The 62,278-nt window shown below is 53.1% G+C and overlaps 2 protein-coding genes across 4 annotated transcripts; both read left to right on the forward strand.

The window, feature by feature from the left end:
* The first annotated feature begins 6,609 nt into the window (after window positions 1–6,609).
* Window positions 6,610–14,884, forward strand: SSTR3 (somatostatin receptor 3). 2 transcript variants are annotated; one of them, XM_003264717.4, is made up of 2 exons: window positions 6,610–7,271; window positions 11,265–14,884. In XM_003264717.4, exon 2 carries the CDS (start codon window positions 11,301–11,303, stop codon window positions 12,555–12,557), a length of 1,257 nt encoding a protein of 418 aa, XP_003264765.1. In that variant the 5' UTR covers window positions 6,610–7,271; window positions 11,265–11,300; the 3' UTR covers window positions 12,558–14,884. The 2 variants fall into 2 exon arrangements, with proteins under 2 accessions (XP_003264765.1, XP_003264766.1); XM_003264718.4 differs by lacking the exon at window positions 6,610–7,271 and adding an exon at window positions 8,401–8,547.
* A 15,934-nt stretch (window positions 14,885–30,818) lies between these two features.
* C1QTNF6 (C1q and TNF related 6) lies at window positions 30,819–38,942 on the forward strand. 2 transcript variants are annotated; one of them, XM_012507840.2, is made up of 4 exons: window positions 30,861–30,939; window positions 33,647–33,884; window positions 36,357–36,940; window positions 38,228–38,942. In XM_012507840.2, exons 1-3 carry the CDS (start codon window positions 30,889–30,891, stop codon window positions 36,902–36,904), a joined length of 837 nt encoding a protein of 278 aa, XP_012363294.1. In that variant the 5' UTR covers window positions 30,861–30,888; the 3' UTR covers window positions 36,905–36,940; window positions 38,228–38,942. The 2 variants fall into 2 exon arrangements, with proteins under 2 accessions (XP_003264764.1, XP_012363294.1); XM_003264716.3 differs by having other exon boundaries at window positions 30,819–30,939; window positions 36,357–38,939.
* The last annotated feature ends 23,336 nt before the right edge of the window (window positions 38,943–62,278 follow it).

Below are 62,278 nucleotides of genomic sequence, written 5' to 3' on the forward strand. Positions count from 1 at the left end.
AGCCAAAAAACTTAACATGCCTTGGACGAGCCTGCTGGTTCCCAGAGTAAAGGAGAAACACAGAATAGAGCTGTCTGCTTGACCTACAGACCTGCAACTTCACACAGATCTGCCCAGTCGAGCCCAGTCTAGATCAACTCATCCCAGCTGACCTGAACATGTGTGAAGAGAAGAAATACTTATTGTTGTGTGCCATAGAGATTTTTGTGGTTGTTTGTTACGTAGCACTATCTGACTGATACAAGGAGATTAAGTGAAAGTCTGAATACTGAACATGGTGACCCCAGCCCCCTTCCCTGGCCCATTTCAGGGGTGCCAGCACCCAGCCATATGCTCACCCCAGGAAAGAAATAGGAGGATCTGGTCACCCCAAAGAAAAGTCTTACAGATGCTGACTTCGGGGTGTCCTTGACAAAAGATCCAGCTGCCCCACAGTGATGCCCACCATTGTACAAGTACTTCTCTTGAGCTCCGGTCAGATTTTAATGCCTCATTCTTCTTCTTCTTATTTTTTTTGAGACAGAGTTTTGCTCTTGTTGCCCAGACTGGAGTGCAATGGCGCAATCTCTGCTCACCGCAACCTCCACCTCCTGGGTTCAAGCGATTCTCCTGCCTCAGCCTCCCGAGTAGCTGGGATTACAGGCATGCGCCACCATGCCAGGCTAATTTTGTATTTTTAGTAGAGACAGGGTTTCTCCATGTTGGTCAGGCTGGTCTCGAACTCCCGACCTCAGGTGATCTGCCTGCCTTAGCCTCCCAAAGTGCTGGGATTATAGGCATGAGCCACTGTGCCCAGGCTTAATGCCTCATTCTGAAACAGGAGTGGCTAACACAGGATGACTGGTTGAAGAAGGCTCTAATGATAGCACTGCCCCAAATGATAAATGAAAGAGACCCAATCAAAAAGTAGAAGAAAAGGAATATCAGAAAACAATAAAGATGATGCAGTGAGCAGAAGAAAACTTTGACAAAACCATCATTGCCATCCTTGAAGAGATAAGGAAATGTATATCCACAAATAAGTATAGAAGGCCACAGCAAAGGAGCAGGCAGAAATCAGGAGAGAGGAGGCCAGGCGCGGTGGCTCATTCCTGTAATCCCAGCATTTTGGGAGGCCAAGGTGGATGGATTGCTTGAGGCCGGGAGTTCGAGACTAGCCTGACCAACACGGTGAAACCCTGTCTTTACTAAAATTACAAAAATTAGCTGGGTGTGGTGGCATGTGCCTGTAATCCCAGCTACTCAGGAGGCTGAGTCAGGAGAATCACTTGAACCCAGGAGGCGGAGGTTGCAATGAGCTGAGATTGTGCCACTGCACTCCAGCCTGGGACAGAGTGAGAGAGTGAGACTCTGTCTGTCTCAAAAAACACAAACAAACAAACAAAAATAAAATAAAAGACAGGAGAGAGCTCTTGGAAATGAAAAATATGTTGATTTAAAAAAAGACGGACTGGAAGATAAAAACAGATTTTTTAAACCTCCCAGGAAGTAGAACAAAATTATAAAGATGAGCAACAAGAAAAATAAAGATTTCATCCAGGAGACCCAATATTCAAATAATAGGAGTTACAGAAGGAAATAATAGGAGTTACAGAAGGAAATAATAGAAAAATGTGTCTCAGAACTGAAGAATACAAATCTTCAGATTAAAAGGCTACTTGGTGCCCCAGATGACAAATGAAAAAAGAATCAAATCTTGTTATAAAATTTTCAGAAATTTAAGGATAAAGCAAAGATCCTAGAAGATTCCAGAATAATAATAAAAAAATTAGCTTAAGTTACACAGTGGATTGGGATTAAGAATTGTGCTGGAACCTAGAGACACTGACAGACGCCTTCCATCAGCTGAGTCAGAGTCATTCTCAATCTCAAATTCTATACCTAGCCTACCTATCAACAAGTGTGAGAGGGGAGTTCACTATTTTGAAACATGCACACTCTCTCCGAAAGTTACTGGGAGCTATGCTCCATCAAAATGAGAGAGGAAGCCAGGCGCGGTGGCTCATGCCTGTAATCCCAGCACTTTGGGAGGCCGAGGCAGGTGGATCACTTGAGCCCAGGAGTTCAAGACCAGCCTTGGCAACATGGCAAAACCCCATCTCTATGGAAAATACAAAAACTATCTGGGTGTGGTGGCATGCACCTGTAGTCCCAGCCACTCAGGAGGCTGAGGTGAGAAGATCGCTTGGGCTTGGGAGGCAGGGGTGGCAGTGAGCCGAGACTGCACCACTGCACTCCAGCTTGGGTGACAGAGCAAGACCCTGTCTCAAAAACAAAACAAAACAAATGAAACCCCAAGTCCCCCACAAAACGAGAGAATAAAACATCAAAAAGGAAGACATGGAATCTAAGAAACTGGATTAATACAGGAAAAAGCTGAAGGGAATCCCCAAACAACAATGGAGAGAGAATCTTGGGATGTCAGCTGCGCACAGGCCCAAGGGGCAGCTGGCCCAGATAAGATGAGCTTGGCAGTCTCCACGATGAAATCGTCCCTGAGGCTGGACTCTGGAAATTCCGCCGTGTGGTTTTTACGAAGCTGTAGGAACGTGTGGAAATGCTTAGTCCAAGAAATCGAAGATATTTTTAAAAACCAAAAAACGAAGCAAGTGAAAAAAACGAAGCAATGATGAACTCCTGGCCGAGCAGGAAATAATATTTACATTGCATTAATCATGGGAACACTGGATATGCATTTAACAGAAACTCACACTGAGAAGAGGGGGAGAAGGGGTGAGAGTGTGTAGGAAATGTAAACTTCTCCTCTACTATAAGAGGAGTCAGTAGATAATGGGTAAAATCGAGGGATTAAGACATAAAAAAATCAATATGATATTTAGCGAGAAAGAGTTTAACTGAGGGAGCAATTGCTGAGTGGGTGGGATTACCTGTGGGACGGGAGGGGCGGGAGGGATGCGGGAGGACTGCTGTTTTTTGCTGTTATAAACCTTTTCAGCACTACAGTAGTCCACTTAGTGCAGTTTCAGTTACCTGTGGTCAACCACAGTCCAAAAATATTAATAGATTTTGAAAGAAAAAGACAGAGACTGAGAGATCACCATCACATAACTTCTGTTACAGTCTATTGTTATAATTGTTCTATTGTATATTGTATTATTAATTGTTGCTGTTCGTCTCTTAACTGTGCCTAATTTATAAATTAAACATTATCTTTCTCCACCATCGCAGTGTGTGGTTGACTCCGTTTCTCGCCACAGCTTCTCACAAGACTTTCAGGATCAAGTGATTCCTGCACAAGAAACAAAAGCAAAACGGTCCCATTCCCCAGTGGATTTGTATGAAAACTGATAATAACATCAGGTACAGCTCCAAAAGGAGATATTGGAAAGAACCAAGCTGGGTCTATAAGGAATTGAGCATGAGATGCTACACATATTTATGTTGTATCAAGGTTGTGAGCATATTACCATAGCAAGCTGAAAATGTCACCACTATCTGGACAGCTGGACATGTTTGATTGGGAAGGTACTTTTTCTCTTTGTTTATATGCTCTGCGCTAGTAGGCTGGGTTCAGTAATACATAGGTGAGACCTTTTATTTTTAAAAAAATTATCAGCCCGTAATCCCAGCTACTCGGGAGGCTGAGGCAGGAGAATAACTTGAACCCGGGAGGTGGAGGTTGCAGTGAGCCAAGATCGCGCCACTGCATTCCAGCCTGGGCGACAGTGCGAGATTCCATCTCAAAAAAAAGAAAAAAATTATCAGGCTGGGCGAGGTGGCTCATGCCTATAATCCCAGTACTTTGAGAAGCTGAGGTGGGAGGATCGCTTGAGGCCTGGAGTTTGAGGCTAGCTTGGCCAACATAGGGAGACCCTGTTTCTATTAAAAAAAACTACCATAGGTATGTAAAACATCATACAGGAAAAAATAATAGCATATATATACAGGTTCTCTACAATCCACGGTTTCAGGCATCCACTCGGGGTATTGGGATGTATTCCCTGAGGCATAAGGGGCATAAAGGGGGGACTATTCTACTAGTTTCTAAATTTACTTGCAAACAGTACTTTGATAAAATAAAAGCAAATTAAAAAATCATTGCATTACAGATAAGGAATCCTGAAGGAGGGAGTGTTGGAGAAGAGGAGGGCTCCGGAGAAGGCTGCCAGAGCAGCAGATGCCTAACTGGGCTGAAGGTGAAGAGGGGGACCTGGAGTGGCCTGCTAGGGACTCGCGGCACCGGTGAGGTTCAGATGGAGGCCCTGGTGCTTTAGAACGAGAAGAGCGCCGAGTGGCGGGAGCGCAGGCTGAGGCTCGTTACGTGGGGTCCCTAGGCCGTGGTCGGGACTGCGGATTTTATTTGACAAGGAACAGGTGGCCATAGGAGGGTCTCAAGGAGGCAGCTGGGATGACTTATGTTTATAATGGACTCACTCTCTCTGCTGAGTAGGGGGCGAGGGTGGAAGCAGGTGCAAGGTGATGATGGGATGGAGGAGGAAAAACCCTTCTTTACTGTCTTAGGGTCTCTGGCTGGGCTGAAGAATTAAACTGACATAAGGCAGATCAGCAGGAGAAAAACATACAGATTTCATTTACATGTACAAGGGAGCCCTCCCACCCCCCGCCCAGATGACCAAGACCCAAAGCAGTGACTAGGCATAAAGGCTTTCGTACCAGGTTGAACAAAGAATGGCAATTGTGTAACTAGGAAGATAAGGAATAAAAGATCTGTTCGTACAGATCTCTTTTGGCCTTGACTCCCCTTATCTGGTAATGTCTTTCCTCCTCCTGGCATAGGGAAGGCGTCTTTCACAGGGCATTTTAGCTCCTGCTTTCAGGAAGAAAAGGGGAGGTCAGAGCCCCCTTTCTGCATCTGCTGTTTCTGAAGTGCCTTTAGTGCAAAGAAATCAATATGCCAGAGTGGTGTATTCTGGGGTGGCGTGTCCTGAACCCCTTCAGTGGCCTGGCTCAGAAGGGAGCCTGTGGATGGAGAGCAGTGGACGGGTTCCAGGCTGGAGCAGTAAGGCTCGGTGCTGGGGAGGTGTGTGGCGGGGGGCACACTGATGAGCATTCACTCCTTTAACCTTCGCAAGAACCCCCGGGCCAGGCAGTCAGGTGTGTACAATCTACTGAAGGAGAAAACCGAAGTTCAAGTTCAGTGCACGGCAGGGATAGAGCTGGGGCTCAAACTCCCCTGTCCAGTCTTCAGCCCCTGTACCCCAACCTGCAGGAATAAGTGAACGAATACATGAGGCTGGGTGCACCCAGGGCACGGAGGGGTGAGGGAAATCAGCAGAGGAGGAGGCCCATGCAGGTGGCAGGACTCGAGGGTGCAGTGCCAGGTGGGCTGCAGCGGGAGAGCTTTATTCTGAGGGCAGTGAGAAGCCGTGGGTAGGGGAGGGCGGTCAGTGCCATGGAAAACCCACCCTTGACCCTGAGGACACACTCCCAGGAGCCCACCCACACCTCATGAACTTGTATGGACAAGGACAATGGGAGGCTGAGACCTGGAGCCTTGCCCCGGGCACACGACAAATGGAGGGGCAGCGTTAAGAGACCAGGCTGGCTCCGGGTGGAAGCGGGTGTGTCCTACTGTGTGCTGCCTCACGCACGGTGGCACCTCTGGACGAATTCAACTTCCAGTTCTCTGCAGCCCCAGGTACCTAGTGACAAAGGAGGTCCAGCCCTGGTCCCAGGGAATGGCCCAGTTTGGAAAGCAGCCTAGGTACAGCCTGGCACATAGTAGGTGCTCAGCCAAGACGCGTGTCCTTCTCCCTTCCGTCTCTGACTGTTCCTTTCCTTATCACTCCTGTGCTGAGGCAGGAATCAGCACAGGCAGGGGCACGGCATCCCAAGACAGCTGGGCCTGTGCTCAGGACCATAGGCCAGAGTCTCTTAGACCAAAGATCAGTAAATATGGCCCACAGGGCAAATCCCACCCACTGCCTGTTTTTTTGTACAGCCTACGAGCTGAGAATGGTTTTTACGGATGACCATTTGCAATCGGTTTGATGAAACACTAACTCTAACTCCAATTAAGCAAAATGTGATGCCTCTAAAAAGAACTCTATTCTTCTCATTAGTGGACCCGCATTACAAAACACTGGACTCAATTATTATTATTCTATTTTGAGTTTTGTCAGTTACAAAATAGTGAAAATCTGTTTTCTCACTGCACAATGATTTTGCCCTCAAAGCCTAAAATATTGGTTCTCTATTCTGTCCTTCCACTCCTCACCCTGCCCGGGGCTCTCCAGGTTTAACCAATCCCAGGACTAATGACCCCCACCCGGCCTCCCCGGTGGCCCGTGCTGTGGCCGGTGTGCCCGACTGCAGGGCTGGACTGTGGACTCCCAGGCTGGCCAGCCCCACACCCAGCCTTGCCTTGGGACACAGCTGTTGCCCCGGGGGACCTGTGCCGCAGTGGCCTCCAGAGCTGCTCTGGCTACTGGCTGGCAGCCTCAGCTCCCCTGAGCACTGAGCACATTCTTTTCTCCAACTCCCTGCGGGAGCCAAGGCCAGCGGGCGTGGGTGGCTGAAATCTCCCCGGTAACAGGGTCTGCCCCTCTCCTGCTCGCTCTCCGGGCCTCCTCCCTTAACCTGCACCCCGCCCCCCACCCCCCACACCTGCTCTCTGTCCCTCAGCCCCTCCCTGCTTGCTCCCTCCACGGGCTCCATGTCACCATCTGTGGCACAGTCCCTCTCTGTCACTCTCCCTGCCACCCCCTCGTTCTCCTTCCTCCCTCCTGCCTCTCTCTGCATCTCTCCCTCTCACCCGTGTCTCCTCTCCTCTCTTTCCTCCTCGTCTTCTCCCTGTCACGCATCTCTCATCACTCCCCCTCATTCTGCCTTTCCTCCTACTCACGGTCTCCTCTCCCTCTCTCTCTCTCTCTCTCCCCCTCCCTTTTTCTCTCTCTCTCTCTTTCTCCACCTCCTCCCGACCCCCTTTCCCCTCTATTTCTATTGGCTTCTGCGTCCCTTGCTCCCCTCTTCTCTTCTTCACCCTGGGAAGCTTCTCCCCCCAATCCTTGCCCCTGCCCCCCCCCAGGATGTGTCCTGGAGATGGGGGGTGACGTACCAGGCGCTGGTTGGGAAGTCAGGGCCGGAGACCAGATGGGAGAGGCTCTGTGGACAGCTGTGGCCGAGGGCCTGGGAGGGGACCTGAGCCCGCAAGCAGTCTAGAAGTGGGTGCCGTGTGGGGACCCCAGTTAGGAGTGCCCTGGGGGCACCTGGGGACTGGGCAGGGAGAGGGGACAGCAGAATGATAACCAGCCTGGCAGCAAGGAGGGAAGCCCTCACCCCATGGGCAGGTAAGGAGGCTGGGGCCCGGATGATGTCCCGAAGGGTGGGGTCCCGGTAGCCCATGCTCTACCCAGGATGAACTTGGGAGGCTGGGGCTGGGGAGGCAGAGGGTGGGGAGTCCCAGGGAGGCAGGAGGGAGGCCTTCCTGTGACCTCCTGGTGGGCTGCAGGGGCAGGGGCATTAGTCTCAGAATCTCGTGCCACGATTCTAGGATCTCGGAATCATAGAGTCGCAGGCTGTCAGGGCTGGAGGGAGCCAGATGCATCGTGTCGTTGGTTTCCCCAGCTCACGTGGCAGCTCTCCTGAGCTCCCCCTCCATAGCCGGCACTGTGCTTGGCACGCCTCCGTTTAATCTTTGCAAACAACCCTGGGAGGTGGGTCCGCTTGTCTTCCATGTGACGAAACTGAGGTGCAGGGGGGAGAAGTGACTTGCCCGAGGTCACACAGCAATTTGGCATCATCGCTGTGCAGCAGAGCCCAAGCCCCCAGTGCTGGGCCTGTGGGGTGTGCTCCTGGGATCAGGCCCCAGGCCTGGGGTGCCAGTGAGTCAGTTGGCACTGGCAAGCATAAGCCAGGTGTCTTTGGGGGGAAGGCCCAAGCGTGTAGAGGACAAGCAGAGAGCCAGGGGCCATCACCCTGCACTATTCAGGACTGTCACGGCCTTTGATTCTTCTCAGCCTGAGGCCTTCAGAGGAGCCAGTGTGGCCAGGAGGTACTGATGGTTTAGAAGCAGATAGAACTGGGTTCGAATTCTGGCTTCTCACTCTCCAGCTGGGTGACCCTGTGAAGCTTACTTAACCTCTCTGAGCCTCAACTTCTTCCTCTCTAAAAACTCTCCCTCTTGGGCTTCTCAAGGATCTCGTGATGTGAGTCCGAGGCTTCCATCCAGGGACAATGTCCCACCTTGGAGCTCTCCTTGCTGAACTGCTTGGCTGTTCACATTTGCAGCTGTTCTGGGTGATGTCCTAGGTTCTGGGGCTAAGTAATAAATCATTCAGGGCCCCTGCATTCAAGAGCCAGTGTTCTCGCGGGTGGGAGATGGGCAAACGGATTGGGGTGCCTGGCCTCCCTGAACTATTAGGGCTGTGGGGCTCATGGCAGCCACTCACCCTCTCTGTGCTGTCTCCTCCTGAACAGTCCTCCAAGGAGTCCGCCCCCAGCTTTCAGGCAAGCTTGTGCCAAAGATAAACCAGACAGGGAGGAAAAGTCCCTCCTTCTCAAGGATGAACTAGATCATGCACAGGATTCCAGCTCTTTGAAGAAAAGACGGCACCTCAATTGCAGGTCTGGCTTACGTGCGTGGAAAGCTGTAATTTCTCTGCTTCTGCTCCCTGGGCCCCTCAAACTTTGACAGGGAAGACCGGCCAAGATAAAGGTGGAGACAGAGTTTTCCAGGAGGGGGCCAGGGGTTCTGGGAGGGGCGACTGCATGCCCTGGTACAAAGGAGGGTCTGGCTAGGCACACCGTGTTCCTGCCAGGACCATGTGTGTGTCAGCGCATGCGCTCGTGGGTGCACAGACGTGTGCTGGGCAGGCGTGGGGGTGGGGCAACCTCAGAGCTTACCCCCAGTGGGCTACCCCAGGGGCATCTGTCCCTGAAGCCTGGAAATTAGGTCTGCCCAGCTCCTTGCTTCTCTCGGGAGCCTGGTGCTCCCCTCCCTCATCTAGCCCTGGCTTGTGATTGGCTGACCAGCAGGGATGCTATAAAGAGGATCTGCGCACAGCACAGGGCGGCAAGGTGGATGGTGACGCGGGTCCCCTACCAAGGAGGCAGGACTCTAAGGTTCCAGGTTCCACAATTCCAGGTCTGAGAAGCACTCATTCTAGCATTCTGAAATTCTAACATTCTCTGATTCAAGGATACTGAGTCTAAAATCTCATGGCTGTAAGATTCGCTGACTGTTCTAAGAATTCAAAATTCTATTTTTAGATCTCTAAGGGTCCATTAGGCTTTGAGTCCATGATCCTCATAGCTCAAAGCCCTGGGGGCAACTGGGAAAGAGGGATGCCAGTTGGGCACTCAGGTGGGTGCCTTCCCAGGCCTGGCTTCAGTTTGCCAGCCTGTGGAACGGGCGTAGAGGTGGTCACTACAGATCTTTCCAGATTTGCCCCTTCCTAGCTGTGACCAGAACATGTGACCTCACGTTTGCTCCCTATCTGTGCAGTGGGGATGACAGTAGTGCCTCCCTCATAGGACATCAGAGGATACTGCAGTTCACCAGCTTAGCCTGGCACCTGGCACAGTCAGGGCTCAGTGATGAGCAGCTGGCAGCACTGTTAGGATCCTCTAGCCCACTGTCCAGGTGCCCCTCCCTTAGTGCTGCTGTCCCAGGCTCAGGAGACCTGATGAGGGGTTGGGGAGAAGGATGGGTTGAGGAGAGGTTGGGGGATGACCCAGGCTCAGAATTATTCTCTTTTCCCAGCCCCAGGAACAGGGAGGAGATGCTCTGAGCCCAGCCAGCTCGGGATGCTTTTGGAGAAGCCACGGCCTAGGGGTTCCTTGCTACCCTTGGCTTCACCCAGCCTGGCACTCTGAGCCCACTGCAGCCCCAGGTCCTTGGGGCAGGGGTAGCCAGGCATGCTCAGAGGCGTTTCTTTGGATTTGGGGTGCCTTCCCTTCCCAGGAGCTTTGCACATCAACAGTCACATCCATATAGGGCAGTGCGGACCACAGCTCCCATTGGAGGGAGGAAGTGCAGGCCCATGTCGGGGATATTAGAAGAAGGGCTTCTCCTCTGAGAGATTTCTCCTCCCTTCAGGGTTTCCTGCAGGGAGAATCCGAGGACAGCCAGGAGCCAGGGGATTGGGGGATCATTAGGAAGAGGGGGTGCAGTGGGTGGTCCGGGCCCCAGAAGGGGCTCCTGCTTCCAGCCTGGCTCTGCCTGGGCCTCCTCCTGAGCGTGGCTTTCTGCAATGGGGCCTGACATTCCCCTTGGCATTGGACTTGGTCCGCTGCAGGCTTCTCTGGTTCATTCGATGCCTGACACTGAGGCAGAGCTGGTGCCTGTGTGAAAGTGATGGGGCAGAAGGCAGTGGGGAGGGTCCAAAGCTGGCTGGAGACTCCACACGGGAGGGGATCAGAGGCTCATGGGGGAGCCCGGAGGAGCCCCAGCTTCTTCCGAGCGGGCATGGGATGAGAAAGGCACTAAGAAAGCACGTGGAGTGGGGCGGGGGGGCGCTCTTGCTTGTGCTGCAAATCCCTTCTGAAAATGCCCCTTCTCCGGGCAGCTGGCCCCTCCAGCCAGGGGGAGGGGCTACTCTTGGATAGCATCTAAGTGAATTGTAAAGTTCTCCAACCCCAGCCGGCCTCTGGGGAGAAGGGGCCTCAGCCACCTGCCCCCCAGGTTCACAGCCAACCTTCCTGGGCAGGGCCTTTGAGAGGGGCACAGTGGGATGGCCCAGGCTGAGGGGGCACCTAAGGACTCTGACTCCCAGGGGAGGGGATATCCCGAGCCTGTAGTTCTTAACTCCATTTGGAACGTGAAGAATCTGATAACAGATCTGACATTAACCTTCACCTGGAGTTCAGGGTGTTCATGGATCCTCTGAAGTTCATCTAGGGAGCGGGTTTCCAGGTGAAGGTCCTGTGATACGAAGCAGTGTTTTTCAGATGTGAGGGTGAGACCTGTTGGTGGCAATGCAACCCGCTTCACAGGGCCCTGCCAGCTGGGGCCTCACATGTAGAAAGGAAGGGCAGGTATTGGTTGGTGGAACAGTATGACTTCATGCCACACACCACACCCTCACTCCATGATGGAGAATGATCCCCTCACCTCCCTGAGCCTCAGTTTCCTCATCTGAGAAAAGGGGATAACACGACTCAGCCTTGCGGGGCTGTGCAGGGTGAATGAGATGGTGCGTGCTAAGCACCTCCCATCTTCTGAAATCTCTCAGACGACGGGAGGATGGGCGTGCAGCAGGTCCCCAGGTTCAGCATGATGGGAGGGGCAGCACAGAGAAAACCATTCTCTGCTGTGACCCAGCTGTTTTTCCTTCCCCCAGGCAAATAGCTGACTGCTGACCACCCTCCCCTCAGCCATGGACATGCTTCATCCGTCATCGGTGTTCACGACCTCAGAACCTGAGAATGCCTCCTCGGCCTGGCCCCCAGATGCCACCCTGGGCAACGTGTCGGCGGGCCCAAGCCCCGCAGGGCTGGCCGTCAGTGGCATTCTGATCCCCCTGGTCTACCTGGTGGTGTGTGTGGTGGGCCTGCTGGGTAACTCGCTGGTCATCTATGTGGTCCTGCGGCACACGGCCAGCCCTTCCGTCACCAACGTCTACATCCTCAACCTGGCGCTGGCCGACGAGCTCTTCATGCTGGGACTGCCCTTCCTGGCCGCCCAGAACGCCCTGTCCTACTGGCCCTTCGGCTCCCTCATGTGCCGCCTGGTCATGGCGGTGGATGGCATCAACCAGTTCACCAGCATCTTCTGCCTGACCGTCATGAGCGTGGACCGCTACCTGGCCGTGGTACATCCCACCCGCTCGGCCCGCTGGCGCACAGCTCCGGTGGCCCGCACGGTCAGCGCGGCCGTGTGGGTGGCCTCAGCCGTGGTGGTGCTGCCCGTGGTGGTCTTCTCGGGAGTGCCCCGCGGCATGAGCACCTGCCACATGCAGTGGCCCGAGCCGGCGGCGGCCTGGCGAGCCGGCTTCATCATCTACACGGCCGCACTGGGCTTCTTCGGGCCGCTGCTCATCATCTGCCTCTGCTACCTGCTCATCGTGGTGAAGGTGCGCTCAGCCGGGCGCCGGGTGTGGGCGCCCTCGTGCCAGCGGCGGCGGCGCTCCGAACGCAGGGTCACGCGCATGGTGGTGGCCGTGGTGGCGCTCTTCGTGCTCTGCTGGATGCCTTTCTACGTGCTCAACATCGTCAACGTGGTGTGCCCACTGCCCGAGGAGCCTGCCTTCTTCGGGCTCTACTTCCTGGTGGTGGCGCTGCCCTATGCCAACAGCTGTGCCAACCCCATCCTTTATGGCTTCCTCTCCTACCGCTTCAAGCAGGGCTTCCGCAGGGTCCTGCTGCGGCCCTCCCGCCGCGTGCGCAGCCAGGAGCCCACTGCGGGGCCCCCGGAGAAGACTGAGGAGGAGGATGAGGAGGAGGAGGATGGGGAGGAGAGCAGGGAGGGGGGCAAGGGGAAGGAGATGAACGGCCGGGTCAGCCAGATCACGCAGCCCGGCACCAGCGGGCAGGAGCGGCCGCCCAGCAGAGTGGCCAGCAAGGAGCAGCAGCTCCTACCTCAAGAGGCCTCCACTGGGGAGAAGTCCAGCGCAATGCGCATCAGCTACCTGTAGGGGCCTGGGGAAAGCCAGGGTGGCCCGAGGAACAGGCAGAAGCCATGGGTGTGCCTAGGGCCTACTTCCCAAGGTGCCACAGGCCCATGATGGGATGTTGAGGGGCCTGGGCTTTGATGCTATTGCTGCCAGGACTTGCTGTGTGACCGTGGGTAGGTTGCTTCCACTCTCTGGGCCTTGTTTTCTCCTCTGTGACTCAGGGATAGGAGTCATCAGCCTGGATGAGCTATGGCAGATGAGAGGTTTGGAGGGCACTGTTGCTGGGCTGACCTGGCTGAGTGGGCAAAAGGTGGGTGCAGACTGGCCTCCCCCCAGGGATGGAGTGTCTTGGGGCATCAACCAGAATCTTGGCCCTCAGAGGGATAAACCAAGGCCAGGATTTCTTGGGCTCAGAGTCAGGGACACAGGAGCTGCTGGGGGCTGGGCTGGAAACCTAAACAGAAGAAAGCCTAACCTGGTGGGAGGAGTGAGGCAGAAATGATCAGGCCCCACATCAGCTGCCTCCCCTCGACTGTGAGGCCTTGGACCAGCTCTGCTCCTCTCGAGGCCTCAGGCTTTACCCGGGGAAAACCCAACAACCTCCACGCCCTTTTGGCCCAGGCGGTCAGCGCTGGAGGTCCTGTGCTCCTGGACGGGAAGAGCAGGTGAATTTCCTAGGAAGTGAATGAAGTCCAGCTTCAGGGTCTCTCACTGCCTGGGCTCTTGCAAGGCCCTGCATCTACTTTTGTATTTGTCATTTGGTATTCGTTTTCTTAAAGAAGGACCTCAAACTGCATAAGCTTAGGCCACCCAAAGCCTGGCTCTGCCCCTGCTGAGGTCAGCCACCCAATCCCCAAGGAAGCTCACATTGGGTCTTATGGCTGGAGTAGGGGCTCCCGGGGGTTCCCAGGTCTTTTGAAGGCTTCCAGGCGCCTCCTTGCAGGAGGGGCCATCCCTGTTCCTCTCCTTGTGACCCATATTCTCCCTTCCTGGAGACCGAGGCAGGGACCCAGCCCATGAGGACTGGCATGGAAAGGCAGAGCGTCTGAAGAACGCTGTGAGGAGAAGGAAGAGGAAGGGAGAAGAGGAAGAGGAAGAAGAAGGAAGAGGAAGACAAGGGGGAAAGGGGAGGATGAGGAGGGGGAAGGAGAAGCACAGATCTGTTTCTTGGAGCCGTCTTTGGCCCCCCTGGGCTGAGCTCAGTGGTAGCATCTGTGAACCTGAGTTGCCAACAACAGCCCCACCCAACCAGTACTGAGGGAAGGACATGATCAGGGTGGAACAGCCAGGGTGCAACGGCAAATGCACAGAGTACAGACAGGCACAGGGCCTGTGTCCCTGAGGGGCCTGAGAGTGCTGCCAAGAAGGGCTCAGGCCTTAATAAAGCCCTAGGGTGGAGCTGGCTACCAGGGATATTGGGAGGACTGGGGAGCTACTGGTGGGTGGGAAGCAGGCCTCCCCATGCCCTATCATCCTGGTGACTACAGGTCGGGAGGCCCAGGGAAGACAAGAAGAGGCTGAAGTGGGACTATCGAGGGGGACCATGGGGAGCAGCCACCATCCAAGGCTGGGCCTAGACTCCCTCCCAGAGATAGTCCCTCAGAGCTGTGGTGAGGCTGGCCCTGGGAGGGTGAGACCCCCAGTGAAATCCCTCCGTTTCCCCACCCCCTGCAGAGGGCAGGGGTCGTCAGGGAAAGCACAGGAACCAGACTTTTGGAGACTTGGATCTTCAGCACACCTCAGGGTCCTGGGCTGGCGTTGGCCTTCCGGGCCTCAATTTCCCCATCAACAAATGGAGGTGAATCCCAGCTTGGCTGCCTCCTGGGATCTAACGAGAAAATGAGTCATGTGAGGTAACTTCCAGGCTCACTGCAATGGGTAGGGTGGGGTGTATCAGATTATAAAGTGGGGGTGCCCTCCTCACCCTCAGGCTTGGCCTATACCCCCCCTCTCCTTCATCAAGTGGCCTCTCTGTGTTTGTCTTTTGGGGTGAGGACACTGTAGGCCATGAGAAATGGGCAGTTGGGGGGTCAGAGGCCAAGGGTCAGGGAGGCAGGGCTTGGGGAGAGTGTGGGACCGTCAGAGGAGAAGGAAGTTTACAAAACCACATTTTGTGTGGAGATGGAGGCTGGAGGCCCAGGGACTTGGTCTGGGGTTTTTTGAGGAAGATCTGAGGGTCCAAGGGAGGAGGGATGCCCTGGCCTTCTGGCCTTCTCTGGCTGATTCTGCTTTCTTGCTGCCTAGGACAGGAGAGTAATGTCCTAGAAGGGTCCCTGGGAGGCCAGTTAAGAAACCCTTTGCTGCTTCTGTCTCTAGCTCTTGTCAATAAAGACGGTGATACCTGATAACAGCTGTGGCCTGGGCCAATTTCTCCACCAGACACTGTGTCCAGATGGGTGTGAATGTGCAGGCGTGTGGGCTCCGTGCACCCTGGCCTCTTTGGGTGTGACCTCCCAGAGTCCAGGTCCTTCAGAGAACATGGAAGATACCCTTGATGGGGCTGAGCCCACATCCTTATAGATCTTGATCCAAAAGCAGTAGATGTCCTTTCTCCCTATTATCTAAATAGCAGATTTCAGGGAAGAAAGTGGATTGGCTCCAACTAGGTCACATGCTGGTCCCTTGGGCCAATCACCAAAGACGCGGTGATAGGGTGCCATGGTTGGCCAGGTGCGGGTCATGTGCCTACATTTCCAGCCAGAGAGAAGGTAGGGCACTGTGATGGACACTCTGGCCTGGCCTGTGGGGCAGGGGTGGGTCAGGGACAGCCTACTAATGGCTAGGGGAGGTGGGCCAGGCACCAACAACCAACAACATGCGGGTCTGGGCGTGTGTGGGGTTTGCTGTGTGTGGCTGCCTTTGCTGGGTGTGATATTGTGTGTCCAGGTTTGTGTGAGCCCAGTGCAGGGTGCATAGTAGGTGGTCGGGACATCTTAGCTGCGTCTGTGAGTGAATGTGCACTGAGGTGTGACATGCGGCTGGTGTGCAAGTGGTGGGAGCAGAGGAACTGCTGGGGCCCCAGCGTTGGGTGGGAGTGGCTGCCTGGGCAGGGTCCCCCGTCTGGCCCTGGCAGCCCTCGCTTCCCCACCACACTGGGTGTCCCCGCCTGTGCATGCTCACGTGCAGCCTGCGTGTACGTGTGCTTGTCCCCCACACACGTGTGTCTGGCAGCCTTGTGTTCCCAGGGCCTGGCAGTGCTGCCGTGGCCTTTCTTAGGAGTATCTGGAATGAATGAACAAAGGGGGCCACTGCATGTCACAACTCCAGGGGGGACTGTACACGCTGTGCCTCTAACCTCCTGTGAAGCTACAACATGGCGCCTCTGAATACACGAGTGATAAGGGGCGGGGGTACTGAAGGAGCTTGTATGGGGTTGGGGCTAGAATCTGTGGGTTAGGGGAGCCATTGGGGCTGTAGGGTGAGGGGAGGCTCTGCAGTTGTGCGCAGGAGCAGGGAGGGAGGAGTGATGATAACGCACCTTGCCCACTCCTCTCCTCCTCCTCCAGCCGTTGAAGTTGCTCGGACCAGAGGCTTTACCTTGAACTTGTCTCTCGGAGGCAGTTGCCAGGCAACAGCCCTTGGCCACCAGGCTCTGGACCAGGACTTCCTGCATCAGCATCAGCATTGTCAGAGGGGAGCTGGGAACCCGCAGGGCCTGGGGCAGGAAAGACCACGGCCCCCAGATCTTTGGGATCGTCTTTACCTAGAAGGGATGGGGCAGGTGGAGGCCACTGACCCATGGGAGTTGACAGCCGGACTCCACAGGACTCAACACAGAAGAAAACACAGCGAGCGGTCGGGCTGAAGCCTGTAATCCCAGCACTTTGGGAGACCGAGGTGGGCAGATTGCTTGAGCTCAGGAGTTCGAGATCAGCCTGGGCAACATGGTGGAACCCCGTCTCTACCAAAAATACAAAAATTAGCCAGGCATGGTGGTTCATGCATGTGGTTCCAGCTACTTGGGAGGCTGAGGTGGGAGGATCTCTTGAGCCTGGGAGGCAGAGGTTGCAGTGAGCCGAGATTGTGCCACTGCACTCCAGCCTGGATGACAGAGGGAGACCCTATCTCAAAAACAAAACCCCAAACCAAAAAAACCCACCCAAAACAAAAAGAAAAACACGGCAAGAAGGCCAGGCTGTAGTGTGAGGGGCACCCCCTGGAGCTGTGCAAGGCCACCATCCCGCCAAGGCCTCAGGGTACTCCCTGTCTCTGGCAGGTCCTGGTGAGCATCTCAGCAAGTCTGCTGGAAGGCTGAGGGAGAAATGTCTCCCCGAAAGTCACGGGGCCAAAGTCAGCAGGCCTGGGCCCTGTGTCTCCCGCAGCAAACCTACTGTGTGGCCTTGGGCCATTTATTTCACCTCTGGATGTAGTTCACTTAGCTAACAAAGGCTTTTCTGAGCACCAGCTGTATGCAAGGACCTGACATGCGGCTGGGGGCCAGTGCAGGCAAATGGACACGGGTCCTGCACTCTTAGCACTCACAGGCAACCACATAAGGAAGTGTAGCCCTATTTTGGGGGCTCAGTGGGGAGGGAGAAGTGCAGTGTGCTCTGGGAGAGCATAAGGAGGGTTGGGGGCTGGTGGGAGCTGCATCTAGAGTGGAAGTTTCAGCCTAAGTGTGCCAGGCAGAGGTATCTGCACGTGCTAAGGCCCTGAGCTGGAGGAAGGCAGTGAGTGAAAGGAAGAAAGGTAGCAAAGAGGCCCCTTTTTAGGGACAGAGGCTGTGTCACACAGGGCTTTCTAGGGCATCCATTCCTGTTAAGGCTGAATTCTGTCCCCCCTAAATTTCTATGTTGAAGTCCTAACCTCCAGAGCCTCAGAATGTGACGTTATATTTGGAAATGGGGTCATCACAGTTGTAGATAGTGAAGAGGTCATACTGGAGCAGGAATGGCCCCTAATCCAATACGACTAGTGTCCTTAAGAAGCGGGGAGGCCAAGCACGGTGGCTCATGCCTGTAATTGCAGCATTTTGGGAGGCCGAGGCGGGCGGATCACCTGAGGTCAGGAGTTTGAGGCCACCCTGGTCAACATGGTGAAACCCCATCTTTACTAAAAATACAAAAATTAGGCATAGTGGCATGTGCCTCTAATCCCAGCTGCTAGGGAGGCTGAGGCAGGAGAATCGCCTGAATCTGGGAGGCAGAGCTTGCAGTGAGCCGAGATCATGCCACTGCACTCCAGTCTGGGCAACAGAATGAAACTCCATCTCAAAAAAAAAAAAAAAAAAAAAAAAAAGATGGAGATTCAGACACAGACAGGCACCCAGGGAGACGCCACGTGAACATGAAGGTATCACTGGCATCCGCAAGCCAAGGAACGCCAATGATTACCAGCGCAGCAGAAGCTAGGAGCAGGCCTGAAACAGCTCTTCCTTCCCTTGCAGCCCTCAGAAGGAACTAACCCTGCTGAGGCCAAGCCTGGACTTCTGCCCCCAGAACTGTGAGACAATCAGTTTCTGTTGTTTAAGTCACCCAGTGTGTGGTGCTTTGTTAAGGCAGGCCTAGCAAACTCAAAATTCCTACTTGCAAAATGGACATAACGGCTCCTTCTCTCCTGGGTCTCCCAGAGGACCTGTTGGGTTAACCCATTCATTCCTTCAAACTCTCCAACAGGGTCCAGAGCCTGGTGGCCAAGGGCTGTTTTGGGTCTGAGCCAGACCCAAAACACAGTTCCTAGTCCAGGGCCCATAGTTTAAAAACAAAACTATGAAAATGGGGGCTGAGTGGACGGGAGTGATGCTAGGGGTGGGGAGAGCTCTGAGGCCACTGGTGTCCCTGGTGGCCACTAGCCATGGCAGACAACACCCTCCGGGAAGACCCAACAGGCAGAGGGCAGCCCAGGCCCCATGGGGACCTTGGTTCCTCCCCAGAATCCCAGCAGGCCTCCAGCAAGCCTCACAGCAGCGTGTACCACACTGAGGGGTGAATGACGGGTACACATGAGTGCACACTTGTGTGCGGAGGGTGAGACAAACCTTCACTTTCTCATAGGCTCAAAAAAAGTGCCTGGGCCGGCTGGGCGCGGTGACTCATGCCTGTAATCCCAACACTTTGGGAGGCCGAGGTGGGCGGATCACAAGGTCAGGAGATCGAGACCATCCTGGCTAACGCGGTGAAACCTCGTCTCTACTAAAAATACAAAAAATTAGCTGGGCCTGGTGGTGGCACGGGCCTGTAGTCTCAGCTACTCGGGAGGCTGAGGCAGGAGAATTGCTTGAACCCAGGAGGCGGAGGTTGCAGTCATCAGAGAACGTGCCACTGCACTCTAGTCTGGGCGACAGAGTGAGACTCCATCTTAAAAAAAAAAAAAAAAAGGTGCCTGGGCCACACTCAGGGTCCCCTGGGGTCCCAGACACCTCAGGTTCTGGCTCACACTCTCCTGGAACCCACATCCTCTGTCACCATCTTACAGGTGGAGAAACTGAGGCCTACGGTTGGGGTGGGGTGTATCGGAGCCTAGCAGGGGAAGAGCTGGGATGTGGCCTCTCCACCCTCCTGTCCGCTTTAATGGCCGGCAAATGTGTCAATATTTGCTCAGGGGAACTGCTGGCTCAACAGGCCCCAGAGCCTGCCTGGTCGCTCCCTCTGTAAGATCAGGTATTGCCTCTGAGCTCCAGCCGAGACCCTGCGCCTGCTCTTCAGAAGGGAGGGGCTCTCCCCGCTGGGCCGTATCAAACGGCAGCTACCAGAGGGAGAACGGAACAAACGCACGATGCCCATTACGTGGGCAGCAGTGGCAGGTGAGCTCCTGGCCACCCAATCGGGTTTGAACCCCAGCGCCACTGCCTCTTAGCGCTGAGTGCCTTTGAGCCAGCCTCAGAACCTCTCGTAGACTCAGTTTCCTCATCCGGAAAAACGGGCTCCCACGCCCATCTCAAAGGCCCGTCGCAGGGCTGCGGGGACGGCTGGCGTGTGGCTCTGTGCTCCCCAGGTCCGGCAGGGGGCGCCGCGGGTCCTCAGTCCTCGCCCGGTCGCCGCGTGGTATCCGACCCGCAGCTCCGCTCGGCTGGACTCGTCTCTATTCGGCTACACTTGGCTCCACTCGGCCAGGCTCGGCTCTGCTCGGCTGTATTCGGCAGCACTCGGCCAGACTCGGCCTTGTTCGGATCTGCTCGGCTTCGCCCCACGCCGGAAGCGCAAAGGCACTTTCCCGGCGCAGCTGCGGCTCCGCCCTCCGGGCGCGAGGCCCGGCGTTGTAGGCCAGAGAGGCAGCTCCTTGGCCCTTGGCGCTGTCGTGGTTGTGGGGGTCCCGCTTGCCTGGGCCCTGGGCCATGCAGAGGGAGACACGAGCCAGGGTTTGAGGCCGAAGCGGGTGGAGAGAGAGGGGCTCCCCGAGCCTGGCGTGGGGGCGTCGTTCGCCTTCTTTTTGCAGGGAGAAAGGGAGAGGTTGGCGCCAGCCGCACGCCCCAACAGGCAGGCTCTGCCACTGTTCTGTCGTGTCGGGGGAGGAAGTTGCTGCCCCTCAGTGTCCTCCAACAATCAGCAGGTTTCCCGCCGGGGCAGAGGGCCTGGCGCGGCGCTGGCGCTCTCCAGACTCAGTGTCCCCTTTTGTAAAACATGACAGCCCGCCCAACTCCGCTGAACACCTTTGGGATCCGAAGTCCTGAAAGCCCAGGACGGGGAACCTGCGTCCGGAGAGCGAAACTTTCCCCGGCCCCTGGGCAGGTCAACGCGGGGGATTCGGTAGAACCAGGCCTGGGGCTCTCCTCGCGGGAGGAAGCCGGTTTGTGTGTGGGGGTTGGGGGTTGCTGCGGGGACTGCGGGGGTTTGGAGGAAGAAGCGAGTGCATGGGCGCCCTGGCCTGCCCCAAAGTTCCCTGAGGGGACGGGCTGGTGGGACGGGCGGGGGGCGGCGGGCGGGGGCCGGGGGGCGGGGAGCGTCCCAGGTTCCCCGGCGTGGGGGCTCTGCCCGGCAGGAGGCGCTCGCGTCTTCCTTTGTTGAAATTGATCTCTGCGCTTGAACAATTAGATCTGTGACTTGCCACTCACGGCCTACATAGCGGACGCCAGAAATCATCATGTTTACTGTCCTGTCTCCTTTTTTGACAGGCACACATTTTATTTTTTAAATACATGAAGCGCGCGGTGCTTTGTAAGCGCTGACTGAATGTGCCTATTTTCACACCCTCTCCTGACCCTGGGCTGGAACGTGGGCGAGTGGAGGATGGTGGCCAGGGGCTTGGCTCTTGGTCAGTATGTGCCTCATCTATCTCGTCTGTAAAATGGACAGACGAGGTAACACGTGTGCCTACCTCAGAGCATTGTTGGAAGGATTAGAGGAGTCAAGACATGGAAGGCCCACAGAATGGGTGGGGCAGAAAAGCCAGCTTCTGGGGGCGGGGGAAAGGGTGGGGAGTGGCTGTGGAAACAGGGCCTGTACCCTGGGTTTCTGCGTTGGGGTTACTCCTTTGCTGCTGGGGGTGATAGCAGGGTGATGAGAGCCACCCTGGGCCTGCGCTCCTCCTGGTCATGCTGTTGTCCTGGGTCCCAGGGTGCCTGGGAAAGGGCACACAGCTTTACTGATGGGTGGCCAGTGGGGAGCGTCCCCATCGGGCATTCCACCAGTCGGCTCCGATGGTCCTGGCCTCCCCATGTTTATCTGGCCCAGGGACACCAAGGCTCAGAGAGGTAAACTTGCCCCGAGGCCACACAGCTAGGAGGGGGAGCTGAGTCATCACCCAGGTTTGTCTGCCCCAGGGCTGGAGCTCTGTCTCCAGGCCACCTGGCCCGCTGAGGAGATCGTCAGAAAGGCTGGGATACCAACGGATGACGCACAAATGGAGGAATTTTCAGGCACGGTCAAAGCTAATGGGAGGGAAAATATTGAAGTGTAATATTCCAGAGTTCTCTCTTGTCTGCTCTGACTCCTTCCAGCTGCCCTGCACCTAGAGGGACAGGAGGCTCTTCTCCGGGGCATTGCATGGCCGGGAGCCAAATGAGCTGGCCCCAGAACCTGGTGAGTTGCCTGGCTTTTCAGACCTCAGCCTCCTCACCTGTGAAGTGGGTTGAGCAGCTCTTCTCTGCAGAGGAGCTGTTGAGGGCGATATGGAATACTGCCAGGCACACAGTTGGCCCTTGACAAAACCATTCCTGTGTCCCCAGCCTGTTTCTCCCCAAGTCCCATTGATCATTCTCTCCATCCCCGTTTCCTCAGAAGGTCAGGTTTTCTAAGCCCGAAGGCTTGGAGCCAGCCAGGAGCTGTCTCCCTCTCCAGTGCTGCCGACTCAACCCTTTTCCCTTAGAAGCTGCAGGGAGGGAGGCTCCCCTTGGCTCCCTCCCTCTGCAGCCCTGGCTCTGCGTCCTGGGAATGCTGCCTGGGGCAGGGCCACGTAGAGAGCAGGGCCAGTGCAGGCCTTTAGGTGTTCCCAGCGGCCAAAGTCCTTTAGTCTGCTTTCCTTTGGGCCCCCTTGCACCCCTGAATGGACGACCTGGGGGATTCCAAGTCGGTTTAGGAGGGGTGACAGCACAAGGCTGGAGGTTGGGAGAGTCTGGCTGTCATCCCAGCTTGGACTGCAGTCTGCTACGTGACCTTTGGGCCAAAGATAAATCCTCCCTGGGCCACAGTGTCCCTGCTGGTCAGATGAAAGAATCAGATGAGATCATTTCTGATGATCTTTCCAGGCTTCATATTCTTCTGTTTGATTATCCCCCCCCAAATAAATTGGAAATTGGAGGCCCAAGGATGAGCCCTGGTTGAGGATGCACAGCCCAGGGGCTGTCCCATCCTCCACACTTTGTCCAGCTGTGAGTGGGGACTCGGATTTAGCACCTGAAGCCCCAGATTTAAATATATCCCCACTCCCCGCCGGGGTCCCCGCACTCCTGCACCTCCCTACTCCCAGGACGGCCCTGATCTGCAGGCATTGTTCCCCACCCATGCCCAAGCCCCAAGGGAATTCCATCGGGTTGGAGAGTCTTCCCTTCTGTAGGGGGCTTTGCTCCTCTCTACCAGTTATGTGCCCTTGGGCAAGTCACTTCAGCCGCCTGACCCCAGCTCCCTAGGACTAATTGAAGTAATGGATATAAACACCCTTTGGGGACCAAAAGCCCCTAGAGAGATGAGACCTGGCCCAGGCAGTAAGTCCTCGACAAATGTAGAATAGGAAGATGCTGTAAACAAGCCGGCCAAAACCCACCAAATCCCTTGGTGGAGGGCAAGGGACATTTGAAACAGTCTTTATACAGGAGTCTCGGGCCCCAGGAAGCCAGGGCAGAGAGTCTGTGCCAAACTTCCCCGTCTAACAAGAAGGAAACTGAGGCAGGACCCTGCCAGACCCAGAGGCAAACGGGCCACCCTCCTGTGAACTTGTTGGGGGTCATTTCCACAGGGGAATAGTTCTAGAAGACCAGGGTGAGTCAGTAACAGTGGCAGAATTCCAGTCAGAGGAAGAAGACTTTGGTGTAGCTGGGGCTGGAGCATGGAGGAGCGACTTGGCTGCCGCCCTGGCCCCGTGTCAGAGGTGTTAGAACCAGAGCGACTCCATCTTGAGTAGGGGCTGGGTAAAATGGGGCTGAGACCTGCTGGGCTGCATTCCCAGGAGGTTCGGCATTTTTAGTCACAGGATGAGATGGGAGTCGGCAGGACTGGTATCATAAGATATAGGTCATAAATAACCTGCTGATAAACAGGATGGGGTAAACAAGCCGGCCAAAACACACCAAATTCAAGATGGTGATGAAAGTGACCTCTGGTCATCCTCACTGCTCATTATACACTAATTATAATGCATTAGCATGCAAAAAGACACTCCCACCAGCGCCATGACAGTTTACAAATGCCATGGCAATGTCCAGAAATTACCTTATACGGTCTAAAAGTGGGAGGAAAATCTGGGAAAGTTCTGGGAAAATCTCCTCCCCTTTCTTGGAAAACTGATTAATAATCCACCCTTTGTTTAGCATATAATCAAGAAATAACTATAAAAACAGCCAACCAGCAGTCCTCAGGGGTGGTCTGTCTATGGAGTAGCCATTCTTTTGTTTCTTTACTTCTCTATAAACTCGCTTTCACTTTACTCTGTGGACTCACCTCAAATTCTTTCTTGTTCGAGTCCAGGAACCCTCTCTTGGGGTCTGGATTGGGACCCCTTTCCAGTACCATTTTTCTGGTGAACCACGAAGGGACGATACCAGAGAAACCCCCAACCCAAAGGAAATAGACTACAGCCCCAGTTGGCTGACTTTGGGTAAGTGAGGGATATTTTATTCTGGGTAATGTATGGATTTGGGTTAGGTTCCCTCCTCAGAAATAGGGGGTTAAAGGCCCATCTTAGTAAAGGGCAAAGATGCTTGTCAGAAATTGGGTTAGAGGCCCAACTGAAGAAGGTTGGAGTCCTTAGGGAGTTAGAGGTCCTCCTCGGTCAAGTCCCTTGGTAAGGAGAAATGGATTAGGCACTATGGGATGTTAACCACTATTCTCTTTGGATTAATCTGCCTTTCACTGTTTGCTGACAGCTGTGAGTGACAGGATTAGGCACGTACAGGATCATGGGACATGGGGAGCTTTCTTCTCCCCAAAGGGGGAAACTTCAGAGATGATGAGATTGCTGGAAAAGATACCTTTGCTACTGACAAGCGACCTCCTGAACTATTGACCCAGTGTCAGTGGAATGGATGCCTCTGGCCTCCCTGAGCTCCTCAGCTTCTCCACCCCCCAGCAGGCAATGCTGTCTTTCCTCTCTCCTTTCTCTTTTCTATCTTTTCTGTCACTCAGGGTGACTGTCCACTCTTCCATCTTGCCCAGCCACCACATGTTGAAACTCCTGGTTGGAGGGCATTCCACCTCACTTGGAGTGGATGAAAGATGACAAGGGCCATTGGGAGCAAGTTTGAGCCTTGCCAGATTGATGTTGGGCACTGAGTGGGGTGGCCAGTATCCTGGAATGGAAAATGTTAATTTGGTTTCCCCATGCAGCCTGTTGGACAGCATCTTACAAAATTAAGAGGCTTTTGCCTGTGGTTCCATGAAATGGAAAAAGACGATTTTCTTTTGTAACGTATCTTGGCCCCCATAGCAATGGCACAGTAAGCAGGGCCATCAAAGCCACAGAGAGAAAGGAAACCCAGAAACCTGGCATGCTGGCAAAGGGTAAGAATTTCTTACCAGTCAGGCTTCTGGCCTCTCTTGGTGCAAACTGGTTGAATAAATGATAAAAATCACTGTTTGTCTCTCCTGCAAGGAATTTGATTAATACGAAAAAGAATTCGTGGGGGCTAGTCTTAAGCTTTAGAGAATCTGGTGTACTTTGTGCTACAAATTTTTCTTTCTGTGTCAATCTGTCATAAAAAGAGGTACTATAGGAGAGAATGTGGGCCTAGGACCTCTATCAGCCCATTATTCAAGTTGGCCTAGCAAACTCGTCAGTTACAAACTTTGCGGCAGGTCCCTGAAAGAAAAACTAGATGAGGTTTCTGTCTTGTCTTTTTTTTACGTCCTTGGAAGTTTAACCTTGTGACCATGTGGGAGTACTTTCTCTTAGTCTCCACCATCCAGAGGACAGGAAGTTGGGGCTTCATGTGATAGCCCTAAAAATTATCCTGAGCAGTTAAAAGCCTTTGCAAGCTTGAAATTGGCTTCCCTAGGCTCCTTCCAGGAAGGAAAACAGAAACTGTTGAGTGCCGTGGCTCAGTAGCTAAGGCTTTGTCCTTTCACAGTGAGGACCCAGGTTCAATTCCCACCTTAGGGAATGAGTCCTTTCTGGTTTAATATCTATGTGACCTTTGCCATTTATTCATTCTCCTCTCTTCCATAAACAGCTTCTGACTTCTCGTTTGAATTTTCCTTTCTCTGCGCTACCCTTGGTGATTCTAGATCTCATAAAAACTGCTTATCACCTCTTTGAAAATACCTTGTATACCTGGGTTAAGTGCTAACCTTAGTTAAGGCTTACCGGTTTCACCTGGGAAGTTACTGTTGGTGAAGTTCAAAAGCCAGAAATACTGGCTGTTTGTCCCGGCTAGAGTCTGGTAACAAGATTTGGTTAAAAGTCAGCTTAATTAAAAATGGATATCCAAGCTATACATATATTTAAAAGGCCTTTATCCCTTTTTTTTCTCTTCTTGGCTCTTATTTTTCTGAAAAAAAGTTTTTATTTTCAGTCGACTTAATTTTTTTCCCCATTTTGTCTTCTTGCCACTCTTGATGCCCCACCTGAGAGGACCTAAGATAAATTTTAATAGCCTGGGACTTCTCGGGAAAAACAGGAGGTGCTACAGACCCTGTTTTGGGAGAAACCTCTGTTCTCCTCATGGACCCCCAGGAATTGAACGCAGATAGACCACTCTCAAAATCTAAGGCTCTGCTCTGTTTTGTATTGTGTTATCTGACAGTTTTGACTTTTGAGGATATCAGAAATTACTTTGCATTTTAAGAAAGCTTTTAGCCTTGCTATGTAATAACTAGGTGGGAAATATACTTTTAGGGATGGCTAATGGCAGTTTTGTGGGGATACTTGGCTCTTCGCACATTTGGATCAGAAAAGCATGCTCTTGGCCACCTAGAAAGTATGGAAGTGTCCCCACCCTCCATTGAAAGATAAGACTGCCATGGGGGATGAGCTGATTCCCTCTCTTTGGGATCCAGGATCCAATATAAAAATGAGACCCTTAATTTTGGGGATCTGTTTTGCCTTCCAGCTGTGCCTGCTTATTAGGCCTTAGAAACTGCAGGCTTTCCTGGCCCTGTTTCTTGAAGGGCTCCACCCTGAAGTCAGTAATCCAATTAAGAAACTTAAAAATTGGCAAATGAAAAATCTTACAACTACTGGATCTTCTGTCTGTGTATTTATATATGTTATGTGTGTGATGTTGATATATGAAAGAGCTCTGATTAATTGGCTTAAAAATAATAAGTACTTAAATCAAATATTTTGTCGGAAAAATAGAAACATTAATGCTTTTTGGTTCACATGACTTTAATAATCTTTGAGAAATAAAGACAGTTTTAAAGATTATCCGTAACATTAAAATATCTTCAAACTTTAGACATTTGGTCTAAATTAGGCAGGTCAGATTTTAGGTTTGCTAAATGCTTCAAGGTCATAAACTGCATCATTGACTTTTGAAAATTGCCCAGCTTACCTGCTTTGGGGCCATTAGATTCTAAATAAGGCCTGAGGACTTGTCGAGTTAGCCATGCCCCCAGCTATGCTGGAAAGAGTCAGACCTTATCTGCACTTCTTCCTGGTGTCCTAGGCTCCACACCTGGAATATAATTAAAACCGCTTACTTACCAGGTTTTTCACCAAAAAATAAAAGTTGCTAAGAGTTAACATTGTAATATGTTATATGTAATTGAGACTACTAGAGAAACAGTTTTGTATGCAAGGTGTGTAAGGAAAATATCATATGCTTTTGGTAAGAAGATTGTAAGAAAGCCTGGGAATGTGGATTTTCCTCCTGCTTTAGAGGGTTAAAGGATTGTTTCAAGTTAGGTAGGATAAAGCTGAAGGTTTGAGCGAGTTGTGGAAGGTTTGTGAAAGATTAATCTTGTAAAAGAAATTCTGTGTGAACTTATTGGCTTAAATTAAAGGGATATTATTCAGTTTTTCCATAAATTAAATATGGAATAAAAGTATAACAAGGTTTTCTTAGAGCACTGGTATACTCTTTAACAAGAAATTGTAAAGAGCTATAAAAGGTTTATGAGACTCTTACCTCATGGTCAAACATTAAAACTGGATAGAGTTGTCTATAAGGCTTTATTATGAATTGGGTTTGACATTAATAGTACACAAATACAAAGGTAAAATTTGGCTTTCTCTCTTGAACAAGTTTTTCATGTAATATTGAAAAATAATTAAAGATTTTTGTTTGCTTTTTGAATAAGCTATAGGAAAAAGAAAGGAAAGAAAAGGGACAGTTTTTTTGGAAAGCTAGGTCTTCCCTTTATCAGTGAGTAAAAGTTTTTGCCCTTAAAAACATCTTTGAGTTATCATTTTGGCCAAATAAATGACTTACGGTGACCTGGGATGCTATTTTGTAGTATCAATGTTTTAAATTTTTGATATTTGACAGACTTTCCAAAATCAAATTCTAAGTTGTGCCTTTTTCTAACCTGATTAGTCCTTTAGATATTAGGTCCCCTAAAGTACAAAAATGACATATTTAGCTTATTTGGTACATTAAAATAATACAGGAAGCATTGTCAAATATGAAATTGTGTTTGGCTTTCTTTGGGCTGTGTTTATATCAATATGTTATTGGTATGTGTTCCAAAATTATGGGAAACTCCTGAAATTCTGATATGAACATTATCAATACTAATAATGTACATTACCAATAATAATTATAATTGTTATGTTAAATTATTATGTGCCACAGAGGTATCCGAATTTCCTAGTCAATGATATTAATTCTTTAACCATGGCTGCTCTGAGCCTTTCTGTCATAGACAATTGTTGTCTTGTTTTTATTCTCTTCAAAAGGTGGTTTATAATCAGCTGTAGGACTCTGATCAGTACTCTTAAATGCAGAGAGAAAGAAAACAGCATCCAAGACTCTCTTGGAAAACTAACACATATATATCAAGCAAAACAGGAATTAATTGCACAGACTGAACTAATAAAAGACTGAAATAATCTTTTATGACTTTTTGCTTAAAATGTTGTTGATCTTTCTGTTTTGTTTTTCAGAGTCAAGAAATCCCCCCTTCTTGAGCTATTTACAGCTTTTAACAATTGAGTAAAGTACGCTTCTATAAGGATTATAAAACAAAGTTTTGTCCAAAAACAAAATTTGGAATATTTTTTTTCTCTTTACCTGATTTCTGCAGAATTTGGAAACTATTTGTGAGTGTTCTTAACTTATGACAATATAGTTATTTGCATAAGTGCAGTAAGAATCTGTTTTTCCTTCTTTCTTCTTCTTTTTTTTTTTGTAACAGGACACAATTAGAGAAACTGGTTATTTAACAAGGGTTTGACTGGAATGGCATGCTTTCAAATATAAACAGACTTCTTTAAGGAATTAAAGTTGACTAATAGAGCCAATAAAAGCCTCTTGGAAAAACTGGTCTTGTACCTTGTGTATGAAGTCCCTGTATAGGGTTCCTGACCTGTGGTAAGTAAAGAATGTAACTTTCTGACAGGCCTGGGAGCCCCAAGTTATCTTGGGACCTCAAGAGGAGAGGAATTTATCTAACTCATACAGGTTCTTGCAGGCATAGGTAAATCCATGGCTGGGCTCAAAGCTTTAAAACATCTAATCTAAGATACCTTATGAAACAAAGCCAATTTTGAAAGGAGCTGATATGGCAAATAATTATACTTGCTGCACTTTATGCAAATAATGAAGCCAAGTATAATAAGACTAAAGCTTATTTTGCAAATAAATTGGTCCTACCGTGATTTGTTTTTAATAAAAAATGGGAGACTGGAGAGAGAAAAACGGTGTTTCAAAAAATATGGTACACCTGTCATAGATTCTAGTCTCATCCATTGTTTTTGAGGTTTTTTTTCTACAATTTAGACTGACCTTGCTTCTTTCTGTGAACCAAATAGTCATCTCTTGACTGCGTCTCATCAGAAACAAGAGGGATGGATAACATAAAAATCTGGATCAGTATCTAATTCTGGGCATGTATTGGAATCGTCTAGCAACTCCATATCAGCTCATCTAGCAATTCCTGTGACTAAGAATGCCTAACCTCCTGGGATTGCAGCCCAGTAGGTCTCAGCCTCATTTTACCCAGTAAGTCACAGGCATTCTTGCCCAGTTCATGGAAAGCCTTCTTATTTGGATTACTTGGGATAATTTTACTTATTTTACTTTGCTGTTGTAGAATATATTGCTGTTATACTCTTTGTGTAAGAATGCAAGATAAGCTTAATCAATGCTTTCTTAAATTGAACACATACTAATCTTCCAGATATCACCTTTTGTTAGGACTCAGAGTTATGAATGACTCTGAACACACCAACACTTTCTTACTGGGCTCCTCTCTGCACCAAACACAAGAGACTCTAATAGTTAGGCATGAATATCATCGCCTCTATTCAGCCTGAAGAAGTTACAGAAGATGGATCTTCATCCCTCTACAACCCTTCAGATTAAGCGTTCCCTCGTAAAAGAGAGTAGGGAAATATGTCAGAGGTGTTCAAAATAGGGCAACTCCATCTTGAATAGGGGCTGGGTAAAATGAGGCTAAGACCTGCCGGGCTGCATTCCCAGGAGGTCAGGCATTCTTAGTCACAGGAAGGGATAGGAAGTTGGCAGGACTGGTATCACAAGATACAGGTCATCAAGACCCTGCTGATAAACAGTATGCGGTAAACAAACCAGCCAAAACCTGCCAAATCTAAGATTGCAATGAAAGTGACATCTGGTCATCCTTATTGCTCATTGTATGTTAATTAAAATGCATTAGCATGCTAAAAGACACTTCTACCAGCACCGTGACAGCTTGCAAATACCATGGCAATGTCTGGAAATTACCCTATATTGTCTAAAAGGGGGAGGAACCCTCAGTTTCAGGAAATTCCCACCTCTTTCCTGGAAAACTCATGAATAATCTGCCCCTGTTTAGCATATGATCAAGAAATAACTATAAAAATAGCCAACTAGCAGTGCTTGGGGCTGCTCTGCCTATGGAGTAGCCATTCTTTTGTTTCTTTGCTTCGCTAAGAAACTTGCTTTCACTTTGCTCTGTGGACTTACCCCAAATTCTTTCTGGTGCAAGATTCAAGAATCCTCTCTTGGGGTCTGGATCAGGACCCCTCTCTGGTAACACCTGCATGATACTTCAGGAGGTCAGCCTGGTCATTCACCCAACAAACATGGGTTAAGCCCTCCCATATGCCTGGCACAAAGGGGGCTGAGGACTGCAGTTCTGGAACACCTAGGCTCTGAGAGGCGATGTGACTGTGGTAGCAGGGCCAGGATTCTAGCCTGTGCCTGGAGGGCCAACACCTGCACCTTCTCTGCTACCCACCCTGCCTCTGTGACTCAGAGAAGTTAAGCACTTTAGCTCAGGGTGGACTCAGGGCTGCCTCCCCCTTCCTGAGCAACCTAGGGGCTCCTGTGCCCCATCCCTGTGTCCATTTCCCAATCATGAGGGGGCCTCAGACTCCTGCCTGCTCTGACTTTCTAGGCCTTTGAATCAGACAAGACCCCATTGGATCACCAAAGAGTTAAGCAAAGGAAATCCCTGCCTCCCTTTATCTCCGCAGAACCCAGAGTCTGAAAGGGAGGGAGCAGGGAGGAGGGGAAGTGGGAAGCGGCTCTGCCCTCTCCGTCCGCCCTCCCTCCGCCCTCTCTCCCTCCATCCCCTCCTCTTTCCCTCCTCTGCTGGGCCTGGGGGTCTGGGCCAGCAACAAGTTAGTATTGCAGACATGGGCCAAGGAGCCAGAGGCCATGCAGTGGCTCAGGGTCCGTGAGTCGCCTGGGGAGGCCACAGGACACAGGGTGAGTGACCAGAGGCTCCTCAGCTTGGGGGCTGGGGTCAGAGCCTGGAATTCCTCTCCTCCCTCCTTGCTTCCTGGAAGCATCTCGGGCCCTGCTCTCTCCCTCTGACTGGGACAGCCTCTCCAGGCTCTCCCCTCCACATTTCCTCCTGCCTCTGGCTGAGGGCTGCGCTCCACTGCTCCCGGTTTGTGCCCGCCCCTACCCGGGCACACACAAACTCAGCTCTGCACGGCCTGCCTGGACCGAGAAAAGTTGCCCTGCCGCTCCCTCCCCAAAGAGGTCCCAGCTCCCCAGTGGAAGCAGCAAGGACCCCAAAAGTCCTCCCTATGACTTGGTTCCCACACTTGGTCCCTGCCTGGCACCCACCCCCAGAGCTAGTTCGTGATCCTAGCTGTGGTTATGATTCCTTGTTAACGGCTTCCTGATTCCTGCTCCCAGGCCACGGTTCTGTGTCTCACAGCCTTTGACTCCCATCTGGCTGGGGCCAATAGGAAACAAATGCTCCCAAACCATGCCAGTCCTCTGGGAGAAGTTCTCCTTCCCATCCCATGCAGGCACAGGGAAGAAGTCAAAGCACACTTTTTTTTTTTTTTAAGTCTTTTATAAGGCAGGCACTTTCCCTGCACTGAAATCCTTCCAAATTACCTGGGAAGGAGAGGGTGGTGTCATCTCCTTGTAAGTAGCAAGGAGCAGGAAGCCCAGAGAGGTTCAGCCACTAGCCCTAGGTCACACAGCTTGCAAACTATTCTGGGTCTCAGATTTGACTCTAAGACTTCAGCTTTTCTCATGAGGTCATATCTATGACTGGGAAAAAGAAGGGAATTTTGGGATTTCCAAAACCACTGGGATTTGTTATTTATAAGTAAAAGTTGAGGATGACAGTCTCAGACAGGGAGGATGTTGATCTCTGAGGATTTGACCTCCTTATTGAGCAGAACCCGGAACCCATCCAGGGTGGGCAGAGAGGAGCTTGGGAAGAGTCACCTCCGGGAAGAGGGATGTGGCTCTGGAGACTTCCTGCCCAGCCCCCTTCTCCTGCTGCTACCACCCAGCTCTGGGGGTGGGGGGCAGGTCTCCTGCCACTTTATTTATTTTTAATTTTAATTTTTGAAAAATAGAGACAGGGTCTCACTATGTTGCCCAGACTGGTCTCGAACTCCAGGACTTGAGTGATCCTCTCTCCATGGCCTCCCAAAGTGCTGGGATTGCAGGAGTAAGTCACTGCACCTGGCCATCCTGCCCCTTTAAAACTCTGCCCTCACCTCAGTGCTCAGCTGAGATAGGGTGGCATTTTAAAAAGTAATAATTGTACCTTGTCTACATGTATTAACCACAAAAAAAAATATTTTTGAATTCTACTAAATGTTAAAGGAGAACAAAAAGGAAATAAACAAAGAAACGCCAGAAGTGTAAAAACCAGTCTGGTTTCAAAAGCGGAGTTTCTGATCCTGTGATAACTCAGCGCCAGCCCCCAGAAGCTGCACCACCTCAAAGGTCTTTGCCCGGCTTCCTGCCCACCCAACCCAGGACTGTCTCTAGCGCCTGGTGTCCAGGCTACTTCCTGCCTCTCTCCTGGAGCCCTAGACCCCTTCTTGGCCAAGGCCAGAGACAGATCTTCACCAACACTTACACTTTTCTGATCCTTTAGAATTTTTCATACCTCCTAGTACTACCCCTTAATTCCAATCTACCACCTTGGCATCTGAGTGGCAGGTCTATGATGATTGACACAATCATCTTCCAATGAATTAACTCTCTCTCCAGAACCCTCCCTGCAGGGCTTCTGGATAAGGTTGGGTTGCATAGATCGTTGACTGCACAAAGGTGCTGAGCAGGGAGGTGGACTAGCGCCAGCTCTTGCCAAGCTGCACACCCTCAGCATCACGTCCCTCCAAAGGGGAGTCTTATTTCTAATGTGTCCTGAGGGGCACCTTCTTTACTTTGCACAAAGGCACTCTAAAGACCAGCAATGGGCTGCAGTCGAGGACCCAGTATTCCTTCTCCTGAGTGCCCAGCGATGCAATGACACCATCCCTGCGCACCACCCCACATGCTCTCATGGACGTTGCTTTCTGTCTGCTAGGATCAATGAACTCTCCTATCTCTTTTTTCAGAACTACGGTGTTCTCACACCAAAGCATGGGCTCAGCCACCCATCCCCTCTCCTGAGAACAAGCCTACAGAATCCTCCACGTTTGTCCCCAGTGTTCACTAACCTTTGTCCTCCTGCCCGGAGGGCATGTGTTTGCTGGTGATAGTGGAGTCGGTGGCAAGAAAATGCCAGAGGGAGGTGCGCGGGCGGGAAAGCATTTGATGGTCTCCTGGGTTGCCACCCACGGCCAGGTGGGGCATCTTCTCACCTGCCCCAGCAAAGCTTCTTGGGATCCTTGTCTGCTCTCAGCTGTGGCTGTTTTCAGAGGGGCTTCATCCTTCCAAGGCCTGTGCGTAGCAGAAGCCTTCATGGACTGGGTGCCGGGAGACTCAGCATCCAGGCCCTGCCCTGCCACAGTCTCCTCCCAATCTTGGGGAACTTGCTGCTCTGTGGAGGTCTCAGTCTTTTTGTCTGATAGATGGGGACGATAACCTTCCCTCTGGAGTTGGGTCAGGAGTGCTCTGGCTGGGGGAGGCAGCACCCACCCACCTCAGGCATCGGCGCATAGTAGATGTTGAGTGAAGTATAGTTCCTGTCCCTCCTTCCTTGTTTCAGGTCACCATGGGGACAGCCACCCTGGGTCCCCTCTGGGCAGTGCTCCTGCTCTTTATCCTGATGTGTGAGATCCCTACGGTGGAGCTCACCTTTGACAGAGCTGTGGCCAGCAGCTGCCAACGGTGCTGTGACTCTGAGGACCCCCTGGATCCTGCCCATGTGTCCTCAGCCTCTTCCTCTGGCCCCCCCCACGCCCTGCCTGAGATCAGACCCTACATTAACATCACCATCCTGAAGGGTGAGTGCCCTCCCGTGGGGCCTGGTAGTGGACAGGGAGGGCCAGGGAGCTGAGGTGGAGGGAGTAGAGGGCAGGGCGGAAACCTGTCCAGACTCCCCTTTCATCCTGAGTTATTGAGCCCCAGTGTGAGCCTGGACTGTTCCAAACACTGATGACGGAGCGTGAACAAACCAGACCAAGATGCCTCCCACCTGAGCGCCTGTTCTCGGTGGGGAGATGGGCTGTGAGCAAGGGACACATCACCTAAGTTAGTGGAGTGGAATGTTCGACGGTGATCAGTGCTCTGGGAAATGAAAAGGGGCTTCAGGAGTGTGGGTCTGGGCTGCAGGCTGCGTATTGAATGGGGTGGTCAGTGGAGGACCCATGGAGTGCAGGCTCCTAAGAGGTGGCGGAGGAGCCTCCTGGCAAAGGGCACAGCTGGTGCAGAGGCCCTGGGGCAGGGCCGGGAGATGCACCAGGCTCAGATCACACAGAGTGCTGTCGCCACTGGCCACTGTAGGGACTTGGGCTCCGCTGAGTGGAGTGGGAACAGGGGCAGGTTTGAGTGGGACAGGGACTTGATCCCACCCAGGTTTCAAATGGATCCCTCTAATGTCCTGTGGAGAGCAGCCAGCAGGGGCCAAGCGTCAGAGCAGGCAGCCCTGTGGGGCCTGTCCAGGTGAGGGGCGTCCAGGTGAGGGCTGTCCAGGTGAGGGCCTGTCCAGGTGAGAGGCATCCAGGTGAGGGCCGTCCAGGTGCGGGCTGGCTACCCACTCTCTCAATAGGATGCGGAAGGACTCGCTTCCCTTCCAGGCTGTGGTGGCTCACGGCTGTGACCAGGCCTTGACATCCTTAGCTTCCATCTCTGCCCACAACAGCCCGTGAGGTCAATATTTTCTTATTCCTCCCACTTTGCAGATGGGGAAACTCAGTCTCCTGGGGCCACACAGCTGTCAGGGTTGGAGCCAGGATTTGTTCCTGAGCTCTCCCCGGGGACACTCCACTGCACAGCCAGTGGTCACCTGGCACTTGGCCTGCCCTTGTTCTGATTTCCTGGTGAGGACATTGCTCTTCCTTACACCCCCCTCCCCACCCAGCTTCCCCAGGGCTGACTCAGCTCTTGGCATGAGGTTGAAGAGGTGCCTGGCTGCTGATGGTCCCTCCTCATTGCCCTCCGCAAACCCAGGGTCACTGCTTCTGGGCCCAGCTCAGCAGCCTGCTGGCAGGTGGGTAGGCTGCCGTGGCTGAGGGACCCTGAGCTGGCTTTGGGAGTCCTGGGTCCCAGCCTCACCTCTTCCGCCCCCTTGCCCAGTGAGTCAGGCTGGTCTCTCCCCTGCCCTGAGCTTGCTGCCTTATTTGTAAAAAGAAGATAGCCCCTTCATCCTGTCCACTCTCCACTCCTTCCTTTCCCTGGGCTGGGGCACAACAAACTTTCTGCACAAGGTCTGGAGCTGTGCAGGTGAGGACGCGGTTCCCCAGCGAGGCGGTGGAGCCAGACCCCCGCAGAGCTGTGGACTTGCCCTGCCCAGCTCCCTGGGCTTCTGCCTCAAGGGCCTGTGCCCTCCTTTCTGCCCCCTTCCCCACCTGTGGAAAACACAGGGCCCTTCTAGCCCATGCAAGGATGTGGTTGCTGGTGCGACTCCAGGCACTGTGATAGGTGGCAGGGAGCTATGTGAAGTCGGGTCCCTCCAGGCGTGGGTGGTCACCTGCTTTTCTTATGTTCAAAGTCAGCCTGGACTAAGGGCCGGGCAGGGCTGTGCCTGCCTGGGGGCCATTGTAGATGCTGTCAGACCTCAGAGCAGGTCGGGATGGGCCAGCCGTGCTGGGTGAACTCTTCTGCCTCTTATTTGCAGAGTTTGCAAAGTGCTTTCCCACAGGAAATTTTGTTGAGGGCTCACAAACACCCCTGAGGTGGACATAATCCTCTTTAAAATATAGACCAGAAAACTGAGACCCCAGCCGTGGAGTGCCTGAGGTCACACAGGGCAGGACTGCCGACCAAGGGCTTCCTGGCTCCTAACCTGGGCTTTTCCTCCAGGTGGGCAAAGGTATTTTTCTTGGTTTCTTCCCTGGGTCAGAAACCCAAAGTACGTTCCAGCACACCCCGCATCCCCGCCAGCCTGGACCGCGCTGTGGTCCTGGGGTGGGGGCCTGGGCCTAGCCTCCCAGAGACAACAGTCGGACCCTCCCTGCTGGGTGAGGGGAAGTCAAGTCACCCTGGGGACAGACCATATTTTAAGTCCTGCCTCTTCTGCTCCTGCACTGTGTGGCCCGGGGTAAGTCACTTAACCTCTCTGTGAAGTGAAGATGGTCATGATGTTTTCTTTAGGCAGGCATTGGGGGAGGCAATGTCTGGCATACAGTAGGTGCTAAATAAATGCTGGCTTCTTCTCTGGGCCAGGACAGGGGCAGAGCCGTCACAGATGAGTGTGGGCACCTCCTTGGAGCAGGCTCAGATGTCCACCCTGACTTGTCCCCTTTTTATCCCCACAGGTGACAAAGGGGACCCAGGCCCAATGGGCCTGCCAGGGTACATGGGCAGGGAGGGTCCCCAAGGGGAGCCTGGCCCTCAGGGCAGCAAGGGTGACAAGGGGGAGATGGGCAGCCCCGGCGCCCCGTGCCAGAAGCGCTTCTTCGCCTTCTCAGTGGGCCGCAAGACGGCCCTGCACAGCGGCGAGGACTTCCAGACACTGCTCTTCGAAAGGGTCTTTGTGAACCTTGATGGGTGCTTTGACATGGTGACCGGCCAGTTTGCTGCTCCGCTGCGTGGCATCTACTTCTTTAGTCTCAATGTGCACAGCTGGAATTACAAGGAGACGTACGTGCACATTATGCACAACCAGAAGGAGGCCGTCATCCTGTACGCGCAGCCCAGTGAACGCAGCATCATGCAGAGCCAGAGCGTGATGCTGGACCTGGCCTACGGGGACCGCGTCTGGGTGCGGCTCTTCAAGCGCCAGCGCGAGAATGCTATCTACAGCAACGACTTCGACACCTACATCACCTTTAGCGGCCACCTCATCAAGGCCGAGGATGACTGAGGGCCTCCGGGCCACCCTCCTGGCCAGAGAGCTCGGGTGCTGGTCCCGTCCCCTGCAGGTCTCAGTTTGCATTGCTGTGAAGCAGGAAGGCCAGGGAGGTCCCCGGGGACCTGGCATTCTGGGGAGACCCTGCTTCTTTCTTGGCTGCCATCGTCCCTCCCAGCCTATTTCTGCTCCTCTCTTCTCTCTTGGACCTATTTTAAGAAACTTTCTAACCTAAATATTCTAGAACTTTCCCAGCCTTGTAGCCCAGCACTTCTCAAACTTGGATATGCATGCGAATCACCTGCGCTTCATGTTAAATGCAGATTCTGACTCAGCAGGTCTGAGTGGCTCCAGGATTCTGTGTTTCTAACATGTTCCTGGGTGATGCTGATGGGGTCAGTCTATGAACCACACTGGAGCAACCAGGTTCTAGGACTTTCTCAATATTCTAGTACTTTCTGAACATTCTGGAATCCTCCACATATTCTAGAATTCTCCCAACATTTTTTTTTTTTTTTGAGACAGAGTCTTGCTCTGTTGCCCAGGCTAGAGTGCAGTGGTGCAATCTCAGTTCGCTGCAACCTCTGCCTCCCGGGTTCAAGTGATTCTTCTGCCTCAGCCTCCCTAGTGGCTGGGATTACAGGCGCCTGCTACCATGCCTGGCTAATTTTTGTATTTTTAGTAGAGATGGGGTTTCACCATATTGGCCAGGCTGGTCTTGAACTCCTGACTTCAGGCGATCCACCCACCTCGGCCTCCCAAAATGCTGGGATTACAGGTGTGAGCCACCATGCCTGGCCTCTTCCAACATTCTTAAATTCTCTCATCCCTCCAGGGCTCCCCGTGCTATGTTCTCTTTACCCCTTCCCCCTCTTCTCTTGCTCAGGCCTGCACCACTGCAGCCACCGTTCATTTATTCATTCATTAAACACTGAGCACTCACTCTAGGCCGGGTCCCGGGAAGGGTGAGGGGGTCAGACACAGGCCCTGCCCCTGCCCTCAGTGACTGGCCAATCCAGCCCAGGCAGGGAGAGATGTGTACATAGGTTTTAAAGCAGACCCAGAGCTCATGGGGGCCTGTGTTCTGGGTGTTCAGGTGCTGCTGGTCCTCCATTACCCACTGCTCCCCAAGGCTGGTGGGACGGGGTCCCGGTGGCAGGGGCAGGTATCCCCTTCCCGTTCCTCATCCACCTGCCCAATGCTCATCGTTAAAGCAAACCGCAGGGGGCCTTGGCCAGGTCCAGGGTTCTGTGAGGAGAGGACCCAGGAGTGTGGGGGCATTTGGGGGGTGAAGGGGCCCCCGAGGAATGGAACCCACACCCATAGCTCTCCCCACAGCTGATAACGGCAGCCTGCGAGAAGACCTGCCCTCCTCACTGGGATCCCCTTCCTGCCTCCTCCCAGGGCTCTGCCAGGGCCCTGCCAGGGCCTTGCTCAGCCCCTCCCACCAAAGTCATCTGCACTTCAGTTTCCCCAGGGCCTCCAGCTGCCCCCAGACATTGATGTCTGTCACCAGGTGCTCTCTGCCCCTCATGTCCCGCTCACTGGCCCAGTGCCCCGACTCTCCAGGCTTTATCAAGGTGCTAAGGCCCGGGTGGGCAGCCCCTCGTCTCAGAGCCCTCCTCCGGCCTGGTGCTGCCTTTACAAACACCTGCAGGAGAAGGGCCAGGGAAGCCCCAGGCTTTAGAGCCCTCAGCAGGTCTGGGGAGCTAAAGCAAAGGAGGGACCTCGGGCCTTCCATTTCTTCTTCCAGGGTGGGGTGGCCTGGTGTCCCCCTAGCCTTCCAAACCCAGGTGGCCTGCCCTTCTCCCCAGAGGGAGGCGGCCTCCGCCCATTGGTGCTCATGCAGACTCTGGGGCCGAGGTGCCCTGGGGGGTGATCTCTGGTGCTCACAGCCGAGGGAGCCGTGGCTCCACGGCCAGATGACGGAAACAGGGTCTGACCAAGTACCAGGAAGACCTGTGCTATAAACCACCCTGCCTGATCCTGCCCCGGCCTGACCCCGCCACGCCCTGCCGTCCAGCACGATTAAAGAATGCTGTGTACTCTTGGCGATTCAGACTGGTTCTTTCTGCTCGGCTCCCTCTGCCCACTCTGCTCGCTCCCTGCCCACAAAGAAGCGAGCCCCCAGGTCACTCACGCAGCTGGTGCCCCTTGGAGCTAGTGGCACCAGCATAGAGTCAGCCGTGTCACTCTCTGGTTGTGACCTCGGGCGAGTCCCCACATCTCTGCGCCTCAGTTTCCTGTCTGTAAAATGGGGACGATGGTAATCTACATCATGCGGTGGACATAAGGATCAGATGCCAGGTTGCTTGATGAGTGCCGCGTTCATGCTGAGCATCTACCGAGCGCCAACTGTGTGGTGCAGAGCTGAGCACCCGTGCCGTTTATGCTCCAGTGAGGCACACGCAAGCATCCCCACCTCCCGCCCCGGGGACCCTGTCGCGTGTTTTGTGTTTAATTATGATGAGAGAACTGTTGGATCTTCTCTGTGGGAAAACACACACTACTACATTGTACAGTGGAACGTCTTAATGGGTCTGGCTTCTTTTTTTTTTGAGATGGAGTCTCTCTCTGTCACCCACGCTGGAGTGCAGTGGCACAATCTCAGCTCTCTGCAACCTCTACCTCCCGGGTTCAAGTGATTCTTTTGCCTCAGCCTCCTGAGTAGCTGGGATTACAGGCGCCCACCACCACGCCCAGCTAATTTTTGTATTTTTAGTAAAGATGGGGTTTCACCATATTGGCCAGGCTGGCCTTGAACTCCTGACCTTGTGATCTGCCCGCCTCGGCCTCACAAAGTGCTGGGATTACAGGTGTGAGCCACTGCGCCCAGCCTGGCTTTCTAATATGTCGTCAAGTTTGGACTCTCTAGGCCAGCCTGGTGGCTACTCACATAAGTATATTTAAAGTGACCGACGCTGATTTCCCAACAGACTTGACGGGGCATCCTGCTGTAGTCTGTGTTGTCCCTGGTGCGTTGCATGGCTTTTGGGCACCAGGTAGAAGAAGCGTGCTATCAAGAACCGACCATCTGCACCTGTGCCAGGATTCAGCCCAGCCCAGCAGCCCACCTTACAGGGGCGGACAGGTCTCCCTTTCCTCGGAGGTCCCCTGACACTGAAGGGAGGCTTCCCACTGCACCTCAGTGTCATACGGCTCTTGCCAAAGAGGCTGCTCCCACGTCAGAGGCTACCCCGGGGAGCGATCTGCAGCATGTTTCTGGGCCAGGCTCTATTTGTACACAATCGGCCTCATCAGCCTCGGGACAAAGGCTGCCCTGAGTGCCAGCCAGGAGCCTTTTGTCGTGTACAGCACAAGGATGAGCCATTTGCTGATCGCTCGGGCAGCAAAGCTTTGAAACTTCTTGCCAAGTGCCTGCAGGAGGATTGAAGCTTGCCCTTTGTAAACTGAAGCCAAGTGCCCCAGACAGTTCCAGGCCAATTAGTTCAGGGAACAGAGGCCGGCTGTCTCTCTGTCATCCCATCTGACCCACTGCACACATTCCTCCGCCCAGGGCTCAGATGTGGCCTCTGGACTGTCTAGGCCAGGTTTTTTTTGCACTAGGTCCGGGTTTCTGACTCAATGGCATGGCCCGGATGGGTGCTAAGAGCCACTAGATCTTTGTGATAGCCTTCTCCCAACAGGCACGTTCTTGGCGGGGGTTGGGCAAAGGTCCTGGGAAACTGGAGGCCCCCAATCCTGCTGCCAGGTCTGTGGGGCACAGCGTCCCCCAGGAGATCTGCCATGCTTAGTACTGGTGACCTCAGCAAGCTGGCTGAATGCCCGTGTAATCACCTCTGGGGCAACCCCTTTCAGTTACATATTTTGAAAACGTTTTCTGCCTGAAACGTTAGGCAATGAGGAAGGGGAAGGAAAGGGTGGTCAAGAGGGGAAGCAGCCGTGGGAAATGAAAAATACCCCTGACAAGGAGTGTACCCCAGACAGGGAGACCTCACCTCCACCTTGCCATTGTTTTGTTGAGTGGCCATGGGCAAGTACAGGGAAGATTGAGGGGGAAAGGGTGATTAGGTGGGAACCTGAGTTAAAATCAGGGGCAGAGCTGGTGCAGGGATTTTAGCTTGATGGTGTCCCTGGTGACCTGCTGTCTGGATAGATGGGCTGGATCCATTTCATGGGCTAGGTTAGGTTGTGTCTGGAAGTGTTCAGCCTTCCTGGGAAGATTTGCACAGGAGCTCCTCTGCCACATGGGAGTGTGGGGAAGGGAGTAGATAATTCTTATGTGGTGATCTGGGAAGGCTTCTTAGTGGAGGGGACATCTGGGAAGGGCCTTGGAGCGTGAATAGGAGTCTCAAAGGCACTTGACATGGGGCAAGGAGCCGATAAGAGGAAAGGGTTGCAGGCGGACCAATGTAGTCTATGCTCCGGGCAGTGGGAGAGACCAGTAGGTTAGATAAATGTCTGGAAAGGAGGCAAGGAGAGCAGAATGGGGTTTGAGACAGGAAAGGCATGGAATGTCAGGCTAAGTCTAGGGTTGACCTCTTAGGTGCTGGGGTGCTTTTAAGAGGCAGATCACTCTGCAGTCAGGTGGAGCTTAGGCTGCAGAGGGTGAAGCTGGAGGCAGTGAGGGGATCTGTGCCGTGGTCCAGGGGAGGACATAGAATGCCTAGAAACTGGGTGAATCATGATGTCATCCTGGAGGGGGAGGCATGTCCCCAACTGACTTTGAAGTTGGTGAGAGATTCAACAGCAGAGAGGAGGCAGGAGGGCAGCTGGGGGGTGTTGGGGGGCGGGGTCCAGCTTGGATTAACGGTCTACCAGAGTGTTTCTCTCACAAGGCTTTCGTTAGACAGTGGGAAGCCAGCAGGCCGGGGTGCCAGGAGGTGGGCTCTGGTGGCAGCTCTGCCCAGGAGAGTCCCTTGTTTGGCTGGAGGACTGGAGGGTGCCGGGCAAATCGTTTAGCCTTTCTAGGCCCCTATATTGTCCTTATCTGTAATATCAGATGCAAAAGCCCTTCTCTCTTACCCCACTGAGGACTTCAGGGTATCCAAGGCTCCAGGGGCATGGCTATTTTCAGAACCCCAAACCAGGGCTCATGGAGAAGTGGCAGTGGGGCAGAAAATGTGAAATTAGCAGCAGTTGTCCCAGAGAATACTTAGTGTACGGGACAGGGCTGGGGAAGCCTGAGAGAGGTGGTGAGTGCTCAGACGCTGGCGTGTATGGAATCTGGAGCCCGGCTGCGGGTTCTGACCCCAGCACACCCTTTCCTTAGACCAGCTCCTGGTTCAGGCTGCACATTATTTTTCCTATAGTATGACCTGGGCTTGTCACTTCCTTGCTGTGAGTCTTGGTTTTGTTCCGACATAGAGGACTCCACGTGACGATGTATCTGGGTATTAGCAGTGTCTGGCACACAGCCATGCTCAAACGGCATGGGTTCGATGAGTGACCTCTCTGAGCATCGTGGGAAAGGTGCAGAGGGAAGTGAGAAGCAACAGTCCTTGGCCAGGGAGGAGGCCCTACAGCGCCCCCTCCTCTCCCCGCCTCCTCCTCCACTTGGCAGGCCCGTCACAGTAGCCACATACTGCCACGTGTGCATCTGGAGGAAAGGAGAAACACAGGCAGAAACTTAACATGACCAGAAACAGATGTCAAGAACATTATGGGTGAGGCCAGCGGGTGGCCGCAGGAGCCAGAGAGGAAGGAGGGATTTCCAGGACACGAGTCAAGGGCGCACGGGGCTAAGCTGGCGTGGCTTTGGAGCAGCTGGCCTTCAGACCCAGGAGGACAGGAGGCAATGGTGGCCAGCACCTGGGGGCTGGGGTCGTAGCACACAGTCAGGTGGGCTGTGGAGTTGCAGCCTGAAGGTGGTGGCATTGGCGGCAGAAGTAGGGTTGCTTCGCGGGAGGAAGGAGTCATTGGAGAGGGCTGGCTGTAGGCACGTGGAGGAAAGAGGTGACCCTCTGCAGGTCAGCAGTAGAGTGGGAGGGTGGGGCGGTTCCTGCAGGTAGGTGGCTGGCTGATGTTCACTGCTGGTGGGAAGGAATGGATGCCACAAATGCAGATGTATACAAAACAGGCCGTGCTTTAGTTCTCTGAGTAAATTTCACTTCCATTAGGCATTTCCATGGGCTGAAGTCAAAGAAATGTGATTTTGGCCAGCTGAGATTCCTCCCCGCCCCCTGACATTTCCCTGCGGCTGCATCTAAGTGCCCCTCCCTGCCAGCAGGGAGGAGCTGGGGCACTCCATATCCACGTTTCCTCTGCAGAGTTTGGCAATGTCCCGTCTGCTCTGGGCTCCGGGTCCCACTCCCATACCTGCTGAATCATGCTCACTCCCACAGCGCCTCCCGGGTCCTCATCCCTCTTGGGACACCTGGGTGCTCCCTGTACACAAGTTCCTTGCCTCTCTGAGAGCTGTCTCACCCAGCCCCATCTGGCTGGATACACCCTGGGGCCATTTCTTCCCTGGGGTCTCAGCCGCCTTCCTAGGGTTCTGCCCAGGAAGAGAAAAATGGCCCCTCTGAAGCTCAGATGTCCCAAACCTGTTGGGGGTCTGCCTGGGAAGGAGGAGACAGGATCACTTTGGCCAGGAATCCCAGTCCTAACTCATTTCTTGTTTCCCCTCTGCACCTCCCCACCCCGTCACCCAGGGATGATGCTCCTTGAGCTCACCTGAGCTCCTCTGAGTGTCGGGAGAGGGCTCAAGGCAGCCTCTCCCAAAGCTTTTTGTGGGGCTCTCCTTGTTCTGAAACCTAAGAACCTGCAGCAGCCTCCCTTCCCCCCTCTGCTTTTTGCTACTTAGCCTCTGTATTTGTTAAGATGCTTTTGGGTGCAAGTTACACATATTTAACCCAAAGCAGCAAGAGAGAAAAGTAACCCTAAGTCCCAGGTAGGGCAGCTCAGGGTCTGTCATCAGCAGCTCAGCAGCTCAGCAGCTCACTAAGGACCTGGGTCTGCCCCATATCTCCACTCCTAGCACAACAGCTTTGCCCTTAGGCCAATGATATATGATCTGGCTCTGTGTCCCCACCCAAATCTCATCTTGAATTGTAATCCAAATTGCAATCCCTACATGTTGGGGAAGGGACCTGGTGAGAGGCGATTAGATCATGAAGGCGGTTACCCTCATGCTCTTCTCGTGATAGTGAGTGAGTTCTCACGAGTTCTGATGGTTGTATAAGGGACTCTTCCCCCTTCACTCCGCACTTCGCTCTCCTGCCAGCAGGTGAAGAAGGTGCCTTGCTTCCCCTTCGCCTTCCACCATGATTGTAAGTTTCCTGAGGCCTCCCCAGCCATGTGGAACTGTGAGTCAATTAAACCTCTTTCCTTTCTAAATTATCCAGCCTCAGGCAGTTCTTCATAGCAGTGTGAGAACGAACTAATACAGCCGGCTTCCCTCAGGGCCACAGGATGGCAGTCCCAAGATGGTGGCCATGAGGTTTCTGTTCCGGGTCCAGGTGTCATACATATCTGGGTGTCACCTGCCAGGTCCCAATCTGTTCTGCCAGTGTGCGGCCAATCACTGTGACTTGGGTTTTGCAAAAGAGAAAAGATTGATTCACAAGCCTGCCAACCAAGGATGTGGGAGAACAGCGTTCAAATCTGCCTCCCCTAAGATAAGGTTTAGGGATATGAATGGGTTAGAGAAGTGGGGTGGTCTAAGGTGTGGGGACAGGTGATTGGCAGTGGGGAAGAATGACGTAACCGGTTTGTTCTGTACAAGCATAGTTGGGGTTCATGGCATTTCAAAGGACACATACAGAAAACGGATGCATTGGCCTGATCTGAGGGTGGTGCTTTTGGTCCTCCAATATCAAATGGCCATCTCTTGGGCACATATACGGGCCCAGTTGAAGGGTCTCAACCGGTTTCAGCTGGCCCAATTCCTGAAAAACAGCCAAAGCCGCCGTTACCATGGTGACTTATGAATGTTACCTTTAAAGTAGCCAGTGAAGGTTAAGTTTCAGCATTCAGTGGCAAGGCTTTCAGCTCCCTTGGCCTTCAGCTTCATGGAAAAATGTCTCAAAACCCAGCGACGAACCCTTCTGTTTCATGGATATGGCAAGGGTGGGTGAAAGAGAATCAGAGATTCTTCTGTCCAAAAGCGTCTCCTCGCTTCTCATTGGCCACAGCTGGTCACATAACCGTACCTAACCCAACCTCGGGGAAGCGAGATTTACCCCTGAACCCTGAGGGGCTGGGCTGGAGCCCCAGGCAAGATCAGAGTCCCACCCACAGGTTGGGGTGGGGCGGGGAGAAGCTGCTGAGAGTCCAGTTGGTTCACATTTCGTAAAAGCTCTCTGGCCATATTGTGAGATGCGGGTACCTGACTCAGCCAGGGTGTCTTGGTTCCAGGAAAGCTTCCCAGATGTGAGAGGCAGCTGGATCCCTGAGCATCCCCTGGTTATAGTGTTTAGCAATAGTTGGCTCTGCTCATGAGGCTTCAAGCTCTTGGGGCAGCAGGGCCACAGCAGCGCCAATGTTACCACCTCCGGGACCCATCCCCAACCCCCCTTGGCAGTTTAGTGTGTGGTTAAGGCTGAAGCTGCTGGAGGCACTGCCTGGGTTCAGATCTGAGTAAATTAGGGGAGGTCACTGAACTTCTCTGTGCCTCAGTTTTGTCACCTGTAAAATGGGGATGATATTAACACTATCTTCACCAAAGGGCTGTTGTGAGGATTAAAGGAGTAAGTATATGTAAAATACTGGTACGTAGGAGGTGCTCTATAAATGTTAAAAATTATTTGAAGGTAGACACTTTCTTATATTTATTTTACAGAAGAAGAAACTGTGAAGTACAGAGAAACTGATTAACTTCCTTCCTTCATGTGTCATTTGTTTACCCAATCAATAATTATGGATTGATACCTATTCTATAAGCTTGGCCGGCCCTGTGCTAAGCACAGGGGACAGTGTGGTGAGCCAAAACCCCACACAGTCCCTGCCCTCATGTGGCTTCCAGTCTAACAGGGGACAGAGACATTACACAGTCACAGCAGGGCTTCAGCATGGGGTAAGTGCTGTCAAGAGAGAAGCAAATTTGGAAGGGAGAAGGGGTCAGGGAAGGCCTCTCTGAGGAGGAGGTGGTTCAGCTGAGACCCAAAGATGAGAGACACAGCACAGCTGGTGGAGGGGCCAATAAGGGTCAAGGCCAGGAGGTAGGAGGCTGCTCAGCCCCTCCCAGGAACTGAAAGAAGGACCCAGAGGCCGGAAGAAGCCAGGTTTTGCAGGACCTGGGATATTCGATCTTGTCCAGTGGGCTTCACCAGAAGGAAGGAATGGTTCCTGGGAAAGAGGGGAGGCTCATCCAGGACCTGAGCTATGACTTCTCAGAGGATGGCTGGAGGATGGCACACACCCTCAAGCTCTTTTGGTGGTTCTCAAGCCAGGGCAGGGCTTCTTACAGGAGTCTATGAGGAGCCTTGTGCCCTCAGCCCCACAGCCAATGGTGGCTGGAGCCAGCTTGCACCAGAGCCGACTGCGTGCATGTCTTCCCAATCGCAGATTCAGAGACATCATGATGCTAGCTTGAAACGGGTCATGGTGGCAGGATATATACTGCTAGAAATTGGCAGATGTTGCGATTTGCCAACTTCTAGTTAAAGCATTTAAAAATTCTTACAAAACAAGGCCTTCATTAGAAATGTGGCTTGGGTGGGGACTGGGCCCAGCGAAGGAGGCACTTTGGGTGTGGCCCCAGGCTCGCAAGATCTCCTCTTCTCCAGGGACCCCTCACCACTGCCCACCCCCAAAACCTCAGCCCCTTACCCCACCCTCGGGCCCATCTTTCTACCTCATTCTGGCCCCTGTTGGATGGTTGATGGCTCCAAGGGATGCCCCAACCCTAGCAGGGCCAGCTTGAGTCCTGCTCTGCAGATTCGGGAAGCAGAACCACAGCCAGGAGCTGATGGAGCTAAGTGCATTGGGAGGTGCAGCCAGGGATCCCAAAAGCACAGCAGGAGCCAAGGTCCTGGGGCCACCCTGGCTTTTCCTTCCTGCAGGTTTGGTTGGGGCTCTAGCCCCTTGCCTCCATCCCCAACGTCACTTTTTTTTTTTTTTTTTTTTACTTTACCTTTAGCTAATAGGAGTTGAGTTATCTTGCTCACAACCAGAGAGCCTCAACTGAGGTGCCAAAGGTCACAGAAACGCAAACCACCTACTTGAGAGGGAGAATTAAAGCAGTAACAGGTCATTTCAATCCTGACAACATTAACCGAGCGTCTGTCCCAGGAGCTCTGGGGATCCATAAATAGCTCAAACAGGTCAGATCCCCTTGCGGGTTCTCAAACCAGGGGAAAGCTCTGACCTGCAGTAAAATAAGGGAAACACAGTGTATTGGGGCTATAAAAGAGGTTTATATAAGGTGCAAGAGTAGCGAGCTCAAAGGAGGAGCAACCGACTCTGCCCATATGTGTTTGGGTCTTGAAGGCTGGGTAGGAGTTTTCTAGGAGGAAAGGTGAAGAAGAGGATTGTGAGCAGTATTCTATTCTGTACAATCGCATCTATAAATCCCATAAATACTTTTTGAGAACAAGTCAAGCAGTCTCTTCTCACGTGGAGCCTGCAGTCTAGCGTAGGCAAAGGCATGCATTGGGGATCACGTGGCACCTTTCAGGGAGTTATAAATTGCTTCGCATATTCAGGAAGCATTCCATAGTTTTCATCCTTCCTCCAGTTCTGCCTGGCTCCCTCCTTCCTTCAGATTTTCCCATCGCCTTCTCATGAGGTCCATCTACCCTGACTGCCTTGTTTAAAATTGCGCTCCTGATTCTCTGTCCCCCATTTTTTCTTTTCTGATAGCGTTTGTCATCTTTTAACCTCCTATGAAACTTACTTAGTCCTTATGTGTATTGTCTGTTTCTCACCCCACTCCCCATTAGACTGTAAGCGTCACAAGGGTAGGCGTCTTTGTTTTGCTCACTGTTGTGTCCTAAGCCTCTAGAAAAAGAGTTTGGCACATAGTGGCTCCTCAATAAATATTATTTGAATGAAAGAGCGTGAGGCCAGCGTGATGACTCACAACTGTAATCCCAGTCCTTTGAGAGGCCGAGGCGGGTGGATCACCTGCGGTCAGGAGCTTGAGACCAGCCTGGCTGACATGGTGAAACGCTGTCTCTACTAAAAACATAAAAATTAGCCAGGCATGGTGGCCGCGCCTGTAGTCCCAGTTACTTGGGAGGCTGAGACAGGAGAATTGCTTGCGGGGGGCAGAGGTTGCAGATGGCGCCACTGCACTCCCGCCCGGGCAACAGAGTGAGCCCCTGTCCCCTGACCCCTCCCAAAAAAAGAGCGTGAGTCCTAGAATTTGGGAGGTAGTAAAATCCACCCTCATCCATAATATCAGAAGTTCCACAGGCTGGCAGGATCATCCCAACACGTGCCCAGCTTCCAACCAGAGAAAGGCGCTCCCAGGATTTTGCAGGATTTCTTTGGATTTGCTGCATGTTTATCTTTGAGATTGCTTCATCTCTTTGGAGATCAGCAGTAAAGTCCTAAAGGCAGCAGGAATCTGTGTGTTTGCGGAGACAATGAGGAAAGGAACTGGGGGAAGTGTGTGTGGCCCGTGCAGTGAGGCTGGGAGGCCATGAGCCACGTCAAGCAGTGACCGCGTGGTGGAGGACCCCACATGTGGCACCCTTGGGATTGAGAGGCGGCCAGAAGGGGCAAGTCGACTCCCATGATGCCTCCACAGAGAGGGATGGAGGCTTGGGTTCTAGACTCTCCACCCCCAAGAGGCCACGCCTGTCATTCCCCCAGCCCCTTGGTGGCGCCACTTCCCCTGTGGCAGACATGCATCTCTCCATGGCTGGGGGCAGCGGGGACAGTGCAGAGTCTGCCCCCGCTGCTGGCCTAGCTTGTCCATCCCTGTCTATGAGGAGCTGTTGCTCTTCTCAGCTGCTCTCCTGTTAGGTCTTGGGACCTGCATCTTCTGTGATGTCAGCTGCTAAAACACACCCCATCTCTTCTGCAAAACAGGTAGCTCATTTCACCCCCAACCTTGGCAAACACCAAACTTCCTGCAGCTGCTTTGGTTTTCTTCAGGGCCTTTCTGCTGTGTTCTGGTCTTCCTGAAAGAGTCTTGTTATTCTGTCCATCCATATCCACTGTCTGTCCATCCGTCTGTCTGTTCGTCCCTTCATCCATCCATCCATCCATCCTTCCTTCTCCCCCATCATTCCTTCTCTCCTTCCATCATTCCCTCCATGATCCCCCCATTCATCCTTCTTCTGTTCATCCATCAGTCCATTTTCTATTCACCCATTAACCACCCTTCTATCCACATCACAATGACTAAGCACCTCCTATGCTCCAGGCACATAGCAGGCAGCATAAAGAAATACAGAATGAATGGGATTCAGTTCCTGCCCTTGGGGAGCACCCACTTTAGTTGGGGAGGGAAGGAAGGCCTCTGGCAGGTACCTAGCCCCATCAGAAAGCAAGGGTCAAGGCCTGGGAGGCTTCACAGAGGATGTGAACCTGGGGCCTGAAGGATGATGAGTCCACGGGATAAGAAGGCAAAGGGAGGATGCCACATGCAGGGCAGGGAGGGGGCAAACCCTGGGAGAAGGGGGAGGTGTGCAAGTCATTCTGCATTCTGTGTGGCCAGAGGATTGGATGCAAAGGGGGATCTTCAAGAGGGGGTGTGGGCCTCCATTTAGGGAGGGCCTTGAAGCCAGACTCAGGATGCTTGGATAGGGTCTTGAGGGCAGTGGGGAGCCCCTGAAGAGTTGTGTGCAAGGACTGCTCTGGCTGCAGAGTGAAGGACGACATGGCAGGGACCCGTTAACAAATGTGAATCCCTCTGTAAACAGAACCCCTGTGTAAGCAAGAACCCCTGTGTAAACAAGAACCCCTCTGTAAGCAGAACCCCTCTATAAGCAGCGCCCCTCTGGCCCTGGGCATGGAGGGAAGGAGATGGAGCTGGGGAAATATTAGGCTCTGGTGGTAACTGTTGTTCCCCACCTGCCTTCAGCCACCTAGTCTGTGCCTTGGCTCCTGCAGCTCCCTCTGTCTTGGGCCCTTTCTCTCGACGCGTTCCGGCCTATGGAACGCTCATTCCCATCCTCCCAGAGAAGAAGAAGAACCCAGCCTTCCTCAGGTGCCTCCTGCAGGCCAGGAACTGTGGGTGGTGGCTTCTCTGTGTGCACAACCTCATGCCATCCTCATGAACCTAAGAGGCGGGGAGTAGTCCCATGTTTCAGATGCAGAAACAGAGGCTCAGAGAGGTAAAGGAACTAATCCAAGATCATACAGCTAGGAAGTGGCCAAGGTGGGATGGAGACCCAGCCCTCACTGCCTTTGCACAATGACCCACTGCCCACAGCACCGATGCCACATCCTCCGGAGCCTCCCCTATGGCTCCAGCCAAGCCACGCTCTATTTTTGGGTTTGTGTTTTCGTGTTTTGTCATTTGCAGGCGTTTCAAACTGGGCATGCTCTATGCCTCTCGTACTCATTATGACCACATTTTCTAAGGACAAAATTGCACAGATAACCTGAAAAAGTATTTTTTCTGTCTTGTTACTTTCTTTAATAAAGTCTTAGCCAGTTTAGAATCAAATCACATGCATTTACTCTTCTCATGTGATACGAGGACTGTTCTGAAAGTTCAGGCCAAGGGTCACCACACTGACATGATTTCCTTAGTTATAATCATTTGCATATTTGTCCTACCTCCGTACCAAGAGCAGGTACCCTGAGTTAGAGTTCAAATCCCACACATCCTTGTCATTCCCACAGTGCCCAGCATGGTGCTGCCAGCAGGTGCTCAGTAAATTCTTACTGAACTCATGCAAGGGGGATAGACACCACCTCAGCCCAACACCAAGACTGTCCTCCCTCCCTCCCGCACCCCTTCCCTTCCTCCCTTCCTTCCCATCTTTCAACAAATGCAGTTTGAATGCATTTGTCACACAAAGCTTTAGGCTCAGAGAAGCTGTGGGACTCCATGCACTTCACCTGTGGCCTTGAGGCACCGCAGTCCAGCCAGGAAGATAGACACCAGGCAAATCCTCCCACCTATGTCCAGTCAATTAGGAATACGAGCACCTGCCCCAGTGATGGGCAGAGCAGGGCAGCATCCACTTTAGATGTGTGGGGTGCTGGGAAGGCTGCCCTGAGAAAGTGACCGCAGGCTGAGGCCTGGGGCAGAGAGAACGTGGGCAGGGGCTCGAGGCAGGGAAGAACTTGGAGACTTCCAGGAACTGCCAGGCAGCCAGAGGCAGTGGGTCAAGGGAGAGAAGAAGCCAGAGAGGCCGCAGGGCTGGGCTTTCTATGGCGAGGAGGCCTGGATACTGCATAAGTGCAGCAGGAAGTGTTGGGTGGGGTCTGATTTTCACTTTACAAGAGCAGTCGCTGGGACAAAGGCATGGAACTCAGGGAGGGACTCAGGAGGCGGACGGATGGCGGGACGAGACTGAGGGTGCTGGCCGGGGCTGGGGGTAGAGGACTGTAAGTGCTTGGCACTTGGAAGCAGTCAGAGCTGGCCTGGGCAGGGGTGCTGTCACCCAGGGCTGAGGAAAGGGATGCAGGAGGGGCAGAGGGCAGGCTGGAGGCTGTCCTGGGAACCCTAAACGCGGGGGCCAGGAGAAGGAGGTGCTCCCGTTTCTGATCTGTACGAATTAAGGGGAAGGTGAGAAACTGCTGGGGTGGAGTGTCCTTCTCTGAGTCTGGGGGTTAGGTGGGATGAGGGGACCTGGGAGGCTGGAGGCCAGAGGCCAGAGTTCACACTCCTGCCCTGCTGTGTGACCTTAGGCTGAGAGCTGCCTCTCTCTGGGCCCAGGTGCATCATCACCTATGTAGCAAGGAGCTGGGCCTGAGAGCCTCCGAGATCCCTTGCAGATCTGCTGGTCTCAGCTGTCTTTCCTTGGTCTGCCCTCATGCTGTCTTCCCAGAAGCCAGGGGCCCAGTTTGCTTCCCCTGCTTGTCCTGTGGGCACTTGCGACTCCCAGGGAGGCAGCAGACACGGTCCAGCGTGGCCACGCTCCTGGCCGCGACTTCACCTCCATCCCGGAGAACAAGCCCCGAGGAGGCTGGGGAGGTGTGCGCACTGCCCTCTGGTGGCAACTTCTGGGCCCACCCGTCATTGTGCCCTGCTGTTTTCTAACTCAATTATTCTTGAAGCGATGATCGAGCGCCTTTTGCATGCAAAGTCCCGAGGTAGGCATGAAGTAGTTGGGCAGTCCAGACGGGGGAGAAGGCGTCCTGGATGTGGAGCCCAGCGTGTGACTCTACATGCTCCTGATCCCTCCCAAGGCCTAGGCGTCCTCCCTCCACCGTGGGAACGGAGCAGTGGTGGCACAGAGCTCCTGTGGCTGCAATGAGGGTTCAACGGTTGAATGTGTGGAGTGCATCTTAGCCTTACTTCTGGCCTAGGAAGCACAGGCTCCGTGTACAACACACGCAGCGGCACAGTGCCTTCAAAGGGGGCGTGGGCTGTGTGTGTGGATGTGCCAGTTTTGGGCTTCCTCTCGGCAGGAGGTGGGGGGGCGGGGAGGCTCTGGTGCTGAGCACCCCCTTTCTATTGCGGTCCTTTGGTGCAGTGGAGGGTCCCCCCAGTGGCAGGGGCATTTCCAAGGAGCCAGGACTTCAAGGGCCTAAGGCTGGAGAGGCCCTGTCCGGTGCAACAGGGAGACCTTGAGCATGGGTGGTGAGGTCACCTCTCCCTGCCCCGCTATCAGCTGAGCTGGATGTGCATGGCTCAGGTTTGCACAAAGGAGGCCCACCTGTTCACAGGAGTTCTGGAGAGAACACACCTGTGGCACAGACACACACACACGTGCACACCAGACAGGCCACGATCTCGCTCCCCTGGCAAGGAATGATTTCCCTGCCGTAGGGAGAATTCAAGGGAGTCTGGCCCTCTTGGGGAGACGCTGTGGAGGGGAGTTGTGGACGGTTGGATTCAGGATGTTTTCAGCTCCAAGTGTCTGCTTCAGGCCGGTCTGCACCTGTGTCCTCCCCGCCTCTGTCCCTCTGGCACTTGCCCTGGGTAGGCCTGGCTCAAAGCCCTCTTCTCCATGAAGCCTGCCCTGAAGAGGCAGCTGCCCAGGAGCATCTGCACACCTCATACAGACTTCAGCTGTGGTTATATTGCATTCGTTCCCATGCCTATTTCCTGTCCCTGCAGCTAAACTCTGGGCTCCTTGAGGGCTGGGTGGGGTCTTGGGCCATCTTTTGTGGCTGCCATAACTCCCAGCCCTGAGCCGGGATAATACAGACGCTTGACAAATGCTCCATGCTGACTGGCAGGTGTTCCTACCTTCCATGCCTGGGAAAATCATGATTCAGACTCTCCCTGGAGAGGCCACGGTCAGAGAAACAGTAGGAAGGACAGAGTGGGTTCTGGAAGGCTAGAGGTGCACAGCCAGAGCAGGCATAGATGCGGCCAGCCATAGCTCAAATTCCCATGGCTGTCTTCTTCCAAAGGTGGCGGCAGCCTGGCAGTTAGGAGCATGTGCTTAGGAGCCAGATGGCCCAGGCCCACATCCCATCTCTGACACTTATCACCTGTGTGGCCCTGGGCGAGTTATTTAACCTCCCCGTGCCTCAGTTTTTTCATCTGCAAAATAGGATGAGTCCTAGTCTGCAAGTGCTATTGTCAGGATTCATCGCGGTAACATGGGGCCTCTCAAACTTCTGCGTGCACTTGAGTCGCTTGGGGACATAGTGAAAATGCAGATTCTGGCTCAGGAGGGGCCTGAGCATCTGCATTTCTGACCAGCTCTCAGGGAACGCTGATGCTCTTGAACCTGAAACTGCCCTCGGCATAGTCGGGAATCAATACGTGTACTTAGAATAGGGCCTGGTGCATAGTAAGGGCTAGAGGATTTATTAGTACCTCCCTGGGAAGGCTATGCTTCTAGAACTTTCTGCCCTGTAGCATTCTGCCCTCTGCATCCCTGGTAGCCCTCTGCTCTCTGGAACCTCGGTGATGCGGGAGCCTCTGATGTCTCTGAGGTGGGCTGTTCAGAGCCTCCTTGGTGGTCTGCATTCCGGGCCTGAGGAGGGACAGACAGGAGGTGATTTCAAGAGAGAGAGAAACAGGAAGAAGGCCCAGTGGGGAGAGGTGGCTTGCCTGGCCCACTCACCTGAATGTCCAGGCTTGATGTGAGCTTCACAACCTAAACCACACATCTCGCAGCTTCCACCATCCCCCCGCCCACCCCCCCTGCCGCCCGGCCCCTCACCCCTCACTCCTGCCACACTGCCTCATGCAGGAACGGCACAGATGACTACAGCCAGAGTGTCAGCAGCACCTCTGGGCTCAAACCACAGGCCTGAAGCCGCTGACCACATCCTCCTGATCAAAGCGTCCCCGCGCCCCCTCCTCACTCTGCTCCCCTCCTCTGACCCTTTGTGCACTGGCCAGGTCTCTTCTGGGCCCTGACGCCTGGCTTAGGGAGGAGTGAGGCTGGGGTTCTCTGGTACTTTTGGAGAGGTGGAGGCGGTTGGGGGTGAAGTAGTGGGGCTGAGGGGCAGGGAGCGCAGAGGGAGGACTCTGTGTTGAGAGGCTACATGGCTGACTGTCCCTTTCTGCTCTGCTCTGCAGGCCGCCTCTCCTCACGCACCCTCACGTGTGACACAGGTGATGGTCTCGGGGCTGTTTCCAGGGGTCCCATGTGCAACCCACAGAAAGTGGTGTGCGAACAGCAAAGCACCTTTGTGCATGAGCAGCAGCCGTGGCACTCTCGGCCTGTGCTGCTGGCTGCCACCTGAGCTCCACTTTGGGGCCGTTTCTCACAGAGCAGCTCCAGGCACTGAGGAATGAGCTGGTCTCAGTTTCCTCCAGCCTGGCCCAGTAAGCGGGTGACAAGTCTGGGGCCCTTCGTCCCCTGCTGCTTTCAGGTTTGCTCATGAGTTCCCGGAGGCCCATGAAATCAAGGTCACAGGCTCAAGCCCATGTGGGTGGTGGAGACGAGCGTCCCTCTGCTCAACTCAGGTAGCAGCACCGACCCTTCCTGGCTTTCTCCCGAACGGAGGGGGCCTCAGGGCGGGGGTGTAAGGCATCGTCATGCCAGAAGCCCCTCCCAAGGTCTGAGCAGAGTCCCTCCTCCCTTGAGGGAGGCAAGGTGCCCAGTTTGGATTCCTCCAATCAGAGGATGCCTTTCCTGGAAGAGCTTCTGGGATCATCCAACCCAAGCCCGTCCTTGCGGGGCATCTTTGCTTCCCGCTTGCTCAGTAGGCATCTGGCCTCCTGCTTCTAGAAGCGGCCCCCCGTTTCTCTTTGGGGGATCTACCTTCCTGCATTTGGTGAAGTCTTGGTTGAGCTGTCAATCAAAGTACCCCACCCTTTCCAGCTGGAGGGTGGGCATTTGACCTGATCTTAGCCAATGAGACTCTTTGAATTCTAGTGAATAAAGCCAGCAAACAGCTGGAGGTTGGTGCCTCAAAGGGGTCTTTGCAGCTGGACCACACTCAGCTGTAGGTGCGGCTGGTCTGGAGTCTGCCTGTCCCTGAGGTCTGGGTCTTCAGCTCCCTCCAGAACCTGAGAACCACTCCAGATCCTTTAACTAGTTCTGTTTGGCTCAAGTTAGCTACAGCCTGTTCCTGTGGTCTGTAGCTCCAGGGCAGTGATGACTGCAGGGAGCGACCCTAGTGAGTTAGTGGCACTGCTGGGGCTCAAACTTAGGTCTCCAAACTCTCAGTCCAGTGCTCATGCCCCTGGGGAGAAGCCTCTGGCCTGGGGACAGGGGTGGGACTGAAATGAAGCGGAACTGAAGGGAAGAAATGAGTGTTCTCATCTCATGGTCTGGTGCTGGGGTGTGGGTGTTGGTGGTTTGGCTGCTGGGCAGAGTGAGAAGGTGTATAGAACTAGGCAGGCAGGGGTAGGATGCGGTCAGTCAGACAGCCTTGGGCCCGCACAATCCCCTGCCTCTTCCCCAGTACCCCTGGCATGTGGTAGGGTCTCTGTTCTGGGGTAGAAGGGTGGGGTGGGGGTCAGGGATGCAGGGCCCTCCAGGGAACAGGGATTTGGTAAACAGAGCCTGTGCCTGACCTGATTCAGACTAACCAGAATGGGTTTGTGACTCCGTGTGGTAGAGGATTCACAGTGGGACTGTCTCTAACTCACTTTGAAAGTGAAACCAGCCACTCACCAAACATGGGGGCCCCTGCTGGTTCTGAAAGCTCTGGCAGCCTCTTTATTCACCAGCCACCCAAAGTACAAACCAGTTAGCAAGACAGCTTCAAGGTCAACCAGCCAACTGGTGTGTGCAGGGGCCTCACCAGGCCTTCCAAGTGGGCATTTAGGTAGCCTTCCAGCAAGTCCGTGGGCTGTGAGCTCAGGGTCAGACCTCCCCCATATTTGGGTCACCTACCCCACCAGTACACTAGGCAGAGGAGGTTTTTATCAAAGACCTCCTGTGCTGTCCTTGAGCATCCAATGCTCACACTGGCACCAGGGCCTGTGGTACAACACTGGTCCTACTCCAAGGCCCCGCAGAGAGAAAACCGTGGGGGCGGGCACAGTTCCCCTCGCTGCCCTCTCACTCGATCGCCATCACCCAACGTGGTCAGTCATTGCTGTAATTAAAGACGATTTCAAATCTGACATCTGTACTAAATGTATGCATGCCCCTGTGCTTGGCTAAGGCACCTGTGTTAGCCAGGAACTTCAGTTGCAAAAACTCTACTGGCTACTGTCATTAGAAAAGGAATCATTCAGGATATTCTGAAGCTCAGGAATCTCTGGCAGGACCCACAAATCAGGCTTGGAGAAGCTTGGACAGGATTGGAGAATTGCTGCATCCTGTACACGATGTTCCTACACCACCCTCGCCAGCCTCCAGGTCCTGGAGTTGAGGCTTCTGATTGGGGAAGCCTAATCACATGGGCACACTTCAGGACTGAGGTCTGGAGCTGAGGCTTCTGATTGGGTGAGCCTGGTCACATGATTATATTCCCAGCCGGTGGTCTGGAACCCAGGCTTCTGATTGGAGGAACCTGGTCACATGCTCTCCCAGTCTACGGTCTGGAGCTGAGGCTTCTGACTGGGGGAGTCTGGTCACACGCTCACTTTCTCAGCCTGTGTTCTGGAACTGAGGCTTCTGACTGGGGGAACCTGGTCACATGCTCTCCCAGCCTGAGGTCTGGAGCTGAGGCTTCTGATTGAAGGAACCTGGTCACATGCTCACTTTCCCAGCCTGAGGTCTGGAATGGAGGCTTCTGATTGGGCAGCCTGGTCACATGGCTATGTCCCAGCTGCAAGGGAGGCTGGAAAAGCAGTTTCAGCTTACTGGTTAGGGTAGGAGACTCCTAAAAAAGGAGATCACTCCCACACAAGAAAGGTTTGCAAAGATGCAGCGCACCCAGATGTAAACTAAATATCCAGGACAGCACCTGAGAAGAAACAGGGCTGGCAGAGGGTCCCTTTGTCAATGCTGCCCTCAGCTGCACTCCTCCCTCTGAAAGCGGCACTTCCTCAGGTATGGGCCGGCTGTGGTGGTGGAGTTTTGTTGCATGTTTAAGTTAGAATTAATGGCGAGTATTTTAAATGGGAGGTTTTCACGTTTTTTTGTTTTGGTTTTTTTGAGACGGAGTCTTGCCTGTGGCCCACGCTGGAGTGCAGTGGCACGATCTCGGCTCACTGCAACCTCCACCTCCCGGGGTTCAAGCAATTCTCCTGCCTCAGCCTCCCAAGTAGTTGGGACTACAGGCATGTGCCACCACGCCCAGCTAATTTTGTATTTTTAGTAGAGACGGGGTTTCACCATGTTGGTCAGGCTGGTCTCAAACTCCTGACCTCAGGTGATCCACCTGCCTTGGCCAACCCAAAATGCTGGGATTACAGGTGTGAGCCACCGCATCCACTCTTTTTGTTGTTGTTGTTTGTGTTTTTGAGACTGAGTCTTGCCCTGTCACCCCGGCAGCAGTGCAGTGTCACGATCTCACTGCAACCTCTGCTTCCTAGGCTCAAGTGATCCTCCCACCTCAGCCTCCCGAGTAGCTGGGACTACAGGTACGCACCACCATGCCCAGCTAAATTTTTTTTTTTTTTTTGGTATAGACAGGGTTTCAGCATGTTGGCCAGGCTGGTCTCTAACTCCTGAGCTCAAGCAATCCACCCGCCTTGGCCTTTCACGTTTTTGAAAATACCAATTTTAGCTTCTTTTGGAAATTGAGTTTCCTGGTAGTATGATGCAGACATCTCCATCTGCCATTTCTCCTGTAGCTGGAGTCTGCAATGTGCCATGGTCCCCACCTGTCCACCTGATGTAACTTCACTTCCTACCTGGCCCCCATGGGCATCTCAGTTCCCTGCCCAAACCCTCCCTGAAGGAGAGACTAGGCTTCCTTAGTGATCGTGCTGCGTGGTACTGGTTCTTTTAGCCCCCACCTTCTCCTGTACCCACTGGGCCTGCCTGGAGAAAGAGCGAGGCCCCGCTGAATCTCATACACTCCAGTGATGCTCCTTTAGCCACGGACAAGCTGCCATCCCTCTGCTCCCCACAGGGAGCTGCCATCACTGCTTCAGTCAATCAGTGTCCTGGCCAGTCAGACAGTGGGTTGTGTTGTCAATCAGTAAGGGTGTGCCTAGTTACCTCTGGCCATGGATGTGAAGAGTCTTTGATGTTGGGAGGTCAACAGTAGGATATATTTTAGCTAACCGTTGATTGTCCAAAAATGCTATTTACTCAAGGAGGTCTTTACAACGCATGAGGTCTTTACAATGCGGTGGCCCTCGTAATGTGCCCACAAACGTGTATACGCAGAAATGATATCAAGAGAATCATGTTTTAAACTTGGCTAGGAACAAGGCTGGGCACTCTGTGAGCACACAGGTGGAGAAGGCTTTGGGCTGCCGATGCAGGGGCCATGGGAATAACAATGGGTGGCCCCCACGCCAGCACCCCTGAGTGCCACCCAGAGTGGGGGGGTCCTTCTCCATGAATCCTTGTCACTGGTCAGGCACTTTTGGGGGCTTTGCCCTAGTCCAGAACTTCCCTTCTGCAGGCTGAGTTCAGCCCCTTCGTTCTGGGGAGGTCTTCCTCTGCATCCTCACTGTGGCGTGATTCAGGATCTGCCAAAATGCACCTGCCTCTCTCCCCTTGGCCTCACCTTGTTTAGATTCTTGAAGTGGTAATGGAACACAAATGCTAGGACTCCGAGAGGCAGAGACCAAGAGGCAGAGGTTTTACAATTTCTCTCTATATATGTTGTAGTGCCAGGTGATACCCAGATCTAGCCTGCCTTGCTCCTTCCCCCTGCCTGAAATGGGCATCTTTTCTGCTCGGAGGAGTTCGGGGTCCCCTGTTCTCGGCAGGCCCAGGGTGGCCGCTTCTGGAGCCAGGCCTGATGGAGGGCATCGTCACTCTTGAGTGAGAGCATGTTTCTGACCCCATTTTTTGCTTTTCCCCAAGCAGACTTTGCAGGCAATGGTGACAGCCAGGCACAACCTTCTTAGAGGGACATTTTAATTTTTTCCGATTCTTTAATAAAAACACTAAGAAAAAAAAGCAAGCGTTACTTCTCGATAGAGAGGAACTTCTCACAGACACTTTGCAAACATCACACGTCCTTTTTCCTCACAGCAACACCTAGATTGTCTTCTGAGAAAGATCGCAGATTTTGGTGAAACCTGCCCAAGAATAAGAAAAAGCAAAGAGAATGTTTTCACTCTACCTGTTTCCCACGGGAAAAGCGGAAACCGTTGTGGGTACTGGCTTTCCTGACTGTCCCCATCACAGGACACTGGCCTGGCTGTGAGGAGACCTGGGTTAGGAGTTCGCCTTTTTGCCAACCAGTGTTGTGGCTGTGGACAAAATGCTTTCCTCCCAGGGTGTTCTCAGCATAGTGAAGATGGCGGAGGATGGCTGGTTCCACGGGCCTGGTGACTCAGGGACAGTTGCAGGTAGGAAACTGGCTGGAGGACTTGGCTGCTGGCTGTCTCCAGGGATTCCTACCAGAGTGGCTCAGTGCAGGTACGCGCTAGTTCACAGACACGCTCCCACGCACCTTCACAAACGTATGCCACACTCATGCCTTCGAACACGGGGCTTACCCCCTTTATGTTTACCTGCGTGGTGGTGCGCTCACATGTATTCTGAACTTCGTTTTTTGTCTCTTCTCCGTACATCCTGGAGATTGCTCCATATCAGGACCCAGAGAGCCTCCCCTTCCTATTTTTTTTTTTTTTTTTTTAGACGGAGTCTTGCTCAGTCACCCAGGCTCGAGTGCAGTGGTGCAATCTTGGCTCACTGCAACCTCTGCCTCCCAGGTTCAAGTGATTCTTCTGCCTTAGCCTCCTGAATAGCTGAGACTACAGGTGCACACCACCACGCCCAGCTAATTTTTTTTTTTTATTTTTATTTTTGGTAGAGACGTGGTTTTGCCATGTTGACCAGGCTGGTCTCGATCTCCTGACCTCGTGATCTGCCCGCCTCAGCCTCCCAAAGTGCTGGGATTACAGGTGTGAGCCACCGTGTCCGGCCCTCCCCTTCCTATTTTGGCGTAGCTACATGGCATTCCACTGGATGGAAGTTCCCTAATTTGCTCATCACCTGTCCCCTATGGATGCGCATTTTGTTGGCCTCGGGTCCCGTGACTGCAGGAGTTACTTTGCACACACATGTTCAACATGGGTCACTCTGTTGATGAGTTTTAGGTGTGGAATTGCTGGGTCATGTGTCAGAGATGTTGGTAGATGTCAGATTGCCTTCCAGGGAGGTGCTTGAAGCCCACACCAGCAGGGTGACTCGCCTTTTCAACCTGCCTTTGATGGCAAAGCTTTTGAAACTTCAAATATACTATCCTGGTGTTTTTAATGTGTATTCTCAGGACTCTTCAGAGTATTAGAGACTTAGCACTTTTGATTCTTTCTCTTTTCCTTTTTTCTTTCCTTCCCCTCATATTGACGTGGTCTGTATGTCAGGTAATTTTCTGGGTTCTGGAGTGGTGTGGATGAATCCCACACTGTTCCTGTTGTCCAAGAGCTCCTGGTGTAGACTCATAAGCAAGGCTCTGACATGAGATATGGTAACTGGCTTGTGCCCAAAATCTGCCTTGGCCAGAATGGGAGATCAGGGAAGGACTGGTTTTAAATTGGGGAGCTGATTAGTCTGAGTTAATTAGGGTGGGAATATGGTGACCAATTTTGTCCTAGGAATATCACTGTAAATCTCATGTTCTGGAAACCCCCCTCAGTCCCAGGCACAGTGGGACAGCTGGTCACCTTGGAGCGATCCTGGTAAGGAATGGCATGGTTTGCTCGAGATAGGAGTTGCTCAGGGCGCTGGTGCTGGTGTGGCCATGAAGCAGGCAGCTCCCAGATGAACAGGGAAGAACGCTGGGCTTCAGGTCTAGAGCCTGGGGGGCTGGCGTGGAGGTGGCTACTGTGGCAAAGCAGAAATAAGGGTGATGGCTTGGAAGGAGGGGGTGAGGGAGGGAAGGAGTCAGGGAGAATGGCCGCAGTCTGTCTTGGGGACTGGTGGGTGGGGCGCCTCCAGTGAAGAGCAGGTGTCAGCAGAGGGGCGTGCTCGGAGGAGAGCCCTCAGGAAGTTGGCCGCTAGCCTGCTCTTTCTCCTTGTTCTGCCCTGGCCCCTCTGTGGGCCCCTCCAGCTTTGTGATCCTCATTTGTCATGAGGGGTACCCCACAGTCTGATGGGGACTGGGCGGAGGGTGAGACACCAAATTATGCATACCGTGGTCCCCTTGACCAGGGACTAGGACTCAAAACTAGGTCACTGGTGAGGCCCGGCACTGTGGGGGCAGGACTTTTTTTCCAGTTGGGGACTCGGCTACCTGCTGACTTTCCAGAAGACAGGTCACAGCACCGAGCAGGGATGGGCGGAACACAAGGGCTTGAGGGGGGGTGACAGTGTCAGCTGGCTGAGCCAGGGAGGGCAGGAAGGGAGGTGGCCCTGGAGATACTGGAGGTCTTCACAATGGCAGAGGACAGGCGGTGGCAGAGACAGTGAATGGCGCCCCCAAACCTGCTCTCCCCTGCCCGTGTGTCCTCTACTTACAGCCGGCTACATCTTCCAGCCTCCTCTGCAGCTTGGTGGGCTATGTGACTCAGGCGTAGCCAATGGGATGTACATTAGAAGTGGCTATGGCAGCTTTGGGGAAGGGTCCTTAACAGGCAGAGGCGAGCCCTCCTTCTCTCCTTCCTTTCCCTTCCATCTACAGGAACGCAGAGGTGATGGGTGGAGCTTGAATAGCTCTCTTGGTCTATGAGGAGACGGGAGAAGGATATTGAAGAGACCCTAGTAGCAAGACAGATTTAGCTCAGGATCCTGACATCATAAACCACCCCACCTAGCCTGGGTGTGGCCTCCCTTTGGACTTCTTTTATGTATGAGAGAAATAAAACCCTCTCTTATTTTAGGTCACTGTTTTCTTCTTCTGTTCTCTTTGGACACACGCAGCTGAACTTCATCCTAACTGGGACACTGTTGTACAGTGGAGGCGGCGATGGCAGCAAGG

Source organism: Nomascus leucogenys, chromosome 7b (assembly GCF_006542625.1).
Source record: "Nomascus leucogenys isolate Asia chromosome 7b, Asia_NLE_v1, whole genome shotgun sequence".
NCBI classification, from domain to species: Eukaryota; Metazoa; Chordata; class Mammalia; order Primates; family Hylobatidae; genus Nomascus; species Nomascus leucogenys.

Bases quoted from the DNA above. Each gene is read 5' to 3' on its own strand.
- SSTR3 (XM_003264717.4), top strand. From the start codon at position 11,301: ATGGACATGCTTCATCCGTCATCGGTGTTCACGACCTCAGAACCTGAG.
- C1QTNF6 (XM_003264716.3), top strand. From the start codon at position 30,889: ATGCAGTGGCTCAGGGTCCGTGAGTCGCCTGGGGAGGCCACAGGACAC. The intron at 30,940-33,646 runs GTGAGTGACCAG...TCCTTGTTTCAG, and splicing joins GGGAGGCCACAGGACACAGG to GTCACCATGGGGACAGCCAC. The intron at 33,885-36,356 runs GTGAGTGCCCTC...TTATCCCCACAG, and splicing joins TAACATCACCATCCTGAAGG to GTGACAAAGGGGACCCAGGC.